This window comes from Rosa rugosa, chromosome 1, assembly GCF_958449725.1.
Source record: "Rosa rugosa chromosome 1, drRosRugo1.1, whole genome shotgun sequence".
Taxonomy (NCBI): domain Eukaryota; kingdom Viridiplantae; phylum Streptophyta; class Magnoliopsida; order Rosales; family Rosaceae; genus Rosa; species Rosa rugosa.
In genome coordinates, this window is record NC_084820.1 from 64,188,558 (window position 1) to 64,259,547 (window position 70,990).

Below are 70,990 nucleotides of genomic sequence, written 5' to 3' on the forward strand. Positions count from 1 at the left end.
TAAAGCATGTTGCTATTGCTGTCATGTTTCTATTACCCAACATAAAGGAAAAGAAAGGCTGTGCAAGTCTTTAGGTCAATTCAATGGACCTTCTAGTAAGCCTTCTAGAAGTTTAGTTTGTATCAGAAAGCAATAGTTTGTATGGGGATCAAGAAAGCCTTCTAGTTTTTTTAGTTTGTATCAGTTCGTTTGGTTTCTAGTGAAGTACTATATGTTTATGTCTTCATCTATTTAGGTTTCCTGCTATGTATTCCCATATCTCAAATTCTCATAATCTCAATTGCATCTTTTACTGGAAGCATTCATTGTATGATATTTGATTTACAAGATAAAAAAAAAGAAGGAAAACAACATAAATAGAATTATGTATATTAAAATAATATTCAAATTTGACATATCCATTAGAGTTAAAATTAGTCAAAATGTTAACATGTCAATTTTGCCATGTCATATGTCAAATTTAAATTTGACCAAGGCTAAAAGACATAACCATTGGAGATGCTCTAAGTTTGATCTAGTTGATCAAATTTGAAACGAGAACTAAATTGGCTGAAATTTTTACAACCACCATAAAACATTACAATCTCTCCATCGAGCGGTTGGTTTCTCCAAATTCATTTTCCACTTCATGTTTGCTTTAGAATGAACCTCAACAATTTAAATGCAATGTATAAGTTATACAACTTTAGGAAGCAAATTGGTATAGGCCAACGTCTTTGTAATTAAAATTGAAGTTTTTATCTTATGTTCACACACATCCATCTATGGAATATTTACAAACGTGATGTGAAAAAATAAGCACGTTTCGCGGTCGTTATGCCATCGGTCAACTAAGAAAACATACAAGTGACGACGGTTGACCAATTCGATCGGATTTGAAAATATGATGAAATTGGCTAAATTTTTTACCACACTCATAATTTATTGTAATAATCATATCCAACGATTGGTTTTTCCATTTTCTTTGAATTGATAGAGGTTGCTCTTTAGAGTGTATGATATATAAAGGGGGGTGAAATTTGCACCCCTAAAATTGCAAACCACACCCCTCTTTCATTTTTTTAATAATATTTCATGCACCACTTTTTACACTTCCTAAAACACCCTCAAATTCAGATTTTCTTTTTGGGTCTTTTCTTCTCTCTTTCTCCCCTCCCCTCCCTTCAGACCACAACTCTCTTCTTCCCGATCTTCACCAATGTCCTCTCTCTCTCTCTCTCTCTCTCTCTCTCTCTCTCTCTCTCTCTCTCTCTCTCTCTCTCTCTCTCTCTCTCTCTCTCTCTCTCTCTCTCTCTCTCTCTCTCTCACACACACACACACAGTTCTCTACAACAAAAATTATCCAAGTTGGTTACCTCTTCTACGGCGCCGTCACCGTCGCTCAGCCCTCGGCGGTGGTCGCCCTCCCCTGGCCCGAGCCCCGTGGCCAGCGATCTCTCTCTCTCTGTGGAAATCCCCGAATTTGAAATACTCAAACCCTCCTCTCCCTGCTTCTACAACTCAGAAAATTTTTCAACCAACATTTTCGTTGGCGGTGCGAAGAGAGAGGAGAGAGAGAGAGAGTTGGGAGGCTTTAGGTGACTTTGCGCTCGGAAAATGGACGGGTCACCGGAAACGAATTGGGTTGCCGCCGCCGCCGCCTCATCGCCGGTCCAAGCCTCGTCTCCGGATGTGCAAGTAACTATTCGGTTCTAGTATCTGAATATGCTATAAACGCCGTCGTTTTGGTTTAATTTCGGTTTTGTGCTTGTGTTTGTTGAGAGGTTATGGTAAAGATTGTTGTGGTCGTGTGTGGTTGAGTGTGGATTGAGTCCCTAATTCATTTGTGGTAGTGATTGGGTGTGGCTGGGTTTGTTGTTTGGGTGCTAAGAAATGAGAGCTATAAACGAAAATTCGCTTATAAATTTGGGGTAGGGTTTCAATTTTGTGTTTTGGTGACCATTTAGCAATGCATTTAGTTTTCGTTCTCGGGTTTTTATTTTGTGTTAGTGGAAGAGATTGTGATAACCCTTTGTTGTTGCGGAGAAGGCTATTGTTGAGTATTTCATATAATGTAGGAAGGATGCTCACTGCTGTTTGCTTTTGTCTTAGTTAATGATGGAACTGAGTTTCTTTTCTTCACTCCCAGTTTTCAAATTTGGGGATTTCCAGAGAGAGAGAGAGAAATCGCTGGCCACGGGGCTCGGGCCAGGGGAGGGCTGAGCGACGGTGACGGCGCCATAGAAGAGGACCTTGGTGAAGATCGGGAAGAAGAGAGAGAGAGAGGAACTTGGTGAAGATCGTGGTGGTCTGGAGAAAGAGAGAAGAAAAAACCCAAAAAGAAAAAGAAAAAGAAAACCTGAATTTGAGGGTGTTTTAGGAAGTGCAGAAAGTGGTGCATGAAATATTATTAAAAAAATGAAAGGGGGGTGTGGTTTGCAATTTTAGGGGTGCAAATTTCACCCCCCCTATATAAATATAGGTTTATAAGAGTAACTAAGTTCTACCTAGTTGATCGAATTCGAAACGAGAACCAAATTGGCTGAAATTTTTACAACCACCATAAAACATTATAATCTCTCCATCGAGCGATTGGTTTCTCCAAATTCATTTTCCACTTCATGTTTGCTTTAGAATGAACCTCAACAATTTAAATGCAATGTATAAGTTATACAACTTTAGGAGGCAAATTTGTATAGACCAACCAATGTATTTGTAAATAAATTGAAATTTTTATCTTATGTCCACACACATCCATCGATGAAATATTTACAAACGTGATGTAAAAAAATAAGCACGTTTCGCGGTCGTTATGCCATCGGTCAACCAAAAAAACATACAAATGACTACGGTTGACCAATCCGATCGGGTTCGAAACTATGGTGAAATTGACTAAATTTTTAACCACACGCATAATTTATTGTAATAATCACATCTAACGGTCGGGTTTCCCATTTTCTTTGAATTGATAGAGGTTGCTCTTTGGAATGTATGATATATAAATATAGATTTATAAAAAAATTAGTGTCTTTAAATATTTATTATAAATAAACCCCACAAGGCCCGTCCCAAAAAAGCCCGCAAGGCCTGCTTTATATGGACGGGCTTGGATCCTTCGATTTACAATAAAGCCCGGTCCCGCCCAAGCCCGCTATGAATGGGCCGGGCCCGGCCAGTTGACGAGGCCTAGTCGGGCGAAGGAAGCAAAACCAAGCTGAGCCACTAGTGGAGTGCCGAAGGAGGCCTTCTTATAAGAGCAACTCCAACAGCTTCCCCATATTTTGATTTTTCTCTACTTTAGGGAAAAATAAGTTTGTTTTGCTCCAACAGATTCCCTATAACTATCCCTATTTTAGAGAAAATGAGGAAAGAGAAAATCAAATTCTCTATATTTACAGCAATCTCTAAAATTTTAAGGAATATTATGAAGATTTTAGAGATTGCTGTAAAATAGGGAATCTGTTGGAGTTGGAGAAGAAAAATATACTAAAGTTTTGACTTTTGCTTCCTTATTATACAGAAATTATAAGAAAGCTGTTGGAGTTGCTCTAAGTTAACCAAGCCCACATATAAACTTTGGAACCCACAATTATTGCTTTTTCGTCCGGTGGGAATTGTATTTGGAATTTTGGATGATAGCTCGGATAATAATCATGCACAAGGTCACAATTTAGCTTCGGGTCCCTGAAATTTAGACGGCATAGTCGACTGTGCACATGCAGTTTGTTTGTTGAGACGTAGGTACACATTTGCTTACTAACATTAAAACGGCATACCAAAAAGTACTTGCTAAAGCCCACAATCATGATTAAACACGGCAGCCTCTAAATCTTGTGACAAACTTTTGAGAGGGATGTAATAAAATGTTGTAGTCCCATATATAAAAGAGTATAAAATTGCACCGCCGAAAAAAAAAATAGTGAGCTTTTTACCGACAAGGTGACAATATTTTTGTTTGTAACCATTAAATTTCTTTTAAAGAATTGAAGGACATTGAAAAACTATTTGAATACACTTTCCGACTTTTGAACTACCTTTCAAATGATGCTAAGTAAATTTTAGCAAATCACACTTGAATTGAAATATACATTTGGCTCGATGAGGGAAGCGTGCTAAACATGTAGCATGCGATTAATATGGTATGCTCAATTTCGGTTCATGTAACGTCCAAACTTACCAACTATGATTAACCACGATTTTTGAATGAAAAATAATATGGTTGATATGAATTCAAATTCTTGCCAGATGATCACTTTCATTTTTTTTGCATGACCAACATGCTTTTACTCTTTTCATTTCCCAACAAACTTGCTGTCACGCCCCGAATTTTGAATAAAGAAAATTCAAATCCGAAACGCGAGAACAAACACAAGAAAACACATATAGAAAATTTTTCATTTAAACTAAGCAACAAACAAACTAAACTCACAATGTCAATACCGGCTTGTTCTTTAGAGTCACATATTACATTACAATAGTTTACAAATTAAACTGAATATCAATTCAAAGTGTAACCACTCTCACCAACTCACTACACAACAAAAGACTACAAGTATAAGCGCCATTCTACACCACGTGACGGAAAGTCCACCTCAGCTTCGATAACGATCACCCGATATTCTAACCTGCACAATAAACCCTACACCATAGAATAGTGCACCGGGATTGAACAAAACAAACCCGGTAAGCTTTTCAGCCCATATGAGTAAACTCAATTAAAGTGACTCACGTCACTCATGCTTATAATTTCTCAGCTCGTGAGATAATTAAAGCAACAATATTTAATTCCACAAAATACATGCTTTCACCATCTTAGCTTAACAAAACAATATGCAATTATCACAACAAAACATCAAGTTCAAATTAATCAATAACATGCTCAACAATTTCAACCCAACTAAAAACCCACATGCTCTGTCTCTCAATTCATTTTACGTCCCCACAATCTATTAGATCACTATTCCTTTGCCTCAACGGCACAATCAGGAAATCATACTCATTTCCCTCAACATAACACGGTTGCCAAAATCATGCCACCCCAACTCATTTATCAATCACTACAGATCACAACCCACAACTGTACCCACAATAAGAATTAAGCAAAATCAATAATCCCTGCATAGAAACTTAGTTCAGGAGATCACATGAAAACAAACAAAAGAATTCATAGTAATTCCTGTTTGGACCCAAAATGAACATTTTGGCCTGACAATGCGTGTCTTGGAGAAATTGAGCCAATGTCAGTGGCTCAAGCTATATATTGTCGACAAGCTCGAAATATATATTTAGAGGCTAAATAAAGCCTACTATGGAAGTATGACAAGTCAACTTTAGCATATTTTCCTACTTCGGCTAGGAAAAACCGAGCTAGACAAGGAAGGAGGAGTGGCAGACTAACCAAATGAAATCGAAATGTGCTGAAACTTTCCAGATCCATTCTAGATAGCCCAAGGATCATTTCTTATGAAGAGTGCAAGAGCTTTTTTTTGAGTGGAAGGCCTTCAAACAATCAGCCCAATTTTCTACAGAAGCAAAACTGGAAAACTGGACCTGTAAGAGGTCCAGCAGCATTTTCGGCCCAACCACATGGAAGAAAGCTCTGAAATTTGGTCACCATGATCTAGATTCATAGTGGAACATTTTTTATGAAGACATCATGGCCAGAATCTGAATTTCTGAAGGAATAAAGGAGCCGAAAGTGCTTCCTTATCTCCCAAATTCATCATTCCTATTAGTGCTCCACCTCCATCTCCACCTCCCTTATCTCCCAAATTCATCATTCCTATTAGTGCTCCACCTACACCTACACCTCCCTTATCTTCAATTAGTGCTCCACTTTCATTTGTTTAATGCCAAAGTAGTTGGCATGGTAGCCTATAAATAGAGGTTACATTGAAACACAATACACACATTCATATTCAACAACAACATCTCTAAGATGATCTAAGTTCTCTCTAGAGCAAACCTCTCTAAGAGCAACTCCTCTCCCTCTCTTTCTCTTTCTCTTAGCGGTGATCACACTCCTAGTCCTAGTCTTCTCAGAAGCCGACTTTAAGTGCCACCAAACCCTCTGTCAACGTGCTTCGGTCCTAGTCTCCTCGGGAGCCGACGGTAGTGCCGCGACCACAACGGTTACAGAACCAGCCAAGCAAGGGTAACGCCCTAGCAACCCAGCCAAGCTAAAGTCACGCTTTAGCAAGATCTCAACATTTCCCGGTGATGTCGCTCTGCTCGATCTACAACATTGAGTATCGATTGTGTTAACAAGAAGAAACTTCAGCAAAGTCCTCACCACGAGGCAGAAAGAATCCCACGACGAGGTTGGTGCTCTCCTCGTCTACAATCGCTTGATAGAAGTCAGGTCAAGAGACACCCCCGACGACCGCACCCGAACGGTGCTGGCACGCCCGCGCAAGAAAAGAGACTGTTGACCAGCTGCAGCAAAATTGGAGCCAAACAATTCCTGCATGGAAACTTAGCTCAGGAGATCACATTAAAAACAAACAATAGAAATCATATAAATCCCTGCATAGAGTTTAGTTCAGGAATTTACATTAAAACAAACAATACAAAAAGCGGTAATCCCTGCATATAACTTAGTTCAGGAGATTACATTAAAACAAACAATTCAAAATACAGTAATCCCTGCATATAACTTAGTTCAGGAGATTACATAAAATTCAACAATTAGAAGGAAAATGAAAATAAATAAAGAAGTCAAACAACTCACACTAAAGTCAATGATCACCCATAAACTCCAAACTAAAGTCGATAGTCGATGTTCACCCATCGACTTTGACTAAAGTAGATGATCACCCATCAACTCCAAATACTCTTTTAATACAATTCCATCAATCACTCACATGATGAATTGTATGCGGCTACACTCATACAATTACATCAATCACTCACATGATGAATTGTATACCGCTACACACATACAATTACATCAATCACTCACATGATGAATTGTATGCCGCTACACTCATACAATTACATCAATCACTCACAAGATGAATTGTATACCCGAAAAGAGTAATGCTCGCAATAATAATTCAATCAAATCACCATCATTACTTCACCAATGTCACATCATCCAATATATATATTCCACGTAAATATATATATATATATATATATACGTAATCATTCACGCAGGAATAACCACTAATACCAACTATAGTTTTATAAATTATTCCTCTCGAAAATCATTTTATATCAAAACATTGTTTTAACTTACCCATGAACCGTTGTCGATCAAGTTCATATATTTTAAAACAAATAATTTGTTTCGAAAATGATTTCTCATGCTAACAATAAAATATACTAAAATAAAACATAACTAATTTATCAACCGAAACACCGTGAGATTTACTCACCTCCAAATCCTGCTGCGTCTTCTCTAACAGCCAAGATACGATTCACAATCGTCCGCCAACTCAAACCATCAATCACCTAACCAAATCAAGGCCACACTCAATACAACACAAAGCATACAATTCACAAAACACACTTATACGACGATCCAATAGTCGGATCCTCATCCGAGAGCATCCAATGTCTTCGGGACACTTCTACGATCAACAAATCAAAACTACAAGTCGATCGGACGGCCAAATCCTCACGGATCGAAAACCGAAACGAATCGAAAACTCTAACATGCATCAACTTTCTCCAAAATAACCTTATAATATATCAAAACGATCGTATCGATGCATAGATGCATAAACTGAAAAACTAAACACAAAAATATGGTCTGACGCGCCGCCAAAAGAGACGGGTCAGCAGGCGGTCAACGGCGGCAGTCAACACCGGGTCAACCACCTCCGATGCAAAAGTCGTCAACTACAAACTTGTTCAAAATGAAGAGATGAGCCACTTTCATACCTGAAGCTAAGTCTGGATCGGCTTAGATCGTCCTAGATCAAGCCTGGAAGTTGGATTAATCTCTGTCGTCTGATCAAGATTCCAGATCCAACCAAAACCGTCAAAAGCTTCAAACCTTGATCAATCACTCCTCATGCAAAATCGTCCTACAAGGTAGGTATGAGGATGATCAGGGGGAAGAGACGATCCCAAAAATGAAATGGATCGGCCAAGGGGATACCGGAATAGGTGAAATCCGGCCGGATCCGTTTTAGGGTATGTGGCTGCTCCGATCTCCAAGTTCCGGTGGCTGCTACCGTGATCGAGCACCAAGGGGACGACGAGGAGGAGGAGGCGAAGCCGTCTGCGGTGGTCTCGTCGTCGGCGGACGTTGGACGGAAGAGATTGAACCGGGTCAGTACACCGGGTTCGGGTCGGATCGCACGGGTAGGGAGGGGAGAGAACGGAGCGAATTTGGGGAGGAAAAATAATCGATTATGCAATGTCGCACACTTATTTAAAGGTAAAATGAACATTTAATAGATACGAGTATACGATATTATGCAATAGAATTTCTTTAGTAAGAAGTATTCGAAGATTCATTATCCGAAATTATTTGGTCTAATTATATTAATAATGAGTATTCTGAACCTGACTTTTAAAGAAATTTGCATTAAGATCATCAGTGAAAAAATAAATAAATAAATAAATTGGATAGGCAGACGGCTGACAACTGGCGAGTGGCTTTGAGCGCGTGGGCTCCAGGATCTTAACCATATCTTTAAATCGATCCACGGCAGCCGATAGAAAAATTGGGGATATATTCGGAGCCCTGAAATGCAGGGCTGAAAATCGCTGCAGCAGGACCCACCACCCTTCCCGTAATTTAATAGGTCGAAGAATCAAGGCAGGTGCAGACCCACGTGGTTCGTTGGCCCAAACTGCGCCACATAAGCCCAACAGAATCTCCTGCACGATGTCTGCCGCGTGGACCGGCCATGTCAGCATTAAAATATCCTGCACCAACCAAAGGGGGCAAAAACAGTCAAAATGACCGAAGGGCCCCTCCAGCTCCACATTTCGACCACACAAGCTCTTGCTCCCTCACACGCCGACACCTGGCACCGCGAACCACCACACCCTCCGCCTCTGGTCCTCGTTTTCGAAAACCTTTCGACCCTCGGACCCCCCCCCTGGCTGCGCTCTCACGCATCGTTAATACCCATACAGTAAATCCAAAATGACCAAACTACCCTCGTCATTTTCGTTTCGAAAGCAAAGTATATTCTCCTTGGAAACAATGTGTTATTAAATTCTCAAGAGCAGTTGATGTGTCAAGAGCATTTAACTGGAAAATGGTAAAATCGTCATTTCCGGCGGAAGCGCTGAGTGGTTTCTATAAGTAACAGCAAGCTGGCCTTTCTCTGTTTTTTCCACCATTTGAAGAGAAGAGAGAGAGAATTTTATTACGAGCAAAATTACAGAGAGAGAGAAACTGAGAAGAAAACCATTAGACCTAGTAAAGCCGGACTCTGAGTCCTTTTGCCGGAGATGAAGAACTGCGAGCTTTGTCACCTACCTGCGCGGACCTACTGCGAATCGGACCAGGCGATTCTCTGCTGGGACTGCGATTTCAAGGTTCACGGCGCCAATTTCCTGGTGGCCAGGCACTCCAGGACGCTCCTCTGCCACGCGTGCCACGCGCCGACTGCCTGGAAGGCCTCCGGCGAGAAACTCGGCCATACTTTTTCGGTTTGCGAGCGCTGTGTGGCGAGAAATGAAAGCAGAGACGACGAGGAAGAGAGCCAGGCTGGCAATGATGATGCTACGGATGATGATGACCTCGATGACTCCGATTATGATGATGACGACGGCGATATTGATTTTGATGACGACGGAGATAATCAGGTGGTGCCGTGGGGTTCGACGCCTCCTCCGCCAGCTGCGAGCTCTACCAGCAGCGACGAGGTTAGCAATGACGGTAGATATGGTCGCCGATCAGTAGGCGCGGTTTCGTTGAAGCGAACCAGAGATAATGCTTCCGATCTTCGCTCTCTGGTACATACTCTTTCTTTTTCATTATCTTATTTGATTTCTGGTCTGAAAATTACGCATTTCCGTCTGGTTTTCCTTCCTCAACGGCTAAGATTTGTGCAAATTTGTATCACAGGACGATCTCCGCCGTTTAGCCGCTCGACTGAGGGGTGAAACAGCTGGCACCGCCCATTCCGGTCGGTCAGGGACCGACGGCGGAGCCACTTTGGTTGACTGCAGAAGACCTTCAAAAGACCGGAGAGTGGATCCAAACGGGTCGGGTCCGCGTTTATAGCGGGCGAGAGAGTCGACGAGGAGAAATCTCCGGCAAAATGGCCGTAAACTCAGCGAAGCCGTCGATCTTGACTCCTCAGAGCCTCGTATCCCTCCGATATGAGGTAGCGTAATTTTGAAGATATTTTCTTTTTACCTAACAAACCGCCTGATCCACATTTGACCATTAGTTTAAATCTATATACTAGTCAGACGATTTCTTTGATTTTTCTTATTTTTTTTAACCGCCGAGTGTAATTCTGATTCTACATTTCCTATGGATCAAATGGAATCTCCGTGTTTGTTTGGATATTTCCTTCTGTAAATTTGAGACGGTGAAAGTAAATTAATTAGAGAAATTATCTTTTACTGTGTCGGTAAATAAATTGTGCGGTGCAAGAAGCCCTAGAAAGGCTTCCTATTTGGGAAAGCTTCCAGTTGATGGAGGTGGAGCGATGGCCTTTCTTCAGAAAATGGCAGGTGTCAGAAAACGGCATGGCCAACCTTAAGGGCAGGGGGACCTCTGAGCTCTCACACAGTGAGAGAGGTGCAGGTGGTGATCTGTCGGTTGAGGTTGCATTGTGATTGAAACGATGCGCGTCGTGTCGCAATCCATACCAATATCTCAGAAACCAGCGTGACCAATTCACATTTCCAAATTTCCAAGCTGCCACACGTTTCCGTCTAGAAGTTCTTAGAGTCAGGATGGTGCGGCAAATCACATGCCAGCGCATATACAGATTGGTGTGTATAGTAGGTGAAACTCAAAAAGAGTGTTAGGATTGAGTTTTGGTTCTCGCAAATTGTAATTGGTGGATCGGATCTCGGATCATTTTAATCGCTCTCAAGATATTTTCTGGAAGAGGTTTAAACCTAAGCATCCGAACTATGTGACTAACGTGGGCGAATGATATAACAATACTTGTTTAGATATTAAGCTTGTTTAGACACGCACAAGTGATGACTTTGTTTGTTAATAGGTTGGACTCAAAATCGGTTGCTTCTCATATTTTTCTTTATTTGGTAGTTAGCATTGTGTGGTTTGGGAATTCCAATTCAAAATGGTTGGATGTAGATAAGTCTGAGAATTTCGTTCTTTATTGTTTCATCAACAAAATATCTAAGCTCATGATCTTAAGTCTTAACCAAAGTTGATTAATGAGGATAATGAATGGACTAGTACTGGTTTATTGTATGGCCGGCAATCACATCAAGGGGAGGCTGGCGTTTTATGGAAGATTCAACTTTATTGAAACCGGGAAAGCCTCTATTATATAAAATCATAATCAAAGATTAGCACTATAATATTCACACAAATATGATTAAAAACCTATTGAGTATACATATTGTGGTTGAGAGTTGTTCTAGGCAGAGAACCACATGCTGTCTCAGCCAATGGTATTAATCCAATGAGTATTCCTCTTTTAAAATTGCAGGTGAGTCTTTTAAGAGTTGTTATGAAGAAGGAACCTTTGGGTGAAAAAAAGTGGTGGTGGCAGCAGCTAGAGGCTGCAGAGAAAGTAAAGGAGGGAGAGGGAGAGGGAGGTAGTGGTTTGGTTTTTAGTTTTTTTTTTTCTTCCTTTGTGGTGGAGAATTTGTCAGTGTGGTTTTTGGGGGAGAGAATGGGTCTTGTGGTGGTGTGGTTCTGAGATTTATGAACCATTGGGAGGACAACGTCTCAGAGAACAGGTCTCAGGTCTGTGTTGATCTTCTTAGGATTTTGATGACCATTGCTTTTGAAGCATGACTTCATGACAGTGACAATAGAGACTTCTTACTTTCTTTTCTTTTTTCTCAATGGTGGGACTGGGAGTGACGCGAGTTGATTCCTGTAAACATTCTTACCAACACCAGTGGGAAACTGACCAAATTGATATATCTTTCAGTCACTGTTAAGCTGGGTTAATATAATTGTTTATTTATTTGTTTTTTTTGTTTTTCAGTTATATTCTATAATTATACATTTTAATGATAAATTCGATACTTTCTACCTCTAATAGAAGTCTAAATTTCATTCTTAGAGAGTTAGGAGTATCGAGACATGAATTTTAACTTCAATTGCAGTGTCGTATGGTATGACTATTTTCTTTATTTACATAAATTTGCATGACTCACTTTAACATCATATTACACTCCAATACTAAAAGAGTTTAGTCTCAACCACAAAGTATTACAACCTAATACTCTAATTAAGAAATTTGTAATCTTTTTGTAAAAGTGAAATTTGCTATTAGTTCGCAAAGTTTTTGTTTTGTTGATTGTGAATTTCATAAACCATGGAAAATTGTACAAAAGTTTCCTCCAAAGCACTTTGATTAAGGTAATATTGTATTTGGCTTGCTATAAAGCTGATCGAGAAACTACTAGTCCTATCTATCCAGTCAGACATAATATCTCGAGTACCTTCAATGGTGACCACATCCGCCAGCATGTGATGTTTGAACATAAAATGAAGTCCTTGTAAATGGGCAAAGCCATGTGCTCTTATTTTACAACGGGAAGGATATTCCTCACAGAAAAACTATTCTCTGTTACTTGGAGAATAAAATTACGCTCTTTGAACTATAAAACCCGCATTAATACTGTAAATGAAGGAGGGTCGGCCTTTTCTTTCTTAACTCTTTAATCCTTTTGGTGAAAGTGATTTATTCCACCATGAACGATGGAGGTTCATCTAAACTTTTACTTGTTTGTGGCCGCACAAATTGGTAAAGGTATAAACCATTGAATGGGTACAAACCAACCACAGAACGTAAGGCTGTTTGCGAATAATTGCTATTCTCATGTCATGAGGTGGACTAATTACACCCTAGAACTGAGTTAGATTTTTTGATGACACTAGAACTGAATTAGATTGCTTCACAACTCTTTCCTTTTTTGGCTGTCCAGAAACTTTCAGCAACTGTTTTTTGTTTAGTGGCCACAATTCTGGCTTGCTCAATTATTCACGTTTAAAACATTTATAAATATCAGCCTCAGGAAGCAATCACTCTTCTATTAAATTGACAGGAAGCATCTAACTAACTAAAAACATCTAATTAAACAAATGGACAAGGAGGCTCTAAGATCATCGACAATACCAAATGGCAAAAAAACAGTTATAATTTTAGAGTATTTTTAGCAGACTCTTTATTTTGACTCATTTGCTATTTTGAAGAGAGGAATGTTAGCTACCTTCTCCAATTACTTTTCCTTTCCAACCTTCCCCACTCCACATGTATTTTGACAACACCCAAACCTATGACATTAATGTTTTGAAAATCCAACATACTTTTGACCAAATTTGCCCCTAATTAAAGCAAAATATATTTTTAATTTTTAATTGTTATTAATTTCAATTCTCTCTCTCTCTCTCTCCCCGCCCCCCCCCCCCCCTCTCTCTCTCTCTCTCTCTCCTCTTCTCTCTTCCTGAACGTCTCTTCTACTTTTCCTTCTTATCTCTCTGCTGAACGATTTCTTCTCCTTTTTGTTGTTTTTTTTTTCCTTCATGGAAGTTCAAATTTTAAATTAATCAGTATCAATCTCTACACTAATCATGCTAATTGAATGTAAAATCCATATCGATGTTCTAGCTTGTTTTTGGAGAAAACCCACTTCATGGATTAGACTTTTCTCAAAAAAAAAAAAAATTGAAAAACGACAATTTTTTAGGTTTTTTAGAGATTAGATCATCACTAAGTCAGACTACTTCCCAAATAATTCAATTTAAACGACTTTTAGTTTTGCCTTACATATTTCAGAACCCAGTAACCAAACTTTGAGAATGATTATAAAAAAAAACACAAACAGAGAGAGAGAGTTGCAACATGAAAACCCAGAAATCCTCATTTTTTTTCTCTGCTTCATTGTTGTTAAGCCTTTTCGTTTGAATTGGATTGTGGATTTAATATGGATAATAAAGAGAGTTTGATATATTATTTATCAACAATCTTTTCTTCGATCATGTGGTATGATGATTTGGAATTCTGGGTTTGAAATGATCAAAAGAAAACAAGGGGAAGAGGATGAAATCCACTGTGAGAGAGATGAGAAAGAAAAACTGGAAAATAGAAAATAGAAAGAAATTACAAAGTTTTTGCATTAATTAAGGGCAAATTTGGTAAAATGTATGTTGGATTTTCAAAACATTAATGTCATAGGTTTGGGTGTTGTCAAAATACATGTGGCAGTTGATGAGTGGGGAAGGTTGGAAGGGAAAGGTAAATGGGAAAGGTAGCTAGCATTCCTCTTTTGAAGAACATGTTTAGCTTTTTATCTATTTTAACAGCTGCATCAGACTCTTAAATGACTCTTCATTTTAACTTTTTATCTATCCCACTCCCAAATATAAAAAACGAGATGAGAGTCACTATTATTTTTGTTAATTTAAAACAGTCTTTTTAAGTTGCTGTTTATAAAATAGATTTAAATTATTTTTTCTTCATTTAATTAATAATATAAATTTAAAACTAGCTAAAATAAAGAGAATTGATGCAGACTTATTTAAAATTGGCTAACCAAAAATGACTTTGAGAAATTTTATTCACACACCTCTAAATACAAAATACACATTCTTTTTTCATACACCCGCCATTACATTTTATGGGTAAATTAAATTACCAAAAGAGATATTTATATTAACAATAAAGAAACATCGTTGGAATTAAGAAACATCCGCAGTTTTTTTTTTTCATTTTCAGGTCTACCGCAGATGGATATCATGAAATGATTCTCAATTAATTTAGTATGCATGGGATCGAGCCTTCCTTTCAATCTAGTTTCAAAAATGTATTAACTGTCCAAATGATATGGACAAATAAGAGCAAGTGAAAATTGCTGAAAAATTCCTCAAGAACTCCTGTGATGCATGTGTTATCTTGTTTCGCTCCAATTTCATCATCAATAGTTCACAAATCTCAACAATTTGCATCTAAGTATTGTCTTGGTCAAGTCCTCAATGACAAGCAATTCCCCATTGGCATCTGAGTATGTTTAATCCAACAAGTGAAAAGCAATTAAAAAATTCTTTGGGTGCCGTTGTATTAACTTAGTGATGACCATGTGATTTAGTGAAACTCTCCCATTGAGCCATTGAGGAATTGATGCTGAGCCTTCTAGTGTAATATGCCCATCGTTTTTTTTTCTTCAACTGCAGCAATGCAATAGGTAGTTTCTCTTGTATACAAAAAAAATTAAAAGGTAGTCTCTTACCCGATATTTATCTCAATTTTATTCAGCAAAAAAAAAAGAAAAAGATAAGTATTTAGTGAATACACCATATGTGAGTGAGGATAGTTTAGGAAATTTGGGGTTGTGTTTCTAGTAAAATGTTAAAATAAAAAAGTTAATAGGTTGTGTATTAAGTAGGAGATGTGCATCTATCATTTAGCAATGTGTGGATAAAATTTATCAATGACTTTTAAGATACTTTGGCTAAAATTTAACTTAAAAATGACTAACATTATTAAAGATACCCTTACCATTTCTTTGGAACTTGGAAATGACACTTCACGACACTTTCTTCATTATACAAAAAACTCCAGTATTTGTTTAGTAGTGGGATTATACAAATGCCCATGCACCTCAAGAACTTGAGGGGACTCTTAGACAGTCTCTTAAGCCTGTGAAATTTAACCTATATCTTAAGTGATAAACATTAAGTTCAATTTTGAAAGTCAGTACGTCACTAGTTGTTTTTATAATTAAAGAGAAAGAATTTAAAAAAAAAAAAAACTAAGTTACTTTTAATTTTGGTCAAATAACTCATTTTACAAATGTAATATAACGACAACAAGAGTCCTAGAATCAATAACTCAATACTCCAATAGATAAAATTAGAAATAAACTATAGAACATATATAAAATGAAAAGATGAAACCCCAAAATCCCAAAAAACTAGAAAATCCTGGATCTAAAGTCAAAATCTTCATTGTAACACAGAAACCAACCATCATGGTAGTAGAGTCCCGTTCCAATGGTCAGCAGCTGACCATTGGAACGGGATCGCATGGTAGTAATCCCTTATAAAAAAATTACAAAAATAATTGGCATGGTACGTAGATCCTGACGATGTGAGCCCTGACAAAAGCTTTTCAGAGGCCAAACCTCTTCCACTATCATTCTCCACACCCAAATTGCACACACAAGAAGAAGAACAAGAACGACAAATATACTAAAGAACTAATTAGAGTTGTGGAGCAGGAGACCAACAAGCAACACAACACCATTGATCCAGCGACGTCACAAGTCTCGATGGAATGCCGGTACAGTAGTAATTTTTAAGGGTGAAGTTAAGTGAACAAATCCTTTTTGAGACTCCAAGAGTCGAACATGAAGATGAGATTGTAGAAAAAAGAGAAAATTAGGATGGAATATGAAAGGGTGAGGTGTCTGAGATGGAGGACGATGGGAGGTGTGATACCATATATGGAAATCTGGTGAGAAATTGGGCTAGAACAAGGAGAGATAGAATGAAAAAGATACATAAAAAACTTTAGATTAAACTGAGACCAGACTCAGAAAGACTTACCACAAAAGAGTGAAGACGCACCGCAATGGGTGGATAAAACTGAAGAATTGCCGACTCTCAAAATGGCATAGGAGAGAAGACAGAGCAAAATAATTACAAAGCACAAAATAGTTAACCTAGCATAAAATTTCTTCTACAAGTTAGGGTACCTCATGAGATTTTTTTTAATTTTTTTTAATGCCTTCTTCAGGTTACAACTTCTCTATAGGTTTATGATAAAAGACATGTTTTTAAATAGATTTAAAGCAACATAAAAGTAAACTCAACGATGGACCCGAGAAAACTCATCAACGCATGCAAAAAGAAAACTATCAATGGGACTGATATTTTTATTTTAGGGTTAAATACTGTTTACTCCCTATACTTATAGGGTTTCATATTTTCAGTCCCTGACCTTCGAATTTCACCTAAAAAGTCCCTAAACTTCCAATTTCCTTCCAATTGGTCCATGCCGTCAAACATCTGTCAAAAACTCCGTTATCTTCCCCTAAAAAGTCCATTATACCCTCAATTACTTTTAAAAAAAAATTTTAATTTTTTTTTCTCTTCCTCTCTTATTATTATTATTTTTTCTTTTTACCTCTTCTTCTTCATCTGGCTCTCTCGCCTCCTTCTGTTCATCCCCCTCATCAAGATGGTTCCAATCCACAGACCTTCAAGAGGTGAAATGAAAAAAAGAAATAAAAGAAAGAGAAAAAATAAATTAAAAAAAACAAAGTAAGTGAGGGCATAATAGACATTTTCGGCAACTTTAACAGAAAATTTTGACGGCAGGGACCAATTAGGAGGAAATTGAGAGTTCAGGGACTTTTTAGGTGAAATTCGAAGGTCAGGGACTGAAACGATGAAACCATATAAGTATAGAGAGTAAACAGTATTTAATCATTTATTTTAATAGAAGGGCATAGAAAAATAGTAGTGTAAAGTTGTAAACATGCATGGAGAATACAAGTTGCAAGCACTTAGGCCTCGTTTGGGATTGCTTCGCTTTTAAAAAAATCAGCTTTTGTTCAAAATTTTAGATTTTATTGTGTTTGGTAAATAAATAAAAAACAGTTTTAATTGAAAGTTGTAGGTCAATTGTTACACCCCGTATTTATCAATTTAGGGGTTGCTAGAAGTTGACTTTTTATGGGTTAACAATTTGAGAAAATTTTCTTCATGTAAGTTGTAGGGGACGTTAAACCGAGTCCGTGGACATGTGGTACACTTAAATCGGAGTTCGTATGCGAAAGTTTTGAGTGATTTAAGAAATTTACTGTTCATGGTAATAAATATATATATATGGAAGGTTACCACTGTAGGTTTCCATTTTCAGAAACCCACGGTAACTTTCTTTTTCCTCTTCCCCGATCTCTTCCTCCCTCATTTTCGCCGGTTTCTTCTTCCCCTCAATTCTCCGCCGTCCGGCCATCAACTGGTGGACAACCGGCCACCACAAGGTCGCCTCTTCCCCCTTTCCACGCTGGTGCCCTTGGATTTCAGCAATTTGGCCAAAAAACCCCGAATCGAAGCAAGGAAGTCCACGGGGGCAGTTTGAGCTTTCCGGCGATTTCGCAGTTTCCGGCCGTTTCCGACCATCAAATTGGGACAGTAGGGGCGCCTCAAGCCGGTGATCATTTCCCCTAAGGCTATTCACTTCAATTTACAGTGTGGAGGTCGAATCGACGATTGCAAATTCTAGGGTTCGGAGGTTTTTCTGGGTTTTCTTCACCGGCCAATTTCGAGTACTTTAAGGTAAAATTGGAATGTGTTGTAGTTGAAGATATTGTTGGGTCTGTTGTGATGTTGCTGCTGCCAGAATTTGGTGGCCATCAGAGGTGGTGGTCGCCGGCGCGTGGGCCCCACGCGCCGCCACTGTGGGTGGCGCGTAGAGCTGCGTTTTAATTACTGTTTTGGCTCCATAAATCCTATAATGATTGTAAAATTTTATACATGAAGTTTGGTGGAAATTGGAGGAATTACGAATTGAGTATAAATTGTTGTTTATCGATTTACGTGAATTCGATCGCCGAATTTCTTTCGAATTCACTTTAGAATTTATATATCGATAAATGAATATTATTGGAGAATTACGGATGGATTCGATGTGAATTGAGAAGTTGGATTTTGAAGGGGGACGTTTTGAATTTCAATTTCTAATTATCGTAAAGTTAATTTCCGTCCTGTAAATATATTTTTACGAGTGCTATTCGTACAGGACGAGAGGAGTCTCCATACGAGGAAAATACCGAGCGACGTCAGGATTGACCATATACTGTGAGTGGACTTTTATTTTCAAAGAATGATGCATGCATTTATTTATTTGTTTCCGAGATGATAATTTATTTATCGTATTACTTTCTTGTGCATATGGTTATTTTCGGAAATGGTTTTAGATAATTGATTATTTGAAGATTTTATGGCGTGCGGGGTCATGTCATTGGATTATGCTTATTTTATCTTTTTTTTTTTTTGAATATGAGTTTATCTTGGCGTGTGGTACACGTCATGGAAATTCTTTTGCGAGAGTTGGGGAAGCCTTATGTATTTATGATTTTACTGTGGTTTCCGGATTTTGTTTTGCCATACTTTGGGTGACTTATCATTGCTAGCTTTGATCTTCCACCTTTGTGGCGCTGGTTACTGTCTCTTTGACAGTAATTCTAAAGCTCAGTATCCTATCGCTACACTTAGTGGCATAAGGGTATATTACGGGAGTACTTTAGCCTGGGAGGCTATCACCCGAGCCTAGGAGGCTCACTTGTATGGCTATCGTCTTCCCCTACTCACTTTACTATTTTTGACTAGCGGGGCTAGTTCGATTTCCGTTTAACCAGCGAGGCTGGTCCTATTTTCTTGAGTACCGGAGTTTCAGTCTTTTCTTTTAGTTTTTGACTAGCGGGGCTAGTCGGTTTTTCTTGTACAGAACTTCTCTTGTTTTGTTGTCCTTAAACATTGCATGCATCAGTAGTTTTTAGAGAAATAAATGTGGAAAGTATTAAATTCCTTTTGTTAAAATTTGTTTATTTTTGTCCACTCACGCTAACGTGTTTTCAATACTTTTCCCCTGGGCCCTTCGGTTTCAAATGCCCAGTTTACAGTATTGCTGCTCGGCGTTCAGGAGTGAGCCATAGTGACCGCATCCGCTTCCGTCATCACATTTCGTAGGTTACCTGTGTCACGCCCCGAATTTTGAATAATAAATTCAAATCCGAAACCTGAATAATTACAATTACAAAAAACCAAATCTCGAAACTTCGAGTTCATTATTACAATTCACTCTCACAATATATTATAAAGCTCAAATGAGCATAACACACCTCACAACTTACAATTGTTGTAAAACTCTAACAATTGCTCTAACCGCACGATCACCGTCCTGGTTCTCCTGTCCTGTAGGATTACCCGCTACACAATTTGAATAGTGTACCGGGAGTTGCAACAACACAAAACCCGGTAAGCTTTTTACAGCCAGTATGAGTAAACAAGAAAGAACTGTTGATTTATTAGATTTCAAGACTACCACAAACCCACGTTACTTTCTCACTCTCATATATATATATAGCCACTTATGAGTTACTCTCAATTTAGCTCATAAGATCACTCACTCTCATATATATATATAGACACTTATGAGTTACTCTCAATTTAGCTCATAAGATCACTCACTCTCATATATATATATAGACACTTATGAGTTACTCTCAAATTCGCTCATAAGATTTCCCAACATTTGGTAGACAGACTCATATATATATATAGACCCTTATGAGTTACTCTCAATTTCCCTCATAAGGTTACCATATATATATTGACACTTATGAGTTACTCTCAATTTCACTCATAAGTTCACTCCACATTTGGCAGACAGACTAGAGCTCTAACTGAATGTAACCACTCGTCCGGCCACAGACGTGATTACGATTTAATACTATTAATAACCACCAGCCCGGTACGAGAGCGTGATTCACTAATAGATGCCATGGTCACCTCGTGACCTAGTGATCTCCACAGATCACAACAATTTATTGTTCCTCAACAATAAAACTCAACACCTCTCACAATATATTGTTTCTCAACAATAAACTCAATATCTCTCACAATATATTGTTTCTCAACAATAACTCAACACAACTCCAACAATACATATTATTTCACGTAATAATATATATACAGACATTCACACAGGAATGTCTAGTAACACCAACAATAGTTCATATGATTGCAACAAAATAAAGCAATTAATTGTATTGGGTTCGTAATATGAACCACGTGAGGTTTACTCACCTCTAATCCAGCTGCGTCTTCTTAACAGCTCCATTAACAATCTCACGAATCGTCCGCCAAATAAATCCATCGATCACCTAATCCAATAATGATCTTAACTTAGCCAACAACTCAAAAGCACACATATACGGAAATCCAACGGTCGGATTCTAATTTAATGATGATCCAACGGTCAGATCAAAATTATACGATGATCCAACGGTCGGATCAAAATTATACGATGATCCAACGGTCGGATCCTCACGGATCGCCCTTAGGATCATCCTCCAAAATTATCACAAAGATCCAATGGTCAGATCTTCTTGAATCACTCTAACAAACATCTCCATAAAATTATACGAAAATCTGACGGTCGGATTCTCACGAATCGCCTTCCGAATCATTGTTTTACATTTATACGAAGATCCAACGGTCGGATCTTCGCCCATGACCACACAAAGCCACTGGGACAGTCATAAGATCATCATATCCAAATTTGAAGTAAAACCGATGGTCAGATCCTCACAGATCGTAAACCGAAGATAAAACGTAAAAACGTTAAATAGTAACGTCAAAACATAAATTCACTATTTATCAACGTTTTCTAAAATGACCTTGTAATATATCAAAACGCTCGTAAGGATGCGTAGATCATCACCTAGATAATAAAAACTCAAAATATGGTCGAATACGCCGCCACAAGCGGTGGTCAGTGGGCGGTCAACGCGGCGGTCAACGCCGGTCAACCACCTCAGATGGCAAAGTGACCAACTACAAACTGGTTCAAAATGAAAGGGTGGTCGACTTTCATACCTGGAGCTAAGCCTGGTTCGGCCTAGATCGTCCTAGATCAAGCGTTGAAGTTGGATTAATCTCGTGCGTCTGATCAGATTCCAGATTGAATCAGGGACGTCGAAATCTTCAACTCGTGATCTTTCACTCCACACTCCAAATCGTCAAGCAAGGCCTATATGGGGATGATCAGGGGGAGGAGAAGATCACGAAAATGAGGACGATCGGCCCATGCAACGCCGGAAAAATGGTTTTCCGGCCGGGTCCGAATGTTGCTTCTGGGTGGCTTCGATCCAGTTTTTGGAGCAGCGGCGGAGCAAGGCGACACCAGAGGGAGGCTGTGCGTGCGACGGCGAGCTCGGGGAAGGCCGGGTCCGGGGCCAGAGGAGGCTGGAGGACCATCGTTTGGCCGGGTCGGGTCGGTCGGAACCCGAGGGTTCTGAAGGTCGAAGGAAGAGAGAGAACGGAGGTTCTGGGGGCTTTTCCGCAAAAAGAATATTTTTTCGTCCTTAAATGAAAATAAAAATCAGAAATTTCCTATTTATAGAAAATTCCCAATTTTCAAAAATTCATAACTTATTCATAAGAACTCCAAATATTGCGTTCCACATGTCCACGAACTCGTATCGACGAGCTCAACAACTTTCATGAAGGAAGTTTTCCCAAATTCCCAATGTATAAAAAGTCACTTTTTGAGACCCCCTAAATAACGTTCGTTTTTTTCGAAAATTAATCGTTCGAACTAATTCCACAATTCCTCCGAGCCTCGTACTCGCTCCCACTATCGTGAAATCATTTCTAAAAATCCACAGAATTTAATTTGGATTTTTCGGGGTATTACAATCTACCCTCCTTAAAGAAATTTCGTCCCGAAATTTAAGCGTAAGTCAATTCCTCTCGATTAAGGTTGACCTAATCATAGAATCTCCATCTTTTCCAAATCTGTAGTAATCTACAAAGCCACAATCCTTTGTATAAAAATACATTCCTATGGCCACTAAATCCCTTCATCACAATGTAAATTCACAAAACAACTGTTCAACAACACTCCACATCACATACACAAAATCGTCACATGGATCATCTCATAGATCCTCACATAGATCTTCACATAGATCATCACATAGATCTTCACATAGATCATCACTCTGTACTGGCATACAAGCACAGTAATCACTCCCACAAAGTGTTTCGCTACTCAATTAGCATCACGGTAAATCTCCATAGTAAAACTTAAGCATGCACCACTCTTCACAACCATAGAGATGCATCACTCAAAACAAATCATCCCCAAAAGTACGCCAATAAATTATGTCACCCAATGATGATGACTTGGGCTTGCTCAATCCTTGGGCTAAGCACTAGGGCTGGCCAATTGGGCCTGAAGAAATCAGACCATCCACATTTCGAACCGGCCCAAACCACTTTGGGTTTAACATTTGGGCCTACTATTCGGGCCGAACAATTGGGCTTACCATTTGGGCCTACCATTTGGGCCTACCATTCGGGCTTACTATTTGGGCTTACTATTTGGGCTTACTATTTGGGCCTACCAATCGGCCCACCAACTTCCAGCTCAGCTACGGTATGAAATTGTACATACCGTATATACGTATGCATACCGTACAGATCGTATATACGTATGCATACCGTACAACTGTATATTCGTATGCATACCGTACAGACCGTATATACGTATGTATACCGTACATACCGTATATACGTCGTATATCAAGCATATACGAGATCCAAAAATATTTGTAAGAGGTAAGGTTCGAACTCCCGACCTCAAACACGAAGGTTTTGCTCCCAACCACTGAAGCAAGAGCTGCCTTCATTAATATATGCTCACGTGTTATATTTATTATGTCATAAGCGACATAAATAAAATAACGGGGGAGGCAAGGTTCGAAACCTCAACCTGCCGCACGAAACCTTTGTCCCCCAACCACTGGAGCACAAGCTGTGCTTAATATAATGTGTACAAATTTTATACTTATTATGTCATAACGAACATAATAAAAATAAACGAGAGGCGAGGTTCGAACCTCAGACCTCTTGTACACGAACTGTACACTCAACTACTCGAGCACGGCTGCTCACGTTATTATCCATACAAATCCTTTTATTTAAACCAACTGTTTCAACTGTTTAAACAATTCGGCCCAAAACATCCAAGACTGTTGCAGAAACCCAGCCCAACGTATCCAAAACTGTTACAGAAATCCGGCCCAACTCATCCAAAACTGTTTCAGAAACTCGGCCCATCATGTCCAAAACTGTTTCTGAAACTCGGCCCATCAGGCCTCCACCCACAGCTACAGTGATGCCTTGATCCGAGACAGGCCCAAGTACGGCCCACTTGTGTCACGGCTTATCCCTTCCGTGATTTACGGCAGTCAAATCTGCTTTCGGCTACAGCTGTCTGCCACAGCGCCTCGAGATTCCCTCGGTCCCCTTACACGCTCTCCACGCGCCAACAGCTTTTCCGGGTTTCGGGGCGACTTTAATCCAACGCGTGGATTGAATCTCAGAGATCGTCCATCCAACGGTGGAGATCTGCTCACCTCGTTCTATAAATAGGTGCATCCTGGAGAAAAACTGTTCACACCAAAGAAAAGAAATTTTCCCCAGCCATTCTCTCTCAAACTCTGCAGCCTTCCTCTCGAAACTCAAATCCTTTCTTCATCAATTTCAATCCTTCTCTTCTGATCTTCTCTCCCATCTAGTTGATTCAATCCCATCTTTCCTCTGAACTTTCAGATCTTCAATCTTTTCCTCCAAATCTTCAATCCTTCTTTCTCAGATCTTTTCTTCCATTTGAAGATTCGATCTCATCTTTCCTCTGAGAATCTCAGATCTCCAATCACCAGTTCAACAACTCCAATCCTTCTAACAAAATCTCCCTCAAACACTAAACCATGTATTCCTCGATTTCCACATCCTCTCACCCCATGACCCAAGAGCCACGAACTCTGCAACTAATGGAGCTCCAAACCCCGCAACAAATGGAACCACAACAACAGCAACCAACAGAGGAGGGAGGAAACACCCAAGCAGCTGGAAGTAGTGCCAACATGGATTTCTGGCGAAGCCGTACCAGGTGGATTCCTACTCCAGAACAAATAAGAATCCTCAAGGATCTTTACTATGTCAAGGGATTTAAGTGCCCAACTACAGAGCAGATTCACGAGATCTGTCTCCAGCTGAACCAGTATGGGTATGTTGAGGGTAAGAACATTTACTTTTGGTTCCAGAACGTCAGGGCTCGAGAGAAGCAGATGAATAGGTGTAATCAGGCTGCTCCAGTGCCCATGGGAACTAGTTCTCTTGGTACTGGTAGATCCATTGATCTCAATTTTGGGTCCACTGGTTCTACTGGTGCTAGTGGATCCATCGACATCAATTTTGGGCCAGCTGGTGGATCCATTGACATCAATTTTGGGTCCACTAGTTCTACTGATGATGGTAGATCCATTGATCTCAACTTTGGTTCCACCTATTCTACTGGTAATGAAGGATTTCTTGATTTAAATTTTGTTTCATATTCTTCCTCACACTTCAACACTAATACCAGTCCAACTCTTTTGGCACAACAGGAGGACAAACATCCCTGCAACAACGAGGAGGAGATCACCAGGAGGTTCAAACTCTTCCTCTGTTCCCCGTGCACGGCGAGGACGTCTTTGGTAACCTGAAGACTACTTCCGAGGAAGGTAGTGCACATGATTACTATTTCGGTGGCTCAGGCGGTTACAACCGTGGATCTCCAGTTTCTCTTGAGCTCAGCCTCAACCCATCCGGAGCTGCTGACTAGGCTTAGTACAGCATAGTCCTCGTTTTCCTTTTTCTTTTTCTTTTTTTTTTTCTTTTTTTTTTTTTGTAATATAAACTCAATAAGATGGTGTGCATGTTTTCTTTCCTGTTTGTTTAACCAACAACAACACCAAGGATCGAACCTTGGTCACCCAATACTATTTTCAAAACCATAAACAACTCTACTGCACACATCTTTCATAATGATGCAATAAAAACAATCACTCAAAAAGAATCCAACAATCAATTAAGTCGCATCGAGGTCTAGCTAGTATCCTCTGAGTCAAACCAAACACAACAATTTCATCGATAGGATTAGGGATTTATAAAGCTAAACACATCCTGAGTTAGCTAGGAAAAACCCACGTTTTTAGAGTTACTCTTACAACTCTTATAGAATCTCGATAATTCCATCTATCAATTGCTTCAACAAAAACTCACCACAATTCAATCCCTAACATTTAGCGATTCAGAAATCGAATCAAACTCCATATCACATAGTAATTCACTTGAACCACTATGGATACCTAACAAAGTCACTAAAATCAATATCTGAAATTGCGTTTAACTATATCACCTAAAATCAATCACCAAAGGCAAACCCTTGCCTGACTCTAACATGTCCTCCATGCTTCTTCCTGCACCATACATAGGCCTCAAAATTCAATTTCATTCACTTGAACAAAACTATATTCACAAGTCTGCTATAGACATCAGGGAAAAACCCATACTTTTACTCATAACTTTTCCTTCTAAAAGTTCATCACGTAGTGTATATAAAATCACCACACAACCTTCTTAGTCTACACTAAGAATTCAATCTCACACAAGGTCAGCATAATTGCCTCAGAGTCACTTTAATCACGTATCACATGTCAATTACCAAAACTCCACTAAGACGTCTCTTTATAAAACAAGATATCTAATCCTTGATACGTACACCTCATCTAAACATCTGTACGTCCAACTTAAGAAGACAAAATTTATAACAATTCATACTCGTATCCACACTAGGTACGTGCATAGGTCCACACCATGTCTTCAACCAAACACTTCAACAATCAAAAGAACCTCATTTCCATAAAACAATCCTCGTTGACTTAACAGAGTTGAATCAAGAGGTTCCTATTCCTCAAGGATTGTAACTCGCGGCCACTGAACTTATTCCAATACGAACCTACAAGACAACTGTAAGGTTCTAAGTACAACCCCTTCGAATCTCCATCACCTAAGGAGTATAGTATGCTTGGCTAAGACATGTATAACACTTAAAACACAGTATAAGTCAAATACAAATTCATATTAACCAAGTCAATACTATAGGGAAGGTATTCACGTTCCCTAAACGACCTAGCGGCCTAAACAACTCCCAACACTCACGCATACCCAATGACTTAGCCAATACCGAAGAGCACACGATGGGGATCCGCTGCAGACGGGCCATCACTCGGAAGGTATTGACACATCACCAAATATGCACCTTACGCTCTGATACCAAACTGTCACGCCCCGAATTTTGAATAATAAATTCAAATCCGAAACCTGAATAATTACAATTACAAAAAACCAAATCTCGAAACTTCGAGTTCATTATTACAATTCACTCTCACAATATATTATAAAGCTCAAATGAGCATAACACACCTCACAACTTACAATTGTTGTAAAACTCTAACAATTGCTCTAACCGCACGATCACCGTCCTGGTTCTCCTGTCCTGTAGGATTACCCGCTACACAATTTGAATAGTGTACCGGGAGTTGCAACAACACAAAACCCGGTAAGCTTTTTACAGCCAGTATGAGTAAACAAGAAAGAACTGTTGATTTATTAGATTTCAAGACTACCACAAACCCACGTTACTTTCTCACTCTCATATATATATATAGCCACTTATGAGTTACTCTCAATTTAGCTCATAAGATCACTCACTCTCATATATATATATAGACACTTATGAGTTACTCTCAATTTAGCTCATAAGATCACTCACTCTCATATATATATATAGACACTTATGAGTTACTCTCAAATTCGCTCATAAGATTTCCCAACATTTGGTAGACAGACTCATATATATATATAGACCCTTATGAGTTACTCTCAATTTCCCTCATAAGGTTACCATATATATATTGACACTTATGAGTTACTCTCAATTTCACTCATAAGTTCACTCCACATTTGGCAGACAGACTAGAGCTCTAACTGAATGTAACCACTCGTCCGGCCACAGACGTGATTACGATTTAATACTATTAATAACCACCAGCCCGGTACGAGAGCGTGATTCACTAATAGATGCCATGGTCACCTCGTGACCTAGTGATCTCCACAGATCACAACAATTTATTGTTCCTCAACAATAAAACTCAACACCTCTCACAATATATTGTTTCTCAACAATAAACTCAATATCTCTCACAATATATTGTTTCTCAACAATAACTCAACACAACTCCAACAATACATATTATTTCACGTAATAATATATATACAGACATTCACACAGGAATGTCTAGTAACACCAACAATAGTTCATATGATTGCAACAAAATAAAGCAATTAATTGTATTGGGTTCGTAATATGAACCACGTGAGGTTTACTCACCTCTAATCCAGCTGCGTCTTCTTAACAGCTCCATTAACAATCTCACGAATCGTCCGCCAAATAAATCCATCGATCACCTAATCCAATAATGATCTTAACTTAGCCAACAACTCAAAAGCACACATATACGGAAATCCAACGGTCGGATTCTAATTTAATGATGATCCAACGGTCAGATCAAAATTATACGATGATCCAACGGTCGGATCAAAATTATACGATGATCCAACGGTCGGATCCTCACGGATCGCCCTTAGGATCATCCTCCAAAATTATCACAAAGATCCAATGGTCAGATCTTCTTGAATCACTCTAACAAACATCTCCATAAAATTATACGAAAATCTGACGGTCGGATTCTCACGAATCGCCTTCCGAATCATTGTTTTACATTTATACGAAGATCCAACGGTCGGATCTTCGCCCATGACCACACAAAGCCACTGGGACAGTCATAAGATCATCATATCCAAATTTGAAGTAAAACCGATGGTCAGATCCTCACAGATCGTAAACCGAAGATAAAACGTAAAAACGTTAAATAGTAACGTCAAAACATAAATTCACTATTTATCAACGTTTTCTAAAATGACCTTGTAATATATCAAAACGCTCGTAAGGATGCGTAGATCATCACCTAGATAATAAAAACTCAAAATATGGTCGAATACGCCGCCACAAGCGGTGGTCAGTGGGCGGTCAACGCGGCGGTCAACGCCGGTCAACCACCTCAGATGGCAAAGTGACCAACTACAAACTGGTTCAAAATGAAAGGGTGGTCGACTTTCATACCTGGAGCTAAGCCTGGTTCGGCCTAGATCGTCCTAGATCAAGCGTTGAAGTTGGATTAATCTCGTGCGTCTGATCAGATTCCAGATTGAATCAGGGACGTCGAAATCTTCAACTCGTGATCTTTCACTCCACACTCCAAATCGTCAAGCAAGGCCTATATGGGGATGATCAGGGGGAGGAGAAGATCACGAAAATGAGGACGATCGGCCCATGCAACGCCGGAAAAATGGTTTTCCGGCCGGGTCCGAATGTTGCTTCTGGGTGGCTTCGATCCAGTTTTTGGAGCAGCGGCGGAGCAAGGCGACACCAGAGGGAGGCTGTGCGTGCGACGGCGAGCTCGGGGAAGGCCGGGTCCGGGGCCAGAGGAGGCTGGAGGACCATCGTTTGGCCGGGTCGGGTCGGTCGGAACCCGAGGGTTCTGAAGGTCGAAGGAAGAGAGAGAACGGAGGTTCTGGGGGCTTTTCCGCAAAAAGAATATTTTTTCGTCCTTAAATGAAAATAAAAATCAGAAATTTCCTATTTATAGAAAATTCCCAATTTTCAAAAATTCATAACTTATTCATAAGAACTCCAAATATTGCGTTCCACATGTCCACGAACTCGTATCGACGAGCTCAACAACTTTCATGAAGGAAGTTTTCCCAAATTCCCAATGTATAAAAAGTCACTTTTTGAGACCCCCTAAATAACGTTCGTTTTTTTCGAAAATTAATCGTTCGAACTAATTCCACAATTCCTCCGAGCCTCGTACTCGCTCCCACTATCGTGAAATCATTTCTAAAAATCCACAGAATTTAATTTGGATTTTTCGGGGTATTACAACCTGTTTAACCTACTGTACTCTATGTTAATTTACGTTCCTAGATTTGCTCTGATTACTATGGGATTTGTGACCCAGACTTGTAATGAATTATATTTGAGGTCTACGACCTAACTTTGTGAATTGTAGTATCCTAAATCTTGGAGTTTCTTAGACTTTAAGTACTTGATACACTATTATTATTTTTGAGTTTGGGTTGGTTGAATGGTGAGAGCAGGGTGGCTCCAGAAGTATGTGGTTGGATTATTAGAAGTGAAATTTGTTTTCCGCAGGTTTTTGGGTTGTCCCTTTTTAAGGGATGTTATGCCGAAATTTTTGGTAAACCTTCTTTAAAAGTGGATCCCGCATGGCCACTTCGGATTCCAGGGTGGAATCCGGGGTGGGTCTTGTCATCACTGGCAGCAGATTTTAGAAGCAGCCTAGAGGTTGCTTTTAGAAGCTGCTGTGGATCAAAACACACTCTGCAGTTGTTTTATTTACTAACAACACTTTTAAAAATATTGTTTGGACCCAAAATGAACATTTTGGCCTGACAAGGCATGTCTTGGAGAAATTGAGCCAATGTCAGTGGCTCAAGCTATATATTGTCGACAAGTTCGAAATATATATTTAGAGGCTAAATAAAGCCTACTATGGAAGTATGACAAGTCAACTTTAGCATATTTTCCTACTTCGGCTAGGAAAAACCGAGCTAGACAAGGAAGGAGGGGCGGCAGACTGACCAAATGAAATCGAAATGTGCTGAAACTTTCCAGATCCATTTTAGACATCCCAAGGATCATTTCTTATGAAGAGTGCAAGAGCTTTTTTTGAGTGGAAGACCTTCAAACAATCAGCCCAATTTTCTACAGAAGCAAAACTGGAAAACTGGACCTGTAAGAGGTCCAGCAGCATTTTCGGCCCAACCACATGGAATAAAAATCTGAAAATTTGTCAGGATGATCTACACTCATAGTGGAACATTTCATATGAAGAAGTCGAAGGCATATAATGAAGTCTTGTTGGAGAAATAATTGAAGGAATAAAGGGGCAGAAACTGACCTAAAACCAGCTCAATATTCACATGTTCATGTTTCCTACCCACATGAAGAAAGCTAGATGCTTTTCTCTTTTTTCTTGGATATATTTTTCTTCTACAATCTCTTTAATAGATCATCACCACTTCCATGTTGCCGCACCTTCATGCTTTGCTTTCATTTCATCTTTTCTCTATCTTTTCCATATTTTACAAGTGAACTTAGATCTACTTTCATTATTTTTCTTCCACTCATCATTTCACTCTTCTTTTTTCCCTATATAAACACCTTCTCCTCTCATTCTAACACATACACATTCACAACATCAAAACATCTCTAAGATGATCTAAGTTCTCTCTAGAGCAAACCTCTCTAAGAGCAACTCCTCTCCTTCTCTTTCTCTTAGCGGTGATCACACTCCTAGTCCTAGTATTCTCAGAAGCCGACTTTCAGTGCGACCAAACCCTCTGTCAACGTACTTCGGTCCTAGTCTCCTCGGGAGCCGACGGTAGTGCCGCGACCACAACGGTTACAGAACCAGCCAAGCAAAGGTAACGCCCTAGCAACCCAGCCAAGCTAAAGTCACGCTTTAGCAAGTTCTCCTCACTTCCCAGTGGTTCTCGCTCTGCTCGATCTACAACATCGAGTATCGATTGTGATTTTCGAGAAGCTCAGCAAAAGTCCTCGCCACGAGGCACAAAGAATCCCACGACGAGGTTGGTGCTCTCCTCGTCCACAATTGCTTGAAAGAAGTCAGGTCAAGGGACACCCCCGACGACCGCACCCGAACGGTGCTGGCACGCCCGCGCAAGAAAAGAGACTGTTGACCAGCTGCAGCAAAATTGGAGCCAAACAAATATTATTTACCAAACACGAAACTGTTTTAATTCACAGCTGATTATTCTCACAACACAGCAGTAACAGTTTTTTTTTTTAAAAGTCACAGCAATCCCAAACTAGCCCCTTAATAAGTTAATAATATGAACAAAAAATGCTTGCTTATATATATATATCCAAAAGTATTTGTACGTTCTGTTAGAGAAGTTTTAAATGCACACCTCAAATTTCTTCTCACTCGTCCGGCGACGCGTCCAGAAATCCCTTTGATCGGGTTCGAAGCAAAGACGAGTGTTGGTTTGGTCGATCAATTGCTGGCCAAGTGGATTCTGGGTGGGAGTTGGTGTTCTTGGCTAAGTCTGCTCCAATACGTTTTGTTGTTTCTGCCACTTTGTCTGGTGCCAGTTTAGTATTTTTAGTTAAGTTTTTTAGTATGTTTGGAGTCGGGGCCTAGTTTGGCTTCAACAGTGCGTCAGTATAGATGTCCATTTTGACGTCTAAAGTGGGAAAAGTTTCGGTTGAAGCTTTTATCTCCCATTCTCATTGTAATCTTCGTTTTTATTAATGAAGTTCTTATTTGATCAAAAAAAAAAAAAATGCACACCTCAAATTACTGAATACACACTCCATACTGAATACACCACCCATTTAACTTCTCATTCTAATATTTTATTAAATACACAACCCAAAGTACCTAAAATATCATTAATCTCAAAAATCAGGAAATATCCTATTATTTGACTATATTAAAAAGGCTACTATTTAATATGATTAGTATATTCTAGTATATTAATTGATATTTTGTAAATAACCATATTTATTACTCGTGTTAGTTATTAAAAAATCCATAAAGAGTTATTATTGTTCCATTTAAATAGATGCATATAAATAGGTTTTGTATTATTTGAGTTCTCATCCACCAAACACCATATTGATCAAGTATAAAATTATGAGTTGAACATTTAACCAAAACTATATCAGTAGTTTCTCCACAATGGCGGAACTACAAAGTTGTCATTAGAGGGGCCAAACAAATTAACAATTACAAAGTTTTTTCACCCGTGATCCACATAAATGGATTAATCATATCTCTCAAGAAAAAAAAAGGAAATTAACTAAAAATGGGAGTAAATTGATTCGCTTTAAAAACATTTAATGCCATTGATTTTGAAATTCTAAATATTATGGTTTCCAACCTCACTTAATTAGTTAATTACAATTTATTTAAGGAAAAATTAAATTAGATAGTTTCTAACTTTATTATTGTATTAAATTAGCAGGCCATGTATAAAAATTTATTGTGTTTATCTAACTATTTATACATAAATAGAATAATATAAGGAAAATATGACTATTTTTTTTGTCTTCTAATGCATAGATGTCTATTTTGGTCATTTAACCTACCTACAAAATTTAATTTGAAATATAAAATAATAGAGATGTGTATTAAGTAATTAGGGGTGTGTATTTAAAATTTCTCGTTCTGTTATCTTGGATAATCAAGAAAGGTGAATTCACTGAACTGCCTTCATTTCTTCAACGAGTTTGTATCGAATTTCCATTAACGTGATTATGAAGGCAATCTATGAGAAATAAGCCCTAAAATCGTGCTCTCAGAATAAATAGATTGGAAAAAAAAAAAAAAAGAAACAGGGTTTTCCCATATTATTCACTAAGAAACTAAAAGATAAACTCTAGCCTGCAGCCGCCAGCCTTCTCCCTGCGTGCTACTTCTACACAACACAGGGTTACACAGCGTTTCAGTGAAGCTTGATTTGAAAGAACGGAGTGATTATGTGGAAGACGAAGATGCTGAACAAGGAGTGCTTTTCAAACGTGAAGAAGACATGGGATCGACTATGCCGTCTTAATATTAGCAAGCAAATGTGTACCTCCGTCTCCTCAAAACAGCCCAACAACAAAGAGTGGTTTTTGTACTTGAATATGCGCAATCGAGTATGCCGTCTAAACATTGGGGAATTCTGCAAAAGGAGGCCAAAGTGTGAACTTATGCATGATTATTATCCAGGCTGTCCTCGTAGGACAATTCCCACCTTGATGAAACCAGTAGTTGTTGGTTCCAAAGTTTATATGTGGGGTGGTATATCGAACCCCAATGTATATTTATCGAACCCCAATGTATATTCCTTTGATCCAGCTAGGAGTCCACCCTTCCGTCTCTGCGAGGGTCTGATTTCTAGATTGGTTCCACCCAAGATTGATTTCCCTTGCATTATAGTGTTCAGCCTTGAGGAGAAAATCTATGTACTTGAAGAAGATCTATCCCATTTTAGGGTTTTTGATACGGTTCACCAATCCTGGAAAGACCTTCCTCACCCCCCTTATTTGCCTAATACTAATCCCCGAGTGTGTGACTACTGCGTTTGCAGCCACATACTCTATATCAGTACCGGACCAGACATTTCATACATTTTTGACGCTCTTGAAGAGAAATGGGAGGATGCGAAGACAATCCATAATAGTGTTATAGAGAGATTCTTGGCTTTCACAGAATTTGAGGGATTTTTAATTGGCGTGACATTGTATATGAGTAAGGTCGTTGCTTATAAGTTGGATTCAAATGGAATCCCCAACCCTGAGTCGTATCAAGTGCTACGTGAGATATCTTCTACAGGAGAGATGGCTTTCTTGGGTAAATGTGATGGTGGCCGACTGTGGTTGGTGAATTGCATCAGGGATGACTCTTATAACCGTATGTATAATGCCACACAGGTAATAGTGTTTCAAGCTTCCATCTCAACAAAACTTGATGGCAACCAAGCTCTCTCTGTAGAAATCGAGGCTCGAAAATTTCTCGATTTTGAACCTTCCAATTATTGCTCGTCAGCTTTCACTATGTGCCATGATCTGGGACAAGCTCGATCCGCACTGAGAAAGAAAAAAAAAGCATTGATGTTGAGCAAAAAAAACTAGTTTTTCTTTGATTATGTGCCTACTTCATTATATACTTGAATTTTATATGAACATATCTGTATCTTTGGAGCTTGATTACTTTTTGCAAGAAAAGAGGACAGCAATAAAGGGTAATCATTACTATTGGCATATTCAAAGTTCTTATCAAATTATATTTTCAGAACCAACTTTACTAGTATCAACAATACAAATGCAAAGTCACGTACGATCAGACTACTCATAATACTTAACCAAAAAAAAAAAAAAAAAAAAAAAAGACTACTCATAATACAACGCCAGACCAATGGGCCTAAACCAAACTTAATTCCAAATCTAACAAAATGCCAACAACATTGGTAGAAGAACGTCAGTGTACCAACCAGGTAATGGCTCTGAACCTGTGAGGGACATACATATGCCATGAAGTTCTGAGGTGATCAACCAACCAGGATATGAAGAAGTATCCTATACCTACCTCATAGTTAATAAAATGCAAAAAAAATGAATCAATTCTGAAGATGCAGATAGCTTATTATGGTTCGGGCATATTATTCAAGCCAAGTAGTTTTCTTCCTCTAAAGAGAAAGTAGTGGTCAGATAATACAGTGCGACTCGATCTTCTCCAAATGATAGCACATAGCGAAAGCCGACAGCCGACAGACAAGAATTATGACATTCGAAATACAGAAATTCCTGAGCCTCGATTTCTATGGAAAGGATTTGATTGCCATCAATGTTGGTTGAGATGGAAACTCAAAACACCGTAACACATTAACATGTGTCCCATTATTTGTACATTGAAGAGAACAATCACAGAAATCACTACCAGTTGTCACCTCCCAACCACGTATGCGGCCACCATCATATTTACCCCGATGAGCCCTCACGCCAATTGAAAACCTTTCAAATTTTGTACATCATGATATCTCTCAATTTCAGTTCAAGCTTAATAGGTGGGAAGAAGGGGGCGGCTGGCTGCTGGGAAAATGCGGTTATATAGTTGATGGCCACGTTTGGTACAGTTGATTTGATTGGATTGGAAATTATGAAAAGATTAAGAACTCCTATTCTTATCTTGTGTTTGAAGAAACAGGTAACAACGTGATTGAATTAGGAAATTTGAACAAAATCAATGAAACTAAATAAACTAATTCGAATTTCCTCATTCCTTATTCCTGCCATTATGAAAAGAGTTTTCACACCACTTGCGATCTACAACATCCATGTCTACTATTCAGTTTCTGACTAAATCCATGTTCACCGGCGATGTATATATTCTACCATTCCAGCTCTCATTCTCGTACTTTATTCATGGTAAGATAACCATCACAAATGATACAAATCTAAAATATGGAAATAACTGATCTTACTAACATACACCTACAGAAAATTTCCAACTGAAACTCTAATATCTCCTACACTTTTGCAGGGTTTATGAAAGGCTGATGGGTTCACCACACAATTGCTCCATCTCACTTTCTAGAAGTGTCAATAACTTAACTTTCGTCCTCCTGTAAATCCAAGCTTCAGCATCCCGATCCCAATCGAATCTAAAAGGACCACTGCATGAACAACATGAAGCTTTCAGCAAAACCAACGAGCAAGTTAAAAAGTTGTGCAAGGAAATTATTGTGGATCTCATCATCCTAATAATGAATACCCCAAAAGTGTAAATAACATAGATGCAGATAGGAAGAGCACAATATCTTCACCAAAGACAGTAACAGGTACTTGTCAAGACAGTTATTACATGGCAGACCATATTTACGCTCCATGACATTCTACATCAAAGATATACCGAGATTAGAAACTAGACTCAAAAGCCACTAGGAATCTAGATAGCTTCCTAGAAAGAAGTTCAATGCCCACCTGGTTGCAAACATGTTATAACATGTTATGCATCAAAGACCTAACAAGAAAATTGGGCATGCATGATGTTAAGTCTAGACATGCATGTCAAATTATCCAAACATGCAGATTCCAGCTCATCTCACTCATCATCCAAATGAATGAAATGATTGAATGCTCCTCTTTCAACTTTATGCCAATCAGGCCTTCTCCCTAAAACTCAATTCCTCCTTTAAAAGATTATAAAACCACCTGTACATCGTGTCTCTCAACACTTATTTCATCTTATCAACTATTATTGGGTCTATATCAATAAATGATCAGCCAAATTCCTAACATTAGACATCAAACTTTGCTTTTCTATTATGATAAAATGGATAGCTTCCAATTTATAACAAGTATAGACATTTTCGAAGAGCCAACATATGAACTCACAAAAGTGACATACAAATCTTGTTTATTAATCATTGAAATCGATACAATACTCATTTTAGAACGTTAGATCACTAAACTGCTCATACAGAGGCAGACAGTAAGTTGACATGCAATCTAAACAATGGAAAAACAAAATGGATAGTTTTCAATTTCAATCTTTTATAGACATTTTGGAGTCCACATATGGACTCACACAAGTGACATACAAATCTTGTATGTTAACCATTGACATGTGATCACACAAAGATATCAGAAACCAATAAGTGATGGCACAAAAGCTTACCTCACTGGGGAAGACAACCAAATTTGCCTATTTGGTGTTTGTTTGTTCAAAACATAGGTGCCCAAATCCCCAAGCTTTAAGGTCAATACCTCATTCTGCCACATACAAACCCAATTACTTATAAAAGCCACATGACTTTCATCATCAATCAATCAAATTCCAAGCACTAATGTTCATCCATTCTCACCCCATAGTCTATGTCAAAGCCATCAACTTGAACACTATCTCCATATTCCTGTCCAAGTAGGCGCTATTATTAGTAAAGAGCAAACAACAACACACCATGCATTTGAAACTCGAATTCCTCCAAAGCCTAATCGACATATACAGATCATGTAAATTCATGGAAAAAAAGGAAAATCTACCTCGAATTTCTCTTGCAGGTCATGTATTGTAGAATCAGCTAGCTTATGAAATTCATCCTCCTGCAGTACAGAACTGTATTCACATTAACTATTATCAACATCCACTTGAAGTCTCTAACAACACAACAATTGAACCAAAACTTCACTTCCACCTTAAAATCAAAGATGCCAAATAACATTCTAACACATTAACAACTAAAACAAACAAATTCTACATTAAAAAAAAAAGCTAAAGGAAGCAACTTTTATGTAAATTTTTTTCCCACTATGAAAATCAAACCAATTCAACTTTAAATATCAGAAAGATGATTTCTTTTGTAACAGTATGGAGAATTGCGAGTACCTGTAATCGATAGCGGCAGGGCCTTCGTTGAGATTCAAAGGGGGAGAAGAACAGAAGCTTCTGGAAGCAATCCAATGGAGAGGTCCATGGCTAGTATCAGAGAGGTGAAGAGACCTCGAAGCTTCTAGAAGAAGAGAGGAGCTTGGTCGGAAATTCGAAGATGGAGGCTTGAGAAGAAGAAGCCTCGAGAGCCTTCTCAGCGGAAGCAACCTTGAAGCCATGGCCGTTAGTGAAGAGCTTCTCTCTAAGTTTGTTGAAGATGTTGATGGGCCGAGTTATGGGCTCACCTACATGCTGTCTTGAAATAAGCCCAATAGTTCAAATCACTTTTTTTTTTTTTCTTTTTTGTTTAATCACATTTTTCTTGTGAATCCCCACTATTAAGAGCTTATGAGTTTTATTTTTAATGATTTTAATTATTGGGTAATTACAGCTCCATAATTGTCCACCTACTTTATGTCACCAATCATGCTCAAAAGACTACTTGACCTTTAAGTCTTTAACAAAAGATTTGAGGAATGGAGATTACTAGCCTTTTTTTGCTTTCAATAATGTTTGTTATTAAGATTTTGAATTACTCTTTTGAATTCATACTCCAATTGAAGTGGTAACCTAACCTAATAATTGGGTTCTTGAACATAAGATTTAAATGATACATCAATAATTAAAAACGAGGGGAGTGTTAAAGGTGACTTATCAACTTGTTAAAGGTGACTTATCACTTTCATTGGGCTTATTGTACGATCATCTGTTGTCACTTGTCAATTGATTGAATTCATCAATATGTAATGGAGTGACACTCAAATACAATTCAAGAATATATGCTACTAAAAGAGCCTCCAGGTGTGAAACCCCCACACCCGGGTTCGAATCTCGCTGAGGCTGATTGAAGTTAAATCCCAATATATTCTTAGTAGCGTTCTAACATGATTTCCCAGCACGGATTAATCTCTGGACCTAGGAAGCCTTTAAGAAACCGTGTGATCTCGATATATATATGCTACTCAAAAGCAATTGATAAAACACGTCGACTATCATGCATATATAAATCACAAAAAAACTCCAGCAGTACACAAATTATGACTAATCTTGTATCACCACTAAATACACACCTGACATCAACTCAATAAAAACTAACTTTCCCTTTATTTACTCCAACAGGTGCTCACTAACTGCAATGTGTTCATCTACATTTCGCAAATCAGTTTATAACAAACTGAGCAGTGAGCACCAGATACCCTTCCAGAATTGTATAAGCATACCAACAGGTGCTCACTAACTGCAATGTGTTCATCTACATTTCGCAAATCAGTTTATAACAAACTGAGCAGTGAGCACCAGATACCCTTCCAGAATTGTATAAGCATACCAACTCAACACTAGTCCTCACAAAAGCCGAACTGTTGCATGGCAGAACCAACCGAGCCATTTCAATTCAAAATCCTAAACAAAGCTACTGTAATCCCAATAAAGATTCCAACTTTAACTTGGAGGTGAATACCCAGATGCCTAAAACCCAATAAAGATGCCCTTAAAACCTAAATAAAAAAGACCCATATAGAAAAAACAGACCCCATTGCTACTTCTTATAAAAATATATGGATAACACAAATTATGGACACCAAAAATCAGAGTAATACTAAACAGAATTATATAAAAAAAAAAATATGCAGTAGCTTTGTTCAATAAAATATGCAGAAGATTTGAGAGAGAAATTGGATGGCTTCTTGTTTGATTTGAGGTGTTTTCAGATAATAATTTCCAGGATTTCATCCATACTTTAGCTTCAGAAATAGTGAAAAACAATAAATCAAGACCTAGAGGGGAAGAAGATAGACCTTTCTCGACGGTTTCGATCTCGGCACCGGCACGGCAAGCAGCGTTGACGGCTTTCTCGCACTTCTTGGCGGCGGCGTTGGGTACCTTCTTCCTGATTACGACGGATTCCCAGTCCTGTGAGATTGAAGAGCCGCAGTTGTCTGAGTCTGAGGGAGTGAAGGAGGCACAAGGAAGAAAAGATCGAGAGAGGGGAAAAACACAGCTCAGTGGCACAGCCATAAATAATAAAAAAATCAAATTAAAAAAAAAAATCAAATAAGGGCAAAATAGTCTTTTCCCTCAAGAATGAACAGTGATTATTATGAACAGATGATGCTGTGGGAATATGAGCGCTATCGTTTGATTCAATGCTATGTGTTTATATTAGATTGCTACATTATATATTATATATTGTTTTACATGTTCAAAAATCTAGTAAGTTAGCCAGATTTCAAAGTTAGATATGCTAACGAGGTCAGTAGGTGTTTATGTACATTTAGGGGTGGGCAAAAATGACTGAAAGACCGGAAAGGACCGATCCGGACCGGCCGGTTCGATCCGGGTTTTAGAAGGAAAATAAGTGTTTTCGGGTCGGTTCAGTCCCTATACACTTGGTGGCGGTCCGGTCCCGGTTCATGAAAATAAGTATGTTAGGGCCGGTTCGGTCCCTAAAATGAACTTGGCGGTCCGGGTTCGGTTCTTGGCGGTTCTTGACTGCGTGGACCGGAAAACCGAGCTTATGTACGTGTCGTCCAATTATAGGTTTGTTTTCGAAGTATATTGTGTTAGTGTGGACGCCATCACATGTGATTACTGATTAGTTAATAGACCTAAACACAATCTGCGACTCGGCCGACTCCGCCTCAACTCTTTCAGTCTCTCCTCACAAGTCACAATCGATCCGGACTGCTCGATCTTCCTCAGCCCTCAGTCACTCACTCACTCAGCCCCTAGAAATCGGTATTCCTCACCTCTGGTCTTCTCCTTGACGTCGCCTCCGGCGGTCCGGCCTCTCATTCTTGGTCTCTTCAGTCTCTCTCTCTCATTCTTTGCCTTTTTTCTGCAGGGAAGAGAAAGATCCTGCTGCACAGAGAAAGAGAGAGAGAAAGATCCGGCTGCACAGAGAAAGAGAGAGAGAAAGATCTCGCCGTCGTCCAATACGCCTCCGAGCAAGCCTGGGCCGACGCCGGCGCTGAGGTACCTCTATTCGATCCAGTAATAGTGAGTTTATTTATTAGATCTAGTTCAACACGTTTTTTGCTGGTTCTGGTTCAGCACGTTTTTTGCTGTAATATATGTGTTTCTGTTGTGAATTGCTCCCAGGTTTGGAAATGAATTGCTGTAGTATATATGTGTTTCTGTTATCAAGTATATATGGTTCTGGTTCAGCATGTTTTTTACATGAATTACTCACTTTCATGTAAAAATCTCAACTTGGTTTTGGATTTGGGAAAACTAGTGACTTCCCTGCTACCATGAAATTAAAGCAGAGATTAGAAGTTATTGTTTGTTAACATACTTGATATCATGCAGGGCAAGCATTACCCCCGGAACTGTTTTGATCATTCTGGCTGGAAGGTTCAAGGGCACACTACTAGCAAAATAACAACACACACGGATTTACTGTAGTTAAAAGCCACAGAAATCCGTGTGAAATACAAATACTAACAGAAATCCGTGTGAAATGAGCATAATCGGGCCCACAATAATTTATACAATAACAATATCAACGGAAATCCGTGTGCATAAACAACAGTCACAGATATCTGTGTAAAAACTAAAACATTTTCACACGGATATCTGTGTGAAAATCAATTTGTCTTTTTGAAGCAGCTGTGTTCTGGCTTGCTTTTGGTCACTGGTATGTTTTCTTTTTCTTAACTGACTGAGAAATTGTTTTTGCTTTTGGTTACAATTTGTGCCTTTTATTTGCTACAAGCCTACAATTCTGCTACGATAAATCTCTGAAGCTAATTTTTGTTGTTTATGCTTCGTTCAGGTGATTATATATCATGGAAGTTACAGGGGGCTAAAACCTGCAAAGTATATGACATTGACTGGTATGGTTTATGGCCTATCTAGTTCTACTAACAACTGATAATATGTTAATTCATCTCTGCCATCCAAAACAACCTGCCATGTTGTTTTCAAAATGTGTTTTTATAGTTTCAACCTGCCAACAGGTAATAGCAATATGATCGAACATAGGCTTAACAAAAGGTAATTTTGCCTTGGGAATACTTTGCTTTGCTGCCTTTTTTTTGTTTTTGTTTCTATGATGTTGCATTGGTGCAAAGTATAAATGTGTATATAACTATATAATGTATAAATGTGTAATACAATGTCTTTTTAAACTGAATTGTGTAGGGAAAAAAATTTGAAGATGGAGGACTGGAGGAGCAGCTGCATGGAGCAGCTGCATGTCTTTTTAAACTACTCTCGTTGTCTTGTTGAACATTGTTTTGGTTTTTAATTTGTTATGTTGTTCAGACAATATGTGTTGGTGAACTTGCTGTGTAATTGTGTTGGTTGCTTGCTTTGAATGGTTATTTGCAAGATGGATTTATTTGCAACCTTGCTGCTAGTGCAGATTGCACTTTGCAGAATGGTTTATTGGTTTTTTTTTTCAGCATTACAGCAATGTTGCTAGTTCATAGAATCATATTGCATTACTCTTTATACTCTCTAAACAGAAGCAGGTCAAGCAGCAAAGATTGACTGGAACCGGAAACCCAAAAAACGGACCGGTTTTTTCCCGGTCCGGGTTTATCCCGGTCCCTGTTATCTGCAACTACGGTCCCGGCCCGAAGTTAGATTTTCGGTCCCGGTTCCGGTCCCGGTCCCTATAAAACAATTACCGGTCCGGGCTTATCCCGGTCCCTGTTTTGTGCAACTGCAAAACCGGCTCGAAGTGGGATTACCGGTCCCGGTCCCTGTAAAACCGGTGCCGGTCTGGGACCGTGCCCAGCCCTATGTACATTGTATTGTAGACATTATGAAATAAAGTATGGAAAAAAAAAAAGGAAAAAGAAAAAAAAAAAAGAGCCTGAACTGTTTTCAACTTCTAATCCAAGAATTTTGCGATTCTGAAACTGTTTAGACCAAAGTAATCTAATAATCTAAAAATAGCATGGTGACGGAGAATATTGCAGAGCAGACAATATCACAACCAGAATAACTTTGATTTCAACAACAATCAATAGCAACCAATGTAATCAACAAAGGACAGAGCAAATTCTTGAACTAATCTCATCAAAAAATCACAAACTAAATCCATCAAATCAATTACTGGTTATTGGGTTGCAGTATGTTGCTGATCAAAGAAAAGTTAAAGGAAAAAAAAAACAGAAAAAGAAGGAGAACAGCTAATCCAACTTTAACTAATTTGTTTGATGGGGGCATTAGTCTCTATCTTTCTGTACATGAGCTCAAAGAAGATCTTTGAGGATTGATGAGCCTGCACATCTCGTTTTCATACAAAATGCTATGCTTTGCCATGGTTTGGTATCTGTTAAGGTCGAAACCCTAACTATGCATGGTAAATTGGAGAGGAGGAATTGAGAGAAAAATTAAAGAAAGGAATGCAAATTAACTGATATATTCGTCGATGCCAAGAGTTTACAGAATTGGGGGTTATATACCCAGCTGCTCATATGGATAACGACACGTGTTGGCCATGAAGGACGCAACACCTAACAACTCAACTAACCACCAATTAACCCTAATTAACTAATTAACCAGAATTATCTTAATTAAGGGACACGTGCGCTTCGCATGCACGACCAACGTTCTATTCTCATAACAGTATCCCAATTATTAATCACTTCCTCTTGCCTTTGCAGAAACTTTGTTGTACGATTACACACTTTCATCCTGCAGCACAGATTTTAGACGATATTTTCGGACGATTTGCTAACTATACATCATCATACTTTGTTCTTGTATTTGAGAATAACGCTGCCAAATAAACAACAGCTAGCAATAGCACCGAAAACTCCCCAGATAATACTCCCTTTAAAGATTTTCTTAAGGTCAATAATAAAAAAATAATTAGTTTAGTTTCTGGGCGATGATCAGGCAGAACGGAAAGCACAGTGGGTTGGGCATGATATTTTGGAGAAAAGCACTGTATTTGGGGATGGATGGACTCTACATGTGATTATCTGTGCAGTATATAGATTTATAGTACGTAATTATAATAGGGCACCCAGAGTTTCTCTTCTCCTATAAATATAAGCATGGAGCTGGACCAAAGTCACACACAACATATCTTTGCTCTCTCTCCACCCCACAGTTTCTCTCTCTCTCTCTCTCTCTCTCTCAAATTGAGAAGCGAGAAGCTGATCGAAATGGGTGTGCTAGACTATCTATCAGACAATTTCACAATAAGCTCCAAACCCAAAAAGAAACGCAAGGCAATGCAGGTATCATCCAAACCTCTCAAATAAACAACTTACCTTCGAGGCGGAGAAAGACAGAGGTAGCTACTACACTTGCTACTACACTTACCTCTATCTGCAATCAATCAAATACAAATTCCTCAGAAGAACCAAACTTTCGAATCAAATAGTGGACACCCAAAAGTAACGGTCTGCTTAATCATATTCATTAAGAAACTTCGCTGGCTGCGTTTCAAACACTAACTGGTTTGGAGCTGAGTGGAAGCACGGAATCTATATGGCTAGAATTTCATCAAAAATCAACCACCATCTAACAAAAAGCATACCTTGCAACCCTTCCAATCAATCACTCGAATTCCAAAGCCAAAGATAAACCAAACCTCTATAAAAAAAAACTGATATCAATTCAAGACAAACAACAACCAAAACCCAATCAAACAACAAAAGAAACAATAGCAATACCAACCAAAAGCCATACCTTAAAACCTTTCCAATCAATCACCAAGATCCCAAAGCCAAACCCACCAAAACCACAAATCGGGTGTTTTCGCTTCTATTCGAGCAGCACGGTCTTCTCCTAACCAAACCCAGTCCCTTCTGGAGCGTCAAAGAGAACAGAGGAAAACGACGACGACCATTGTCTCAAGGCAAACTCACAGTGGCACCCGGTAATTATCCCCAAAAAAAAAGAGCAAGACGGTCATTTAACATCCTTAATAAACAGTTGTTTAGTATATTTAGAATTTTATATAGACCCCGTTTGCCCAAAATCCCTTGGTATTTTGCCCAATCAATCCATCATCCTTGTATTTTGCCCAATTACACAACTTTTAGGGAAAAGACTCATAAGGGTAGTCTATTCTAAAGTAGTGCCTAGTGTATCCTAAGCTGACTTTTGGGTCCAATTTCATCTTTTTCTTAGAAAAACCTGTTTCAACTTCTGAGAAAAACAAAACTAGCCTTCAACATGCCCACGTTTTTCACCTAACGGCCTCCTGCCTAATGGTTACTTTACCAGGCGGAATCACTGCTGCTTGTTTCTATCCTAAGCTGAGGCAAATTTTCTAATAATCAGAAAATCTTGAACTTAAAAGATAGTATAGGATACTAGCCAAACATGATTATGATAACAGAAACTAACTTGCTAATTTAAAACTTGATGAAGTGGGTGAACACACTGAAAATATTTATATAAACATAATTACAGGCTAAGAATTCAGAGCCTCATTCTCAGGTAAACAGCTAAAAAGCTGTTTAGCTATCCATGAGAATGATTACAGTACTTACTTGTAAATGGAAGCACACTTCACACTAGACAGGAAAGAAAGATCACACTGCTACTTCTTGAGAGAAGACTATTCTGCTCAAGTTCTTAAGCTATCTTACAGATTGTGGAAGTTTTTGATGTGTGGGGATTTTTCGATGCCCTTACAAATGAAACTCAAGCCTCTTATATAGAGAGCGGACTTCAAACTTAAATTCAAAAACATAAAATATACAGTTCAACTCCGTGATTTCCTGCTTTCCTGAGTGCTCCTGGTGGTGGAGGTCGGACAAGGAAAAGGCAGGTTCCCTTTTGGGTGAAATGTTTTTCACCTTTCCTTTTTTGAAAAGCAAAAGTAGCTTTTGGGAAGAGTCCAAAAGTACTTTCGGTGTTTTCTACACCTGCTGCTTCACATGTTCTCGTCTGTTTCAGAATTATGGCCTAAGACAAAGGAGTTGTTGTCAGCTTGGGCCATTCTATCCGTTGTGGCATTATCTTCAACGTCTGTATCAACATACATCTTGTAGTGGTTGTCATTTTCAAGTCGTTCTATCCACTGCATGCATGCCATCGTTGAGTCTATCTCTTTTCTGGTGAGAGATAGAAATAGGTCACTGCTGACTATGTCAGGATGATCATAGGCAGTGATAATAGTTTTTTCTCCTGCTGCCAGGAAGGTATTGTTGATATCTTCAGAGATGATCTTCTTCATATATTCCAGGGCCATGGCTTTCATCCATGGGATGCTTGAATTTGGTTGTCCGTTGTACCCAACACAGGCAGGTTGTAGATATTTTCTTTGAATAATTCTCACATAATGATATGGAGAAATGTATTCGACCTCGCCGTTTGCCTTTCTAATCCATTCTGGAGGAGTGGATCTGAACTTCAGTCGAAGTGTACAGTCATTTTTTCTGATATTTTTGACTGTGTTGACAATGATGGGCGGCAATCCTTTTAGATCATCATTTGTTTTGCTCCATAGATTATGGACAAAACCATTTTCAACAAGCCAAAGCTTGTGTTCTTGAGGATGTTCACTTTGAACATTAACCAAGTATCTTCCAACGTATGATCCTGAGACAATGAAGAGGGTTGGAGGAACAAGGTCTTCTGAATTGTGTCTTCCTATCAGTTTGTGGAAATCATGCCAATCTGATTCATTGAGTGCCATGATAGGGACCCTAGCACTTTCTGGATGTTCAAGGAAGTTAATTTTTTCTTTCTTGACAGCACTCTGCTGTAATTCTTCGAACTGTGGTCTTGCATTCTCGTATAGTTCTTCAGCTAATGCAAAGAGAGCTGGAAACATAAGACCACTGCTTCTTTCCTGAAAGGCAAATAAAAGATTATCCAGAATTGCCTTCTGGTGGTAAGCTAATCTCCTGCCAGTTCTGAACACAGGAGTATCGAACGTTCGAAGTTCATAATTGAAAACATTTATTACTCCAGTTGGAGTAGGTTTGCTTTTTGGCAAAGCAACAGCCGTCAACGGTCTTGATGAGCCTTTACCGTCTGCCGTTTGAGACGGGCTAGTCAATCCTTTACCCTGGGATTGATCAGTTGTGGCTAAGCCTTTTGAACTTAGCAGGAACCTCTTGAGGATTTTTTCTTTGGGATCCTCATCGGTTGTTTCATGTTCTTTCCCAGCTCTTCTGCTTCTGGGATTGCGACCTTCGTCGTCGTCATCATTTCTGAACATGGCTAATTCCCTTGTTAAGGCGTCTGGAAGATAGTTCTTGTTTCCTGAAATTAATTCAACAACATAATCATATTGGTTAAGGAATAATTGCCAGTTAGCTAGTCTTCCTCTATCAGCAGCTTTATCAAGTTTGAAATTTTTGAAATTCTTTACTCTGGCACAATCGGTGCGGACAGTAAAGGGTTTTCCAAGGAAAGCTGGAGAATTTAAAATTGTTTTTTTGACAGCCAAGATTTCTTTTTCCCCTGTGGGATAATTTAGTTCTGCAGGGCTGAACTTGCCACTACAAAATTTACAGATCTTTTCAATGTTAGTTCCAGGCGCTTTCGCCAGAACAACACCGGACCAGTAATTATCACTCGCATCTGTCTGGAGGATAATCTCATCATTCTCTTCTGGTTGTTGCAGAGGAGGGAGGTTTTTGCAGAGATTTTTTATCTGCTTTACAGTTTTTTCATCATCTTCTGTGAAGTTCCATTTTCTTTTAGAACTCGTTTTAGGAGATAACATTGCTGTTAACCCTGATATTTTTGGGATGAAATCTCTTCCATAATTTATGACACCAAGGAATCTCTCTAGACTTTTGGCATCAGGAATTCTATCTGGGAATTTCCAGATTTTCTCAAGGATGTGAGGTTGGAGTTTTATTACTCCATTCTTGATATTTATTCCTAGGAAATCAACTTCATCAAGGATAAAGAAGATTTTCTTTTCACCTAGGATAATTCCATGCTGAACTATCAGCTTTACAACCTCATGGAGGTGTTTCATGTGTTCTTCTCTGTTTTTGGAGAAGACAAGAATGTCATCTATATAGACGACGCAGAACTCCGCAACATGTTTGAAGATATTATCCATTTTTCTCTGGAAGATGGAGGGAGCTTGCTTTAGACCAAAAGGCATTACTAACCATTCGTAATGTCCTTGAGGTGTTCCAAATGCAGTGAGAGGTACACTCTCAGGATGCATCTTAACCTGCCAAAAACCCGACTTTGCATCGAATTTGGAAAAGACCTTGGCTCCTCTGAGCTGGTTGATCAATACTCGTACTTGAGCAATTTGATAGCCGTCTTTGACAGTCTTCTTATTGACATCTCTGTAGTCAATAACCATTCTAGCTTTTCCTCTAAGGGTTTCTGCATGATTTCTCACGTAGAATGTTGGAGCATGATGAAGGCTAGTGGAAGGTTGAATTAATCTCTTGTTCAGGAGATCTTTAATATCTTTTCTGAATTCTTTTTGGTCTTCCTCTTTGTACTGAGGAATGGCTTTTACATGACAGATGGCATTCATGTCATGCAATCTTAATTCACAGACCACTGGGTCTTTTTCCCAAAACTTTTGAGGATCTACATCGATGTTCTGCTCGAGTAGTTTCTTGATTTTCTCAAGAGTGGGAATTTTCTGAGACTTGAGCTTATTCTGAAAGTGCTTGAGGTTATGCTCGTGGATGAAACTAGCTTCTTCTTCTTCACTAGTTTCTGCTTCTTCTTCTTCTTCAGAAGATTCTTCAACAAGTAATTCTTCTTGTTGCTTGATTTGGAGTATGGGTTCAAATTTGGGTTTGTAGGGGGTAAGATCACCACTATTCTGTTGCGATCTCTGATATTGGGTAGTGAAGTTTGGTCCTATCACACTTTTGGCTTGAGTAAGCCGATCTGCCTAGAACACTCGTTCTCCTTTTCTGAAGCCTATCGCTTCTTCATCCTGAATAAATCTCTGTTGGAGAATGAAATCATTACCCAACAAGAAATCTGCGCCTTGACCTTCAGATTGCCAGACATTATGGATGGTAAATGTTCCTCCACCAATGGTGATATGAACATTTTTTGCTACTTTATTCATGGTGAGATGGCTTCCATCAAAAGTAACACCAGTAGCTGTTTTCTTTTCTTCTTTCCAGAGTTTTTCTGGAATTGCAAATCTCTTTGCAACTGTAAATCCTGATCCATTATCTACAAAGGCATGTAGATGATATTTTTTGTGATCAGGGAATTTTAGTCCAATCTCTATGTAGTTGCTGTATCTACTCATAGAGACGACTTTCGATTGCTGAAGCTCATTTTCTTGAGCTTGTTCCTTTGGAATGAATGGTTTACATTCTTGAACAGTTTCTGGTGGCTTCACCATTTCTTCGTTTTCTGGTATTTCAACCAGTTCAATGTCTTCATCGAGTTTTTCTTCTTCGATGATTTCTTCCTTTATTTTTGAGGAAGATGGTTCCATAATTTCTTGGAACAAAGTTTCTACTTCTTTCTTTTTTTGTTCAGAGAAATATTCTTCATATTCTTGTTCAACCAGTTGGCTGACAAGACCATTCTTGGTTTTTCTTCTTGCTTCAGCTATGAAGCATTCTTTGTGATAAGTCTTTTTTGACTCTTTACAGAACATAGGGAGACCATTCTTTTCATGACATAAGCAGTAGTCACAAACGAATGTACCAGGGTTCACCTGATAAGAAGACATTAAGGATTCTGTCTTGCTTTCTTCCCAGTTTTTGATTCTCAAAACATTCATTTGTCTGGATTCGAAGTACTCTACTTCAGAATCTGTCTCAGACTCAGATGAATCTTCTTCTTCAGACCAGGCAGAGTAAACTGACCTGTCGTCTTCTTCATCATCAGAATAGGCTATTTCGTAGCCTTTCATGTTTGCTGATTCTACTATATGCTCATATTCTTCAAAGAGAGCCTTAGTAGAAGATCTTTTACCCTTTTCCGGGCATTCATTGGCATAGTGCCCTTCAGCTTTACATAACCAACATCTGCAAGCTTTCTTGCTTGGTTGTTTATGTTGATGAGTATTCTTCTTTTTCTTGAAGAATTTCTTTTCAGGATTTTTCTCCTGTTGTTTCTTGTAATTGGAACTTTTCTTGAATTTCCAATTCTTCCTTTGATTGCTCTTTTTGAATTTTTTAGAGTAATGTTTTTTTTTTCTGTAGAACTTGGATTCATGACATCCCCAGTTGGTTGGCACATCCAGTATTCCGTAACAGAAATTTTCAACTTCTTTGAGTTGTTTCTTGGCCATCTTAGCTCTAAGATTGGCTTTGCATTGTTCTTTCAGTAATTGCCGGATTCTGTCGGCAATTCCTCCAACTGAAAATCTCTCAATCGGTTTTTCTGCTATGCTTTCTCGCACAGCTGTTCTCCATGGTTCAGGGAGTTTCCTGTGCAACAGGTTGACTAGATCAGTGCTTTCTAGTTCCCCAATTGTACAGTAATATTCTTGAAATTCATTCAAGTATTCTTCAAAATATCTCATGTCACAAATTTTGAGAGCATAGATATTTGATTTGGCCGTTTCTCTGGCCTTTTCACTCATATTTGCAGAATCTCCACAGAACTGATCGTACAGGGGTACTGCAAAATCATACGGAGATTTTGAAGCTTTGATATCTTCAAGCCATTCTTTTCCTCTGGCCGTTTCTTTGAAAGAGAAATAATATTTTTTTGCTACTCCTGTGAGAGTAGTTTCAAAGTACATCTGAAGATCAGGAGCTTCGAATTTTCCAAAGGTGAGAGCAGATGCCATCATCAGGCTGTCTACCCATTGGTCAAGAGTTTTTCTCTTGTCTAGAGTTTTATCCAGGTCTAACCAGATACCAAAATTGGTAATTGGTACTCTGGGTATCTTGTCCTCTGGGACAAATCTTTGAGAATTTCTTTCTCCATCTCTGCCCGTAGGGGCCTTCTGTATAGGGAGTTTTACCTTTCCCTTTTCTCTGGTGATGGAAGTTTTGGAGCTTTCTCCTTCTTCCATTTCAACATCCTGGTAGGGAAGGAGTTTTCTTTCCTTTCCTGGATTGAAATTTTTCATTTCTTCGATTAGTTTTTCTAATCTTTCTGGGTTTTCACAGAATTCTGCTTCTTCATATAGATCATAGAGCTTTTGTGCTCCAAGCATATTGACTGGTCTGTTTAGATCAGCTTCAAGGTCTTCTTCAGTAATTGGATCTTCAATAATGGATTTTGTGCCACTAGTACTAGCTTCTCTAGTGCTGTAGCTTCTTCTGAGAAGATTTTTGTTTATCCTGATATTCTCAGGACAGACATCACTTTTTCTGTGATTGTCAAAATTTAGACTGATTTCTCCAGTCTTTCTGCTTTCATATATTTTAGCTTTTGCACTTTCTGCTGGTAGCTTCGGACCGGATAATTTCCATTCAATAGGAAACGTTACTTCATTCCAAGTAACCTTATGGATCTGTTGTGAATGGTTCTTCTGACTGGTGAGGAATCCAGTAGTAAGACCAGGGATGTTTGATATCCTTGTCTTTGGCTCTACTGTAGTACTCATCAGTTTATAGTATATCCTGTATACTATTGCCAATTCTTGCATATCATTTTTCATAGATATGCCATCTGTCTTGACTCTCAGTCTGAGACAGTGAGCTGCATCTTTCAAGCTGGTAGAGAAGTTGGGGAAGCAGTTGAAATATGCTACTTGGTTGCACAGAGATGCTTCAAGGGTTCCCAAAAGACTAGCTTGAAAATCTTCCAGTCTATTGTCTTGTAAGACACATAGAACTGAACAGTTTATGCCTTCACGAGCTAGAAGCTTTATGCCTACTTGGACTGCTCCAATATGCATAAATTGATAATTTTTTGATCTGGCTCTGGCGACTTCAGCTGGAGTGATCATCAGTAGATCTGTTTCTCCTGTTGTAGAGGGGGTTGTAAATTCAAGTAATTTGAAATGATGGCTATCCATCAGGTCAAACGTTCCCCTTTTGTATATTTGTTTGAAATCTAGCTTTGGAATTGAGGCGTTTTTTACCTCATGCTCGATTTCATAATATTCAAACTCTTCAGAATTTAGGAGTTGTACTCCTTTCTTTTTCCCGAAGATGCTCATCATGTTAACATCTCGAGTTTCTTTCGGCTTTTCATACCGAATACTAGTAGAACTAGTTGAAGGATCCAGAAAAATCAAGTTTGGAACAGGATTCTCTGGTCTTTCTAATGGTTTGAATCCATTAGCTTTCTTTTTTACTGTAGGCACTTTCTTGTCCTTCAGTATAGTTTTCATAGAATCCAGCGTTTTTTGCTGTTCAGTGATTTTTCTACTAACATTTGTTAGCTTTTCTTCTTCCGTTTTTGGAAGATCCTTGATATAATCCAGTTTGTTTTCCAGTTTTTCTAACTGGTGGATTATCATAGGAATTTTTTCTAGATGATTTTGACATCTAGCTATTTCTTCATGCAGGATCTGATATTTTTCATCAGAAGTTTCTAATAGAGAATTTAGTTTCTCTATAATCAAATCAGATATTGACCCCATGGGGGGGTTCCCCTGCTGAGCTCTTTGCAAGCTCTGATACCAGTGATTTGCGGATCTAACCAATGCTCAGGTAGTCAAGAGGTTTTTGTTCCTCTTCAAGTACATATAAAAGATTATCAATATCTTCTTCTAATTTATAGATCCTGGTTTGGAGTCTATAAATAATATCCCAGTAGTTGGGAGTTTCTCTGTTAAGACGTTCTCTATAGTCTTTCAATTTTTTCAACTTTTCTCTTTCTTTTTTCAATTCTTTGCTAGTGCTTTTACAAATAGCATTTAATTCAAGTCTGTCAACGATCGAAATTATGAATAGTAAAACTAACTGTTTACCTTCGAGATCGATGATGAAATTTAGCTGCAATTATAATTTAGATAAATAAATTCAAGATGGGCCCACCACGTTTCATCAAAGAAAACAAAGTAATAGTAAAAGCAAGAGAGAGAAGGGGGTATTAATGGTATAAATAATTGGTGAAAGGAATAGTTGGGAGAAAAAGAGAAAACTTTTGTGTGAATGGGGTTGAAAATAAGTTGGTGGAGTGTATGGGGTTGTATTTGGTATTCTATGAGTAAGTGGTCATTATCCCTTTTATATATGTATAATTCAACCTTTATTGGTTTTTTTATGATTAAAAAAAAAAAAACTTTATTGGTTGGAACCCAACCTTAATTTAGTCATCTCATAACAAAGAAGCAATCTTGGCCCAGCAGCTGGCACCACTCAAAAAGGCTAGGCATCATTCTAGTAACTACTCCTTCAAAAAACAAAACTAACCAAAAAGCTGAACAACGTTATTAACCAAAAGGAATTATTCTTAGTAAAAAAAAAAAGAAAGAATTTTGAGGCGCCCAAAGAAGAGCTTTACGTATGGTGCAAGACGAGGACAGTGTTTTGTGGACGCAAAATTCTCTCCCTCGTTTATTAAAGAAAAGATCAAAAGAAGAGGTTTGGAAACAAAAGCACAAATTCTTTTCCAGACCACAAATTTATGAACAAGAATCCAATTCACTCGGGGTTTCTTTATGTCCTATCCCCTATTTTCATCTTCTTCTTCTTTTTTTTCTTTCTTTTTTTTAATAATTTCCCCGTCCTTGTTTGCTACCTCAATCCAATAAAAATTCAGAAAAAGAAAACAAAAATCAGTACCGTTGATTCGGTCGGGTCTATAAATCGCAGCAAGGAGCTTAGGGTTAGCGTCAAAGCTCAGCTCTTTACCTCACGCCGTTTATTCAAAACCAACCCATATGTTTGTTATTATGTAAACAACATTAGAAAAAAAAAAAAAAAGTTCATATCTTTGTCTCTGACTTTCTGCTGCAGAAGAAGAACAAGAAAAACCGTGGTGTCTCTTTTCAAGGTTTATAGAGCAAGTCCTCTATAACAATCTGGCTAAGAAAAGGTCAGATCTTTTCGTTTTCTGTGCGTTTTTGGTTTCTGGGTTTTGATTCTTTGATGCCAAATTCGTCTTCTTGGTTGTTTGTGCTTGACATCTGTGTTGTTTCCTGTAATGGGTTGTGATTAATTGTCACTAATTCCAATGTTGATTTACTGTTTCTGGGTCTGACCAATCAAAAACAATTAATGTTTGCCTAAGCTGGAATATTTTATTTTGTCTTTCCCATTTAGGCATCTCAATGAGCTCAATGAGCCAATTTTAATGCATAGTGGCTGTATGTATTCCATTGAAATTGAATTCAGATGAAAGTTATTTTTGTTTTTTTAATTACAGCTTTTGATTGATTTGTTGCACCAAAAGTGTAAATTGATTCATTTGCTATTGTCCCTTTGTGGACAAATTTGAAATTTGGCTCTCTCTTTAATGGGAGTTGTTGTTGTTGTTCCAAGAAAAATAATATTTAGCAGCACTTTATACTTTTACTGTGTATGAGATGCTTGTGTGAGGCAATGAATTCATATGGAAACTTGCTTTGCCGAAAAAAAAAAGAATTCATATGGAAACTTGTGTGAGGTAATGAATTCATATGCAATATTTGATATGTCTGTGTTCTTTTGCTGGGTGTCACAGTTACCTTATCTTTTGCTTTTTCTTAATTCAATCAGGCCAGCATATCAAACGCATGTTTCAATTGGGGTTCTCCTAATTGACAAAGATTTTCTTCCAGTCTGGCAGCTGCAAAAAATTTGAGTTCTTCTCGCACCTCTAGGAGGGTGTGGGGCGATAATGAGAGAGTGGCCTTGCTTTGTGTTTTAAGGAGATCAAGATCATCACACATATGGAGATTGTGCCGTGTTTCAGTGGGATTGTCGCTTGATTATGGCTAAGACCAGCCGTGGTTTAACCCTTGGAAGCTTGGTGCTAGTTTTTCGGTGCATGTAGCAAGATCATATTGTTGATACCAGCTTCCAGACAATTATGAGCACAGTAGTTTGCTGTTGATAGTTTTCCAGTGTAATCGAAGGTAGTTGGCGTGTTGATGTAGTTCTCGTATTGCCTCTAATGGTTAGGTTTTCGTGTTTCCAAGCTCACATCTATTCCCCAAAGCCTAAGGTTAGTGGAATAATCATCATTTCAAGTCCTTGAAACTTCTGATTTATTATGAATTTATGATGAGTTTCATAAATAATGGCTTATCTTGACTTTTCTTTTAAAACAGAAAAGTTTTCAACCCTCTGTCGAAGCGATGCAGAAGTCACTACAAGATTCTTCTAAAAATCTAGCTTTGAATTTGAAGGATTCGTCTGGAGAAACAAGCTTAAAACCATCACAGGCAGAAGGATTGTCTCAAACTAGTAGAAATTTAAAGCATGTATTGTCTCTTCAGCCTGTTCGGAAATCAGATGACAATGAAAGCAACTTCATTGATGAAAGTGACATCAAGGTCAGTCAGACAGGGCGCATTATAAAGAGTCGGTCGCTGGGAAGTGCGTTAAACCTGGAGGGGAGGGTAGCTGTTAACATTCATGCTGAGGATGACACAGATCAAGGATATTCTGATGGTTCTAATGAGAACAATAGATCTGGGGTATCAAATGGAAGCAGAGGAGTAAGCCCACCTCAACAGTGTCAGAGCTCTGAAGTTGTCAATGTTGAATCAATTTTTTCAGTTGGAGAACCATTACATTCAGAAAAGGAAGGCCAAGAAAATTCTGATACGGCAGTGTCTGGTGAGTGCGGTGTTGACTCTGGTGTCCATATGCCTCGGGCCCAACAAGGGCTTGTCAAATCATGTTCTTTACCAAACATCAGTGATTCTACTCCAACTATCAAGGGCCACTCTCATATGAATCATTTAGCAATTCACTCATCGAGATCTTCCCAGGACCTACATGTCTTAGGTATGAGGCGAAGAGAGATTTCAGTTAATGAGCTTGGGACACAGGTAATGCAAGAACAAAGAAGGGATGATATCATAGCTAGACCTGAGAACCATAGTCGTGAAAACTCCATTGATGACGGTTATGATTCCTGTAACTACTCTGGTTTAGCAAAGGACTGGATAATGCCAGAATCAGATGAGGCAAACAGAGGGAAAAACCTCCAAGGAGAATCCTCAGTTCGCCGTTGGGATGAATTGCCTAGCAGGGATTTCAAGATTAAGCGTATTGAGGAGTGGGTGAGTGGTCTTCAGTACACCAGTCTGTTGGAAGAAACAAATGAGTCATCCCAATCTAATGACCAGGTGAAGAGAGATTCCAGTGACATAAATAGTGTGACTGCTGCTAAGACGGATGTTAAGGTCACTCCTGGCATGGAAGCTGCTAAAAGATATATATCTGCTTTGAGTGCAGCTTCGACCACAGCTCAGTTGGCAAATCATGGATTGGCAGTGATCCCATTCCTTAGTGCATTTGTGAGTCTGAGGGTGCTAAATCTGTCGGGAAATGCCATAGGTTTGCATCTCTTACAGTAGTTTCATCTGTATCGTTCAAATATTTTTTTTTTCTCCTCCATATGGTACTTGGTGTTTCTTGTTTCTTCTCAGTTCATCAATTAGAAGTTCTAATTAGCATTCTATTTTTGCACACTCACTGCAGTGAGGGTAACCGCTGGTGCGCTTCCTCGAGGACTGCATATGTTGAATCTGTCAAAAAACAATATTGCCAATATTGAAGGATTGCGTGAACTCACTAGACTTCGCGTACTGGACCTGAGCTACAACAGGATTTTGAGAATTGGGCATGGTAGATATATATTTTGAGCATCTTTGGTTTATTATTTCTCCTGGATAGTTCTTTTTATTAATTCTGTTTATTTTGAAGGCCTGGCTTCTTGTTCCTCTCTAAAGGAGTTGTACTTGGCTGGAAACAAAATCAGTGAGGTGGAGGGTCTTCATCGCCTCTTAAAGCTGGCTGTTCTGGATCTGCGATTTAATAAAATCTCAACAGCAAAATGCCTTGGCCAACTTGCAGCTAACTACAACTCCTTGCAAGCCATCAGCTTGGAAGGAAATCCTGCCCAGAAGAATGTTGGAGACGACCACTTGAAGAAATATTTGCAAGGACTTCTTCCCCACATGGCTTACTACAACCGTCAACCAATCAAGTCTAGCACTCTGAAGGATTCTGCAGATAGGTCAGTACGGTTAGGCAGTACCCACCAGTTTGATCGTGGCCTTAGACCTGATCACAAGGCAACCAGAAAAAGTACTCATGGCGTATCTGCTCACAGGGCATCATCTTCATCAACGCACGGTCATGCAAATCAATCAGTACTGCCACTGAAGAAGTCCAGGGGAAGGCACGGACACCTCCCTCCAAGCGGAACTAAGCCAACAGCAAGCCATACTCGACATCACTATTTTGATATTGGCAATAAGCTTATGAACCTCAAACAGGACCTCTCAATGCGCAGGAGTCGGAGTGAGGGAACTATGGCAGCTATGTGAAGATTATTTCGATGCATGCTCTTTATAATAATCCCTATTCTACTTGGATTCTATCTTTGCATTTTTGTATTGCTTGTGGTATTTTATATTTGTCTGCTTTCCGAACACCCTATTGGTTTTGGCACATCGTTGAATTTGCTTTTGCAAGCATTCTGTGTCTTTTGTGGGCATGTTCCTGCTGAAACAGTGAAATTATTTGTCTACAATTTGATTTTTTTTAAAATATGTTGTCTATATTTTTATTTTAGCTATCACTCAGAAACTTAACAAAAAGTGGATGAGATACATATATTTCACCACTCTTTCTCTAACATGAGGATTATCAACTGTACAGGTGAAATCACAGAAAGGAGCAATGCTTGCTTCCATAGCACTGAAAAATCTTGTTACAAAAGACGAAACTTCAGGGTGATATAAAATCCTTCACTTTAAGTAATCGACACCATCATCCACATTTACAAGACATAATTCCACCAACAGGAAACAACTATACACAATCTTAAAATTTAGCTTCAACTTGTACTCTATCTATCCTAGCCTGGCTGCCTCAGTTTATTTCTGCAACATCAAACAAGAAAAACCGCATCAAGTTTCAGCCGGCTAAATCATCAAGAGGCATAGCACATCATCGAGAAGAATGTCACATATGAACCTAAAGGGACAAGATGCATACACAATAGGGAATCAAACACACACATGGAGCCAAAGAGAAACAATGAGTGAGTGGGTGACACAGAACAGCATAGCAAAACAGGACTCATATGATTCCAATATATCAAATAGTGTTGAGATTTATGAAACTTTGGACTGAAACTCCTCATATGTGCCACAATGTATTGAATATTCACAATTCAAAGCAATTGCAATTAAATCAGAGAGAGAGCCAAACCTCGAGGCTCACCGTCCTCATTGTCCTCCTGGTCCTCCTCCGGCACCGGAAGCAGAACGTCCTCCGCCGCTTCACTGCCACCACCATCGCCGCCAAACCTCCGCTCCACGTCATCAGGACACCTCACCACCACGACGGGACACACACAGTGCTGCACACAGTAATCCGATACGCTTCCGAGCCTCGCCATCTTGAGGCTCCTCTTGGAGGCGGCGGCGCCGAACCCTCGGCTGCCCATAATGACGGCGCTGAGCCCGAGCCTCTCCACCTCCAAGCACAGCCTCTCCTTCATGTCGCGATCCTTCACTATGTGGATTTTGAACTCGATTCCGGCCTCCACGAGCGGCCGCGCCAGCTCCGTCGTCTTGGCCGTGGTCAACGCGTCGAGGTCGTCCTCCGATTTCTTGTCGCCGGCGACAGGGAGGGTGTAGTCGACGGGGACCCAGCCCCAGTCGGCGCCGTAGAGGACGCTGGTGGGGCGCACGTGGAGGAGGACGACGGCGTCGCCCGGTCGGAGGTACTGCTCGGCCGCCCACCGGACGGCGTAGGCGCTCTCGTCGCTTAAATCGACGGCGATCGCGACCTTGCGGTGGGGACTGGGCGAGAGCGGGAAGAGAGGGGAGGAGGGTTGGCTGGGTACGGCGGGAGGGTTCATGGCGGAAATTACGGATCTGTCCTTGGCGGGATTGGGAGCAAACTCGATGGTATTTCACTGTTTTGGGTCAAGCTGGGAATGAATAGATGAAGGGGGGGTTTATAGAGGCGCGGATAATGACGTGTCTGTTATTGGAAAATACTTGTGGTATATGATTTGGATGTGACATCATTTTTTCCTTATTTAAGAAAAGAAAACGTATGCTCGGATGACCATGAGACATTAGAGATTACAGCTGTTGCTGAAGCCCGGATTAAATAAATTCTTTGTAAAAAATAAATAAATAAAATAAATTCTTTTGTTTATCTCTCCTCGATTTCCCATTTCTATTGTTTTTTTTTTTTTTTTGAGAGTTGGGTGTTAATCTATTAAACGTAAAAGTAAATAACAATACACATTGACTACTTGTGGAGGGCATTACAGAAGTGTATCAGTGGTTAGGGAGCTCTAAAGCTACCTACATAATGCTACATTGCCACTCTAGGAATAAGCTCTAAGTAACTAGGTGCACGACAAAAAGATGTCACTTTAGCAAATTCTCTATTTTGGTTCCTTAGCTATTTTGAAGAGCATGTATAGTTTTTTTTTTTTTATCAATTTTAGCATCTGCACCATACTCTTAAGTGGCTATTCATTTTAACGTTTAGCTATCTCACTCATAAATATATAATCGATATGAGGTTTTCTATTATTTTTGTTAATTTAAAACATCATTTTAAGTCATTCTATGTAATTTAAAAATATATTTAAACTACTTTTTCTTCATTCGATAAATAATATAAATTTAAATTTAACTAAAATAGAGAGAACTAATATAGACGTATTTATAAAGTGGCTAGTTAAAATAACTTTTTAGCTACTTTAGTTAAAATTTAACTAAAAAATAACTAGTATTGTTAAAGATGCTAATAATCTATCCTGACAAATATCTTTTCTTGAATACAGAGAGTAGAAATCCGATAAAATAAAAAACTCGAGACTCTAATAAGCATACCTTCAACTATATAACATCATTAGATTTGCTCACCTGAGAGACCGTGAGGGACAAATAGAAAAGCAGAAATTATAACAACTCAAAACTGTACATTTATTTTCAACCGTCAGATTCACTTGTTCATCACAGTCCCTTAGGTGAGCAGGCCTTATAACATCATTAGTCACTATGTCACTACGTAAGACAATTCTACTTTCTGTCGAGCTATCATTAATCAAATTACTCGTGGAAAGGGGAGTTGAGTAATGGGAATGGTACAAGTGTACAATAAGTTAGAGACAGACTGTTTGAGGGCTACCTTTGTCTGTGACTCGATCTGTGTTGTGAGTCATGCTTGAGGATCAAGACATGAAGGGTTTTCCTTGGAGCTTGATGCAGTGAGTCTCTCTGTATCATTCGATACCCTTAATGTTGCTATCAGTTGTCAATTGCAATTAAGCTGGGCTGTAGCTGTAAAGGTCCTCATGTCCATGTCTAGGGCAACCATAATCAATTTTTGTGTCGAATGCAGTGAAACTACAGATGTGATCGATATCCTAACCTCCGAAAAAGAAAGAAAACGAATCACTCATCTTCTTATTCACTTCACTTCCAGCATTAGAGTTGTGGCAAGCATGAGGAGCACTTGCTCCGAACACTAGCATCATGCACACCCTGATGTTTCGTTTGGCTCGTCCACAACCATAGACTAATTCCTCAATCATGTTGACATCGAATTATTACTTCCACAACGATATTGCTCTTCTGAGTCTTCTCCCAAACCTTCCATTATGCTTTGACTTGATGCTTCTTAGGTTTAGATGGAGGTCCGATCCAATGTCTTGGAAAATCGAAAGTGAAAATTCTCTATACACGACGTTTATTATACGCATACTTATTAAAACGGGTATGATTTGTAAAAGTTGCAACTTGACGACGTTTATTATAAGCATAATTGGAATATTCATTCTTTTACCTAAGTTTGTATATTTTAAACTTGACGATGTTGTAAATCACTAGACGACCGATCATCTCTTTCCTCAACTGTAAAGTAATGAACACATTTAGGAGCACAGCATAAAATATTCATTTGACTCAAATTTTTAAAGAACAGAGAAAAAATAGATGATGGAACCTTCACATAAGCACATACGCAGGGCCAATGGATACCTATTCCCTTCATATACTCATACGTAAAGCCTTGTTATTGCACCGATGATGAAGTACTGAGGTAGGTTTCAATATTCATTATAAACACCAAATGAAGGGTTCAGATTGCTTCCGTGTGATTCCACTGATGATTATCGGTGAACCGCCATCTTCAAGTTGCAAAGACCTCTTTATTTGGATTGTGAAAGATTTTGGTCCGAGAGAAAGGGATACCAAGTCTCTTATTCAACAAAAAAATTCAGCATCAAAAAGACAGAGATCCAAGAAAGTATAGCCTATCCCCTACGGCAGAAATCCAAGGAAAAATCTGGTCGTGGGTCCAATTTCCAGATTTTTGCTCATATGTTAGATTCATAATCACCCTTTTACCATATAATGCCAATGTAAATGGGGATTTGACTTGGTCATTTGCGGCGACAAAGCTTCTACTGCTTCAAAATTGTTCACATACCACATTTCTATGCGTTCCAGTATTATTCGTGAATTGGATCATATTCCATGGTTGACCCATGGAATCTCAGAAACATTTACTTGCATAAAGAATGAAGCTTTGTTGTTTTCTGTTGCATAAAGAATGGAGTTTATAGTGGGATTTGACTTTGGGAAAAAAAAAAAAAAATCTTATATTTGACTCTTCGAGGACTTGGGACCTGTACGGCTGCCAAGTCCACTCTTGCAAATGCCCAAAGCATGGGGTAGAAGTTTTGTAGTCCTCTCTTTCTCTTCATTCATTCACTCAATAAATTTGAGTTCTGGTACCAAATGCCAGTATCTCTAGTTCTCTACCTTGTCTGCAAATATTTCTTTGCAGCCATGGAGTCCAAAACAAACCCAAAATTCTTGCTTTCCTTGCTTTTCTTAAGCCTATGCCTCAAGTCCCATATCTGCTTTGGAGCTGACACCATCACAGCAAACCAGTCTCTCTCTGGTGACCAAACCATTGTTTCAGCTGGTGGGAAATTTGAGCTGGGTTTCTTCAAGGCAGGTAATACTTCAAACTACTACATAGGCATGTGGTACTACAAGACAGTAGTGCCAGAGAAAACCATAGTCTGGGTGGCCAATAGGGTGCAGCCAGTCTCTGATAGATTTTCTTCAGAGTTGAGAATCTCAGATGGTAAGTTGGTACTGTTTAATGAGTCCAAAACACCAATTTGGTCCACAGATGTCAGTTCAAGTTCAGCCTCTTCTATACATGTAGTTCTTTTAGATAATGGAAACCTTGTGCTAAGAGCTGGGTCTAATTCATCTTTGCCTTTATGGCAAAGTTTTGATTATCCAGCTCATACTTGGCTACCAGAAGCTAGAATTGGGTTCAACACTGTTACAAATCGAACCCAAGTCCTGACTTCATGGAAGAATTTTCAGGATCCTGCACCGGGTATTTACTCTCTCGTGCTTGACCCGAATGGAAGTGATGCATATTTCTCACTGTGGAATAGGTCTAAGCAGTATTGGACCAGTGGAGCTTGGGATGCAAAGAGTCGTATTTTCAGTTTGGTTCCTGAGATGAGGCGTAACTATATCTACAACTTCAGCTATGTTAAAAACAAAAATGAGAGCTACTTCAACTATTCTGTTTATAATCCTAGCATCACATCTCGATTCATAATGGATGTATCGGGTCAGGTTAAGCAAGAGTCCTGGTTGAAATCTCAGGGATGGAACATGTTTTGGTCTCAGCCGAGGAAACTATGTGAGGTTTATTCCTATTGTGGTGCATTTGGCAGATGCAATGAGAAGTCATTGCCCTTCTGTAATTGTTTATATGGTTTTGAGCCGAAATTGAAGGTGGATTGGAATTCGCAGGTTTATTCTGGTGGCTGCAAAAGACGGACTGTGCTGAATTTTGCTAATGCTACTACCAATAATGGGAAGCAAGACCGGTTTCTCGAAATGCCTAGCATGTCTTTGCCTGATGGTGAAGTGTCTGTAGAGGCTGGGAATACTGCGCAATGTGAATCAATCTGCTTAAGTAACCGCTCTTGCACTGCTTATGCTTACGATAGCAATGGATGTTCAATATGGATTGGAGATCTCTTGAATCTGCAACAACTCACAGCAGATGACGGTGATGGAAAAACTTTGTACCTCAGACTTGCAGCTTCCGAGTTTAAGGATCCAAAAAGTAAAAAGGGATTGATTATCGGTGTTGCAGTAGGCTCAGCTGTTGGGATAGCTGTTCTTTTAGGCCTTATTGCGTTTAGAGTGTTGAGAAACAGATATAGAGTGATTGGAAAATCAGTGGAGGGTTCATTGGTGGCATTTGAGTATAGAGATCTTCAAGAAGTAACAAAGAACTTCTCGGAGAAATTGGGGGGAGGAGGTTTTGGTTCTGTCTTCAAGGGCACAATGCCTGATTCATCAGTCATAGCAGTGAAGAAGCTCGAAAGTGTTAGCCAAGGAGAGAAGCAATTCAGAACAGAAGTCAGCACAATTGGGACAATCCAACATGTCAATCTTGTTCGGCTTCGTGGGTTCTGCTCTGAAGGTTCTAAGAGGTTGTTGGTCTATGATTACATGCCTAATGGATCTCTGGATGCTCACCTTTTCAATCGTCCAAGCGATGCTTTGGAGTGGAATACAAGATACCAAATTGCTCTGGGTACAGCAAGAGGGTTGGCTTATCTTCATGAGAAATGTAGAGATTGTATCATACATTGTGACATAAAGCCAGAGAACATTCTCCTAGATACCAAACTTTGTCCCAAAGTAGCAGACTTTGGCCTGGCAAAGCTTGTTGGAAGAGAATTCAGCCGAGTCCTGACCACAATGAGAGGCACGCCGGGCTATCTTGCACCAGAGTGGATTTCAGGAATGGCAGTCACAGCAAAAGCTGATGTTTACAGCTACGGAATGATGCTCTTCGAAATTGTATCAGGAAGACGAAACACTGAGCCATCTGAAGACGGCAAAGTTAGATTCTTCCCAACTCGGGCTGCTGGCGTGATCACGAGTAACGAAGAAGGCGATGTGCTGAGCCTATTGGACCCGAAATTAGGGAGAAATGGTGATGTGGAAGAGATCATGAGGGTTCTTAGAGTTGCTTGCTGGTGTGTCCAAGATGATGAGGCTCATAGACCATCAATGGGTCAAGTGGTGCAGATTCTCGAGGGGGTTTTGAATGTGAACTTGCCCTCAATTCCAAGATCTCTCCAACTCTTTGGAGAGAGCCAGCACATAGTTTTCTTCACCGAGTCATCTGCAAGCCAGAGCTCACATGCACCAAGCAATAATACATCAACAGCTTCATCGATCTCAGACTAAGAGCGCTGCATGTTCAACTATCTCCAAGAGCTAGATCTGAAGATCATCAAACGAGCACGTAATGGTTTTTTCCTACTGGTCATTTGGTTTGATCGTCAAGTAATTGTAAGATATATGTAATTGTATTATAGTAATTGTAAGATATATGTAATTAGTTATTGTATGGTATTGTAGTATTCTTTTGGGCAATTAACATGATACTGCATTATTGCTTAGCTCTAAATAAAAGTTTCCAGTATAGTTGTGGTGTCCCTGTCTGATTTAGTATATGATCATTACATAAACGAAAATACCATTTTCTAAATTATATATATCCAAGTTATTATTTTATTTCATTTAAAAGAAAGGTTTATTATTATTATTTATTTCTAAGACTAGACTCTTTTAGACTTAGTTTGTGTATTTAAAACTCTCGGCTGCTTTTTTTTTTTAAAGAAATGTGGATTTCATTAACTCATGCCAAGATGGTCATTACATATCCTTCTGCTGTCTTCGACTAGACAGATCAAGAAGTTGTAGTTGTTTGGACCCAAAATGAGCATTTTGGCCTGACAAGGCACGTCTTGGAGAAATTGAGCCAATGTCAGTGGCTCAAGCTATATATTGTCGACAAGTTCGAAATATATATTTAGAGGCTAAAGCAAGCCTACTATGGAAGCATGGAAGCATGAAAAGTCAACTTTAGCACATTTTCCTACTTCGGCTAGGAGAAACCGAGCTAAACAAGGAAGGAGTGGAAGCAGACTAACCAAAAGAAATTGAAATGAGCTAAAACTTTCTAGATTAAATCTAGAAATCCCAAGGATCATTTCTTATGAAGAGTGCCAGAGCTAGTTTTGAGTGGAAGGCCTTCAAACAATCAGTCCAATTTTCTACAGAAGCAAAACTGGAAAACTGGACCTGTAAGAGGTCCAGCAGCATTTCCAGCCCAACCGCATGGAATAAAGCTCTGAAAATTTGTCAGAATGATCTACACTCATAGTGGAAGATTTTTTATGAAGAAGTCGAAGGCTCATTCTGAAGTCTTGTTGGAGAAATAATTGAAGGAATAAAGGGGCAGAAACTGACCTAAAACCAGCTCAATATTCACATGTTCATGTTTCCTACCCACATGAAGAAAGCTAGATGCTTTTTTTTTTTTCCTTGGATATATTTTTCTACTACAATCTCTTTAATAGATCATCATCACTTCCATGTTTCTGCACCTTCATGCCTTGCTTTCATTTCATCATTTCTCTATCTTTTCCATATTTTACAAATCACTTTCATACTCCACTTTCATTATTTTTCTTCCACTCATCATTTCACTCTTCTTTTTCTTCCCTATATAAACACCTTCTCCTCTCATTCTAAGATACACATTCACAACATCAAAACATCTCTAAGATGATCTAAGTTCTCTCTAGAGCAACCTCTCTAAGAGCAACTCCTCTCCTTCTCTTTCTCTTACCGGTGATCACACTCCTAGTCCTAGTCTTCTCAGAAGCCGACTTTCAGTGCCACCAAACCCTCTGCCAACGTACTTCGGTCCTAGTCTCCTCGGGAGCCGACGGTAGTGCCGCAACCACAACGGTTACAGAACCAGCCAAGCAAGGGTAACGCCCTAGCAACCTAGCCAAGCTAAAGTCACGCTTTAGCAAGTTCTCCTCACTTCCCAGTGGTTCTCGCTCTGCTCGATCTACAACATCGAGTATCGATTGTAATTTTCAAGAAGCTCAGCAAAAGTCCTCGCCATGAGGCACAAAGAATCCCGCGACGAGGTTGGTGTTTGGCTCCAATTTTGCTGCAGCTGGTCAACAGTCTCTTTTCTTGCGCGGGCGTGCCAGCACCGTTCGGGTGCGGTCGTCGGGGGTGTCCCTTGACCTGACTTCTATCAAGCGATTGTAGACGAGGAGAGCACCAACCTCGTCGTGGGATTCTTTGTGTCTCGTGGTGAGGACTTTGCTGAAGTTTCTTCTTGTTCACAAGTCGATACTCAATATTGCAGATTGAGCAGAGCGAAATCACCGGGAAGTATTGAGATCTTGCTAAAGCGTGACTTTAGCTTGGCTGGGTTGCTGATAGCTAAATTTATAAGCTATTGATTTTCCTTATTCACACTTAAGATTGTCAATTGTAGCAAGGGTAAACAAGGGTCTTTCCCGCAGAGGACTAAGGTTATAACTACTCAAAACAATGTCACAAAAGTGACCACTGTCCCTAGCGAACAGCAGTCGAAAACCTAATTAAAAACCTAATCTAAACTACTCAGAAAATTACGAAAATTTACAGAGATACACTAGACACACAGGGCGTCTTGCACACAAAATTTGGTATTATTCGGATATCGTTTACTATATAAAATAATTATAAAAATATAGAGGACAGAAAGTAACGAAAACAGATTTTAAGATGGTTTGAAAACAATATGATAAAGATAGTTAGGGAAGATGCATCCACCCCGGACAATCACACACAAGATAATTTGTTCAACCCTAATTCAATTAATCTAGATGAAGATGCTCAGGTTGGCTCGGTACGCTTGAACACAACCTATTACCCTTTCTTACTTCGTACGCTAGGCAGGAAGTACTCTACACCTAGACTATTCCCAAGCAATGCAACCTAAAGGTACGCTTATTAGATTTAACATGCAGAGATCATTAAGGTCTAAAAGAGTTTGAGACATCACTAGGCATCGCAATAAACTTAGTGCCTTGCTAAACCTAGGACTTAGTTTACTTGATAGTGAAAGCTAACAATTGCTTCTCTAGAAGGTTTGAGGAGTCCAACTATTGACACAGGCATCAAACAATCAAAGCGGTAGAACTCTAACATGCATACTAAGCGTGCACTCAAAGCATACAAGCAAGCATTCATCAATGGAAAAGTAGTAAACAAAAGTCTCATCTTGGATTAAAAGAAAATAACATCAAAAGTCAAATCATCTTGTAGTTCATGTCTAGGGGCTTCAAGCAGCCCCCTAACTAATCAAAACTAGTTAAACATAGAAGAAACAAAACAAACTAAAGAAGGGGAGGAAGAGAGAGCGAGAGAGAGAGAGAGAGAGAGCTGCTGCAGAATCATCTCCTTTTATATGGTTAGAGGTTGCCTCCATCTTTCTTGTTGTGTAGGAAATCCAAAACTTAAAAGAATTAGGGTTAGCGTGCTTAGGTGGAGTTTTCCTATTGGCTCTTGAACTTGATGACTCATTCCAACCATTCACATCATGCCATTTGTCTATATTGAGCTGATATATGAAGCACAAACTCGTCCTCGGGCTTTTCGGTGTGATTTGGGCTTCGAAACATAAATTCCCGTCCAACCTCAGATTCACGCGCAGCCTGACCTTCTTGTACTAAATCGGTCATAACTTCCTCTAGAAAAATGATATTGACGAACCGTAAAAAGATCTGGAAACTAGACATCCGAGGCTTTCTATAAATATAAAGATCATCATCTGGATCGTTCTGAGCTGGTCTCAGTGCTCTGTCGAAGTTAACTGATCTGCACAGGCAGATTTCCCGATTTTGCCTTTCAATCCCTCTTTTACTTCTTTTCTCCTTCTTTACTCCAAGATACCTATAAAACAAATAAACAACGTAAATAACTAGAAAATATACTAAACTAACAAAGAAAGTATAGAGATTAACGCTATTAATATCACATAATTATGCTCCTATCAAATACCCCCACACTTAAGCTTTGCTAGTCCCTAGCAAACAGAGAACTAACTAGACAAAAGACACGGACCTAATGTCTTCCAAACATCTCAGAGAACTTATAATGCCCACAAGTATGGTCAACAAAATTCACACACTCACATGTCAGAATTCATAACCTCACTTAAAAGCTAATTTATTTTGATAACTATAGTGCTAAAGTTATAATACATGGGCAATCAAACTAGTGCAACAAAGGAGAACCAACTTATTCATGTGTCAAACAAGCGTCAACTCAATTTCTCACAAATATGCTCTCAATTTCTTTTCACTCATGATTTTCTGACTTGATGTATAAGCATATATTTCACTCAAGTTATATGTGAGAGGAATGATATAGTAAGACAAACAAATAGCTCACATATGATAACAAGAAAGAAAGGCTTTTTCTGAAATTTTTTTTTTTTTACATATGATCCCACGATTGGAATGCCAAAACTCGGACGAAAGGCCAGTGACACCATATGCTCACCCCTCCACACAAGTCTCCACAAATCGAATGCACAACTTCAAAGATCAAAAAGGTCTTTATTCAAGGTTATAATGGGGCCAATGGTTAAGGTTAAACGAAAGAAAGGATAGGAAATTCAAAGATCCTAAAGAACCTAGTGGAGCACTAGAAGAACATAAGAGATAAAAGAATCTTGAAACTCTTCAAGGTAATCAATTTTCGAACACATGAAGCACGCAATTTTTTTTCCAAGGCCAGATGTCATCTTTTTGGGCCTTTGCTTCATTATAACCTCAACAGCTACAACATGAATGTATCAAATCCAAGGAAGTATTTTGCTTTTCGATTCTTTTGATTTTTCTTTTCAAGCATTCTTTCTCTTTCTTTTTCTTTTTCGGCTATCACATATTTTTTTCTCTGTTTTTTTTTTTCAACAGCCATAAACACATACTTTTTTTTTTTTTTTTTTTTTTCTTCCTTGGATCGATGTACAATGAACTCCCCCACACTTGCTTACAAAAGTACCTTGAACATAAGTACATCTCTCAAAATATTTGCTCCACTACTTCCTTAGGATAGGGTAAGGATATATCTATACTAAGCTTAGGGTTAAGGAATTCATGGGTGATGAAACAAAAAGGCTTAATGTAGGCTCAAGGGGGTTAACTAGGGGATTGCACATCTTGTGTGCATAAAAGGGACACAGGTTAATTTGGCTATGGTGGTAATCCTAGTGCCTTTATCCCTTCCCATCCATCATGCAATTCAACCATACGCTTCAAGAGGCTTTGGGGCAAGTTCTAGCATTTGTCCTTATAAAATATGCAAGTCGAATCCGAGTCTCAACCAAGATGAATAAAAGATGAGATCATGCAAAATCCTCGTCAAGAAAATAAGATGATTCTACACTAAGCACTCAGAAAAGAAATAGCACATATACAGGATCAAAAGCTCACAAGGGTTTAAATCAAGTTTAACCTGTCATAGCATGCATCCATCAATTCTCAAGTGTTACATTAATCCAACCATCAATGTATATAAATCAAGCACAATAATCATCAAAATCTATTAACAATTATTTGAAATCAAGAATCTAACACATGCCTGCAATCCTTTTGTGACCAAAATATAAATCCGAAAGTTCATGCTCATCATAGAGTTGGAAGACTCCTAAGACTCATTGAAAAATAAAACCTAAAACTAGACTTTTTTTTTTATTTTTTTATTTTTATTTTTTTAAACAAAGAATGACTCAAAAACAAATTGACAAATTTGTATTTCCCTCCCCCACACTTAAACTAGACATTGTCCTCAATGTATGGCAATATAACGCACAATGCACAAGGAAAGCATAGAGAAAGAAAATCCAAAAGAGGGCAAGTAGGAAGATAAGAAAGGTTATAGAAAAGCTCCCCCTTGTAGACCTTCCACTGCTCACGACCTTTGGAGAGGACTGAAATTAGACACCATCTGCAAGGCACAAGGCCTTGACTTCCACAATGGAAGCTCCGTGCTATATGGACTCCAAAAGGTCGCAAATTTGCGCAGGTCCCTGTTTTGCTGGACTGACCTTTCGGTACTCAAAGTGGAACTGGGAACGCAGCAGAACTCCGAATCCAGTTCTGTAAAATTGTACAGAAACTAGACTCAGAGAGCTTTCGATGCATATATGGCACGTCTCCTGGTTCCATCGGAGCTAAAAACGGCAGCCGTTCAAAGTGAACTGATCCGCGAGGCAGAAAAACTGTTTTGCTCAAAAGTGATTTTCCTCAAACTTTCCTCAACTATATGACCTGCACACAAATCAAAAGCATAAAAACGAACAAATATGAAGCAAAGATTGAGAAGAAAAGGAATAAAGAGAGCGTCTCTTATGATTAGAAGTTTTGAATGCCGCAATCTTCTTCCTCCATTAATTGGGTTGCCTCCCAAGAAGCGCTTGGTTTAACGTCTTCAGCCTGACATAGCAACTCTTCATCAAGAGTAATCAGGAGGTTTAGGTCTTGGTGCCACCAAATGCTTTACTCTCTTTAGTGATGTTTCATGATCTCTTGACAGCAACTTGGGTACTTTAGGAGCAATGGAAAGATATGATTGGATGCTCTTCTTTTTCTTTCTCTTCTTCCATTGTCTTCTTCTCTTCTTAAATCTACGAAGCATGGATAGAAGGATCTCCTCATTAGATTTCAGATGCTCACAGATCACCATCTCCACATGATCGACAAAGGCAAGAGCGCTGTGGAGAGAAAGAACATGCGTAGAGATTGAATGTGGCAAGGAATAATCAGGTGGTCTACCAGGTGCTAGAAGTAGAGGCCTAAATGTAGGAGCTTTGATGGTCTCCTTCTCTAAGCAATCACCTATGTCATCCTTGTAATTTTCTTGAACCTCATGATGTATTGTGATTGCTTCCGGCATGTGGAACGCATTGTCATTAAACTCAATTTGAAGTTCCTCATTGAAAGAATCCTCATCATCACTATATGCACAAGCTTCAAGCTCGGTTGTGTATCGTACTGCATAATCCTCACAAGTCACGACCTTGAGTTTCTCTTCATGGGACTCATCCAAATCCAAGCCTTCATCCTCATCAAATATTAATTCAAGTGGTGCATCATGAGGTTGAAGCAAGGTTGTAGCTGTAGGGGGCTCCCATAGAGTTGTCATAGGTGTAGGAGGGTGCTCTTGCGGTACCATGGTCTCTAAAATCTCATCAACTACCGGCCAATCATCATCCTCATTCGTAGAAGCTTCTTGACTTGGTTCTTGCTCCTTTGAATCTTCATTCAA

At 39.0% G+C, this 70,990-nt stretch overlaps 6 protein-coding genes and 2 long non-coding RNA genes across 15 annotated transcripts in view; 6 read left to right on the plus strand and 2 right to left on the minus strand.

Annotated features, from left to right (window-relative positions):
* Positions 1-274, plus strand: part of LOC133744584 (uncharacterized) — a 1,914-nt gene extending 1,640 nt beyond the window's left edge. For both annotated transcript variants that reach the window (XR_009863424.1, XR_009863423.1), the window contains one exon: positions 1-274. This exon is cut by the window's left edge. This is a non-coding gene — a long non-coding RNA (uncharacterized LOC133744584).
* Positions 275-9,197: 8,923 nt separating this feature from the next.
* On the plus strand, positions 9,198-10,521 carry LOC133726099 (zinc finger protein CONSTANS-LIKE 4-like). The gene is made up of 2 exons (XM_062153572.1): positions 9,198-9,903; positions 10,016-10,521. Exons 1-2 carry the CDS (start codon positions 9,397-9,399, stop codon positions 10,172-10,174), a joined length of 666 nt encoding a protein of 221 aa, XP_062009556.1. The 5' UTR covers positions 9,198-9,396; the 3' UTR covers positions 10,175-10,521.
* A 14,272-nt stretch (positions 10,522-24,793) lies between these two features.
* On the plus strand, positions 24,794-25,691 carry LOC133707892 (uncharacterized). Its single transcript, XM_062133354.1, has 2 exons — positions 24,794-25,210; positions 25,300-25,691. Exons 1-2 carry the CDS (start codon positions 24,982-24,984, stop codon positions 25,515-25,517), a joined length of 447 nt encoding a protein of 148 aa, XP_061989338.1. The 5' UTR covers positions 24,794-24,981; the 3' UTR covers positions 25,518-25,691.
* Positions 25,692-35,638: 9,947 nt separating this feature from the next.
* On the minus strand, positions 35,639-44,626 carry LOC133726100 (frataxin, mitochondrial). Of its 6 annotated transcripts, XM_062153573.1 has the most exons (9): positions 44,476-44,626; positions 44,055-44,379; positions 39,618-39,764; positions 37,780-38,073; positions 37,437-37,509; positions 37,259-37,306; positions 37,072-37,166; positions 36,250-36,286; positions 35,639-36,087 (listed from the first exon to the last, which is right to left on the minus strand). In XM_062153573.1, exons 4-9 carry the CDS (start codon positions 37,998-38,000, stop codon positions 35,938-35,940), a joined length of 624 nt encoding a protein of 207 aa, XP_062009557.1. In that variant the 5' UTR covers positions 38,001-38,073; positions 39,618-39,764; positions 44,055-44,379; positions 44,476-44,626; the 3' UTR covers positions 35,639-35,937. The 6 variants fall into 6 exon arrangements, with proteins under 6 accessions (XP_062009557.1, XP_062009558.1, XP_062009560.1 ...); XM_062153574.1 differs by lacking the exon at positions 44,055-44,379 and having other exon boundaries at positions 44,476-44,613; XM_062153576.1 differs by lacking the exons at positions 44,055-44,379; positions 44,476-44,626 and having other exon boundaries at positions 37,780-38,066; positions 39,618-39,823.
* LOC133726102 (uncharacterized) lies at positions 38,084-39,494 on the plus strand. The gene is made up of 2 exons (XR_009854653.1): positions 38,084-38,940; positions 39,048-39,494. It is a non-coding gene; the product is annotated as an uncharacterized LOC133726102 (long non-coding RNA).
* An 8,593-nt stretch (positions 44,627-53,219) lies between the features above and the next one.
* On the plus strand, positions 53,220-57,317 carry LOC133726104 (uncharacterized). The gene is made up of 5 exons (XM_062153580.1): positions 53,220-53,646; positions 54,309-54,756; positions 54,863-56,099; positions 56,244-56,390; positions 56,469-57,317. Exons 2-5 carry the CDS (start codon positions 54,706-54,708, stop codon positions 57,092-57,094), a joined length of 2,061 nt encoding a protein of 686 aa, XP_062009564.1. The 5' UTR covers positions 53,220-53,646; positions 54,309-54,705; the 3' UTR covers positions 57,095-57,317.
* A 117-nt stretch (positions 57,318-57,434) lies between these two features.
* LOC133726105 (universal stress protein PHOS32-like) lies at positions 57,435-58,815 on the minus strand. Of its 2 annotated transcripts, none has more exons than XM_062153582.1 (2): positions 57,996-58,815; positions 57,435-57,652 (listed from the first exon to the last, which is right to left on the minus strand). In XM_062153582.1, the coding sequence occupies exons 1-2, from the start codon at positions 58,636-58,638 to the stop codon at positions 57,642-57,644; spliced, it is 654 nt and encodes a 217-aa protein (XP_062009566.1). In that variant the 5' UTR covers positions 58,639-58,815; the 3' UTR covers positions 57,435-57,641. The 2 variants fall into 2 exon arrangements, with proteins under 2 accessions (XP_062009566.1, XP_062009565.1); XM_062153581.1 differs by having other exon boundaries at positions 57,984-58,815.
* A 2,443-nt stretch (positions 58,816-61,258) lies between these two features.
* On the plus strand, positions 61,259-64,294 carry LOC133726106 (G-type lectin S-receptor-like serine/threonine-protein kinase At2g19130). The gene has a single exon (XM_062153583.1). The coding sequence runs from the start codon at positions 61,544-61,546 to the stop codon at positions 64,046-64,048; it is 2,505 nt and encodes an 834-aa protein (XP_062009567.1). The 5' UTR covers positions 61,259-61,543; the 3' UTR covers positions 64,049-64,294.
* The last annotated feature ends 6,696 nt before the right edge of the window (positions 64,295-70,990 follow it).

Excerpts from the sequence above, each read along its gene's own strand:
- LOC133726105 (XM_062153581.1), bottom strand. The coding sequence starts at position 58,638 with ATGAACCCTCCCGCCGTACCCAGCCAACCCTCCTCCCCTCTCTTCCCG.
- LOC133726104 (XM_062153580.1), top strand. The coding sequence starts at position 54,706 with ATGGTTAGGTTTTCGTGTTTCCAAGCTCACATCTATTCCCCAAAGCCT. Across the intron at positions 54,757-54,862 it reads TCTATTCCCCAAAGCCTAAG|AAAAGTTTTCAACCCTCTGT; the intron begins GTTAGTGGAATA and ends CTTTTAAAACAG. Across the intron at positions 56,100-56,243 it reads TCTGTCGGGAAATGCCATAG|TGAGGGTAACCGCTGGTGCG; the intron begins GTTTGCATCTCT and ends CACTCACTGCAG.
- LOC133726106 (XM_062153583.1), top strand. The coding sequence starts at position 61,544 with ATGCCAGTATCTCTAGTTCTCTACCTTGTCTGCAAATATTTCTTTGCA.
- LOC133726099 (XM_062153572.1), top strand. The coding sequence starts at position 9,397 with ATGAAGAACTGCGAGCTTTGTCACCTACCTGCGCGGACCTACTGCGAA. Across the intron at positions 9,904-10,015 it reads CTTCCGATCTTCGCTCTCTG|GACGATCTCCGCCGTTTAGC; the intron begins GTACATACTCTT and ends TTTGTATCACAG.
- LOC133726100 (XM_062153573.1), bottom strand. The coding sequence starts at position 38,000 with ATGGCTTCAAGGTTGCTTCCGCTGAGAAGGCTCTCGAGGCTTCTTCTT. Across the intron at positions 37,510-37,779 it reads CCTGCCGCTATCGATTACAG|TTCTGTACTGCAGGAGGATG; the intron begins GTACTCGCAATT and ends ATGTGAATACAG. Across the intron at positions 36,287-37,071 it reads TGGTTGTCTTCCCCAGTGAG|AATGTCATGGAGCGTAAATA; the intron begins GTAAGCTTTTGT and ends TCTTTGATGTAG.
- LOC133707892 (XM_062133354.1), top strand. The coding sequence starts at position 24,982 with ATGAATAGGTGTAATCAGGCTGCTCCAGTGCCCATGGGAACTAGTTCT. Across the intron at positions 25,211-25,299 it reads TGGTTCCACCTATTCTACTG|GAGGACAAACATCCCTGCAA; the intron begins GTAATGAAGGAT and ends TTGGCACAACAG.